Source organism: Amblyomma mixtum, chromosome 3 (genome assembly GCF_055824585.1).
Source record: "Amblyomma mixtum isolate Tamu chromosome 3, ASM5582458v1, whole genome shotgun sequence".
Lineage (NCBI taxonomy): Eukaryota > Metazoa > Arthropoda > Arachnida > Ixodida > Ixodidae > Amblyomma > Amblyomma mixtum.
Window position 1 is genome coordinate 190,278,947 of NC_143014.1, and position 71,922 is coordinate 190,350,868.

The 71,922-nt window shown below is 47.2% G+C and overlaps 2 protein-coding genes and 6 non-coding genes across 8 annotated transcripts in view; 4 read left to right on the forward strand and 4 right to left on the reverse strand.

Annotated features, from left to right (window-relative positions):
- Positions 1–40,864: 40,864 nt before the first annotated feature.
- TRNAV-UAC (transfer RNA valine (anticodon UAC)) lies at positions 40,865–40,937 on the reverse strand. Its single transcript has one exon. It is a non-coding gene; the product is annotated as a tRNA-Val (tRNA).
- Positions 40,938–41,167: 230 nt separating this feature from the next.
- Positions 41,168–41,240, forward strand: TRNAV-UAC (transfer RNA valine (anticodon UAC)). Its single transcript has one exon. It is a non-coding gene; the product is annotated as a tRNA-Val (tRNA).
- A 745-nt stretch (positions 41,241–41,985) lies between these two features.
- Positions 41,986–42,054, reverse strand: TRNAV-UAC (transfer RNA valine (anticodon UAC)). The gene has a single exon. It is a non-coding gene; the product is annotated as a tRNA-Val (tRNA).
- Positions 42,055–45,363: 3,309 nt separating this feature from the next.
- On the reverse strand, positions 45,364–46,756 carry LOC149353058 (uncharacterized). The gene has a single exon (XM_089577274.1). The coding sequence runs from the start codon at positions 46,729–46,731 to the stop codon at positions 45,574–45,576; it is 1,158 nt and encodes a 385-aa protein (XP_089433400.1). The 5' UTR covers positions 46,732–46,756; the 3' UTR covers positions 45,364–45,573.
- Positions 46,757–47,019: 263 nt separating this feature from the next.
- Positions 47,020–47,092, forward strand: TRNAV-UAC (transfer RNA valine (anticodon UAC)). The gene has a single exon. It is a non-coding gene; the product is annotated as a tRNA-Val (tRNA).
- Positions 47,093–47,842: 750 nt separating this feature from the next.
- TRNAV-UAC (transfer RNA valine (anticodon UAC)) lies at positions 47,843–47,915 on the reverse strand. Its single transcript has one exon. It is a non-coding gene; the product is annotated as a tRNA-Val (tRNA).
- Positions 47,916–48,145: 230 nt separating this feature from the next.
- On the forward strand, positions 48,146–48,218 carry TRNAV-UAC (transfer RNA valine (anticodon UAC)). The gene has a single exon. It is a non-coding gene; the product is annotated as a tRNA-Val (tRNA).
- A 20,338-nt stretch (positions 48,219–68,556) lies between these two features.
- LOC149353062 (GTPase-activating Rap/Ran-GAP domain-like protein 3) overlaps positions 68,557–71,922 on the forward strand; it is an 829,394-nt gene continuing 826,028 nt past the window's right edge. The window contains exon 1 of the mRNA XM_089582257.1: positions 68,557–68,646. The gene's annotated coding sequence lies outside the window, so the exon portion shown is untranslated. The remainder of the gene's footprint in view (positions 68,647–71,922) is intronic.

A 71,922-nucleotide genomic window follows, 5' to 3' on the forward strand; every position in this document is an offset into this window, starting at 1 on the left:
TATCAAATTTTTCGAATACGAATCGAATACGAATACTTAGTTCCGAATATCGAATCGCATATCGAATAATCAAGGAAAGACGCATTTAACCACTGCAAAACATTTATTTGAGCATCCAAGAACATCACAGTTTATTTATTTATTTATTTATTTATTTATTTATTTATTACCTCCAAGGCCCCGGTTGTGGGGCATTACATGAGGGATGGGCGGATTACATGCAGATTATATAAAGATTACAGAGTACATGAAGATCAGGATACATAAAGATTACAGGATACATAAAGATGTCTGATTACATAAGGATGGCCTCAATCTTTTTCTTGAAGTCGATGCAGTTGACGATGAGTACGGCTTCCGGCGGCAGATCGTTCCAGTCCCGAGATGATATGACAAAAAAAGAACGGAAATGAGATGTAGTTCTTGCAGCGGGTGGATATACGGTCTTGATGTGGTTGTTGCGGCTAGAAGGACGATGAGCTGTTGATATGATAGATGATCATAAAGGTGAATGATAGAACTTGTGGAATAGGCATAGTCGAGATATTTTTCTTCTAGTTTCAAGGTTAGGCAAGGATGCTCTGGATTTTAAAGAAGACACGCTAGTATAGTAAGAGTAGTCACAATAAATAAAACGGATAGCGCGGTTTTGAACTTTTTTGAACTTTTTCAGTTCAACTATCAATAAGTAAATGAACACAAAAGGTGTGTGTGGCTGCACCGAAAGTATCGAAGTCTGGAACATTATTCTTAGAAGAGTGGAATTTTCACAAAAAATGGCTAGTACTCAACATTGATTGAATCTAGCATGCCATCAGCGCAAAAGCGCGTTGCTGGGATGAACATTAAAGGTTGTTGTGAAGAAAAACCTGCTGCTCCACATGGTCAGGCAGGAGTCGTTCCCTTCTAGCTGAAACTACTTCTCCAGCCACAGATAATTCCCTCTCACTTGGCACTGAAGTGGCAGGTATTGCGATCTATTTCGTGCGCAGCTCTGACTATACCAGCTTCGCAGGCATAGCCACAAAGAAGCTCACAAGCACAGCCAGCTACGGCATGGCCCAACATTACGCATGGCTCTGGACGCCGCCATGTTGTTATGTCTATGTCGATTGGTCTTGCGCACCGAAATGTACGCCGGTGCTCGCAATAAAATATTCGGCTAAATACGAATATTCGCATGGGATCGAATAATCGGAACAATACGAATACTTAGATTTCGAATCGAATACGAATAGTAAAAATCTAATATTCGAATTATATTCGGAAATTTCGAATATTCGCACACCCCTACCTTTCACCTTTGTCGTGCTGTTGGCATCACGCCTTCAATAACTTCCACGTGAGGTTCCCTTCTGCTGTTGTTTCTGTTATTTTTTTTTTTCAGGCGACTTAAATATTTCTGAGAATTCATGAAAGGAACGCCTCGCAACGTTTCGCACTGTCTCTTCAGAGTGCGGCACTTTTGTTCGCACTTGTGCTTAGTTTAGCCTAGGCCAGCTGGTTAAAATGACCATCCCGTGTTACGCGGTTCAGTTCCACTACTGAGGATTCAGCTTTCCCCACTAACTCTGCCTTCGTTCAGTCATTCGCCGTCTTGCCGTATCTTAGCGACCACTCAATGATTCAGTTAAGGATTCCAAATCAAGCGCTTAAAAATAGTACAACTATAAAACTAATTGAGGACTACAAAAGAGGCAATTGTGCATCAATATTTTTTTTTTTTTGCAGAGGTTGTTTGTTAGATTTCTTACTGCTGTTTAAAGCTTGAGTAAGGGAGCTCGTTAACCGTTTCATACATCTCCAAAATATAAAAAAATAACACTAGTTTGCCATGGATTATGTCTAAGCTAAAACGACTACTCATAGAAAACAAGCACTTCTTCTGAAAGCTCAGTCATTCAATGACGCCTGAAAAATGAGTGCCTCATCTCCGCGATACAGACGAGTACTCGCGTGCTTTGTCGAGCAAATTTTAGCATGTCGTCAGCGGTCGCAAGGAGTTGAGCTATTTGGTGATAGCTGAAATTGCAACTGACTTGATTTCTTTTGCGCCAGACATGCTGCAGAGGGCGCGCATTGGAGAAGTCTGGACGACACAGCTTAAACGCCTGATTGCGCGCCCGCTACGAGCGAGTCAGCACAGTGTGAGCACAGAACAGGAGTATATATGTATGTATGATTACAGTGAAAACAGAAAACCCACAAACAACATACTTCATAGGAACCGTACAGTCGACCAGATCAGTCGAAAAGCTGAAATAAAAAAATGACATTATTTTAAGGTTCTTGTCAGTAAAACACTGTTATAAATAAATTGTTGGGTTTAACGTCCTGAAGCGACACATGACCTGTATGAAGGAGGCCGCAGTGGAGGACTCCGCATGGATTTGGACCATCTGGGGCTCTGTAAAGTGCACTTACATCGTGCATTGCACAGCACACAGGCGCCTTTCGTATTTCTAAAAAATTGTTATTGTCTGGGACATTTAGAGTATTGCTAAATTATTGCATACTGACTGAGGATAGTAATTTTCCCGAAAAAAATTTTTCTGATACCTGCGCCAACCTCTGGGTAAAACTGGTGCATAAGTGCATTCTCAGAAGTTGTCTATGGAAGTGAATGAATTCTGTCGATGCTGTCTTCTTCGTCTACTACCTCTTCCTATTCATTCTTGTAAGCTTGCCGAATAATAGACGTTTTTAGCATACCGGAAAATATGCTATGGAATTTTCACGCCAAAACATACAAACTAAACTGTGCGAAGCATTAGGCATATTGAGAAAAGTACAGCATTTTTTACCTGTCCCTCAAGAACTAATGCTCTATAACACGCTTTTTGCACCTCATCTATTATATTATCATCTCGTTTGGGATAATGACACCAAGAAATTAGTGTATAAGTTGATTACTTTACAAAAAAATGCAGTTCGAGCCATTTCAAACTCCCCATATAATGCCCACACTTCCGATATATTCCTTAAATACAAGGTTACTAAACTTTCTACACTTTATGAGCGCCAGTTACTGACATCCTTGAAATCTGAAATCCATAAAAATATAAGAACATTACGAGTCGTTGCAAACTTGAAGATTAACATGTCATCTCGCTCCACCCGCCACCATGAACATTGGCACGTTCCGCGATCACGTGCTAACTACAGTCTCCAGATGCTTCGAAACAGGCTGCCTAGTACACTAAACAAATAATAGCTAACGGAAGAGCAGCTGCGGGTTCTAAGCAAGAAAAAAATATTCGACATTATTAACTAACCCGTACTGTACGATCTGTTGTATTTTTAACTAATGCACTGGTTCACTGTTCTTGCATTTATCTTGTTCTGTATATTTTTTCCGATATGAAATGATTGTTCCTTGTTATTCTTCCCATCATATATATTTTATGTCCTTCTGAACTGTCGTGCTTGCTGCCATGTTGTTTGGGGAGACGGGGCCAGTCAAGCTGCCCTCCGCGCAGATTTTATCCCGTCACCCTCGCCACACCTCGTGCATGCCCTGTACTTGTTGTGGGAAGTAAACTGAAACTGAAACGTACTAGCGTAGACGTATACTGCTTTGCCGGACCTCTCCTGCGCATGCACAGCGGCATTTTTGGGGTCAGGGGGAGCCACTGCGCGTTAGCAGGAGAGGTCCGGTAAACTGGTATACGTCTCCGCTAGTACGTCTCAGGTATGCTAAAAACATCTAATATCGATAGTGTATCCTCCTACCTACGCTGTCCCGCATGCAGTGTGCGTCACAAGTGGCCATATATGCACGTAATGTGCGCTTGTATAACACACGTGTGGTCATTTCCATTCTCCAGACGAGCTCTGCAGCAACGTTCTTAGACCAATCAGTTTCGCGGCTTCCCATACCAGCACGCCAGCTGGCGCGGCTGCCGTGCACGTTGTGCCGAAACTAAAGGCACTGCAGTCCCACTTTGCTACATGTCCTGCGCATCGCCTGTACGCCTCTGGGAAGACAGGCAGCGCCGCAACCGTACCTGCAGGTGAACCCCCCTTTTTTTCCGGCGTTAACAAAACGATAATGTTGCTAGCTGGTGTTGGTGCATAGTGAGAAAACAATTGGAGGGCACAAGGCTACGCACACTGTGGTCGGACGAACGACATAGGGCTAGGCGAGGCACGCTTCTTCTTACGTGTTGTGGGTGTCTCATGCCTTCCAAGCACTTTAGTTTTTCACTATGTAATTTTCGGCTGCTAATCGCCCTTCAATCCAACTGGATGTTATGAAAAAACTGTGTTAGTGCACAATCATGTCACGTGCTGATGGCATGAATGACAGGAGCTGCAAAGTTGGGAGATCAACCAGTGCTCTTCCAATTCCTTAAGCTGTAACTTCTGAGAGTGTTTCTTTCAGTGCGAGGACCTTGCTTTGTTTTCTCCTACGTGGAAGGTTTCTGTAATGACGAGTGTCCCACTTCGTTGCCTTTTCAACAAGATTTCTCGATACACTGATGCGTTGCGTCTGCTCCAGTAGCGGACCAAGTGTAGCGAGAGGCCGAGTCAGACAAGTCGAGGAATAGAGAAAACTTAACATAGATTTATTCCCATGAAGACAAGAGAGAAATAGGAACTTTTGCGAACATCAAGTCCAGCTTTTTTAGGAAGAAATTTCGAATATTGTAATCGACTCTTATGGAAATATTAAATGTAAGGGTCCATTCTTGCCATGCTTAGCAAAAGCTTTCTTTTGTAGTTTTTTTCATCGCTCGCATCGAGTAGCTGAGACTAATATAAAACCAATGAGGAACGTTTTTTGACGAGGGGAGATCTGCGGATATATTGACTGCTAGAGTGAAATCTTACAATATATAAAACAATGGCGTTCATAAAATATTTCCCGTTGAAAAATGATTTTGTTCATAATTGCTGCACGTGATCCACAATTAAAAAATGTTTGAAAGGAGACTGGAGGGCCTTTCTTCAGGACCCAGAGCGTCTTTTCGCACTCAACACCACCCTTCGAACCCCTAAGATCCAGCCCATCCCCCATGGCAGTTACTAATCCAATACCGGGCACATTCCTCCAAGATGGGAGCCAACCAAAACAACACAGCACTGCAGCAGCCCGAGACAATCCGTGGGAACGGACGAGGAGAAATCGCAAGTCCGCTTGTAACTCCCGTAGTGTAGCAACGATGGAGCAGGTGGCTCCGTCTTCTTGAAAACACATGTGGTCCTTGCGACGCCTCGGGCGGAAACTGAAACCGACGACGAGTTGTACACTGTTGAGCCGGCTTCGAACGGAAACAGGTAATACCATGATGGCCTCGTCCCGTTGTTCCCCCCGAGCGGGCGCCCATTCTTCCGTCCGACAATCCTTCGCTGTCCCCAGGCGTCCTTCTCCGGGAAGGCCATCCTCACCCAGCGAAGCCCGCGGGCTCGTTCTCAGCGCGGCACCGTTCTTGGGCCTTCGGCTAGTTAGACGGCGCGTCGCCAGCTGTAGTCGTCTCGAAGACATGATCACTGTCTTGGTGTTCTGAAGTTGAAACGTAACATCACCTGCAAAGATATTTAAGCCGTCCATCAGAATTCTCTCATGGTCGGTGACAGATGGTGCAGTTTTGAACCGCTGCTTGTGCAGTTTCTTGTAGCCATTCATGGCGCAGCTACAATCTTCTTGACAACAGGCTTAGGAATTATTAGACGGCCTGCCGCTAGCTTTCAGCAGAAGAAAACTCCACATACATTTCCTGTTATTTCATCATGTACAGCTTCATGTCACCAGTCCGTAAAAGGTAGCGTCACGCTCGCCAGGCCACCAAGCGTCAGGGCAGACGTAACACTGACCTCAGCCGAACAGGAAGGTGGCACCAACTCATTCGGAATGAGTGCATACGAAAAGCTCGCTTGAAGAAGACGTACTGATGAGATTGGCGTCAGCGGGTCTCGCTTGGAAGCAGCTAGCACGCATATCTCTACTGGGTGGCTCCGAGTGCCTCCTGCCTACTCGACGACCGTTACTCCCAGGCCTGCCGTAATGGATCACCAGGAGAGGGTCCGTTTCTCATGTGGCTTCGATCAACATGCTTTGCTGCGTCGGAGTGCGGCCGTCTTCGACTGAAAGGAACGACGGGCTGAAGAGGGCCACCGCAGCGAGCAGGCGGGTGTTATCTTCCCCAGACGACGCGACTAGGTCTGGAGGCAAAGGTGTCTTTTACGGTGTTGCCTCTCCTGCGTGCCTGCTCCACGAGTCAGGCGTTATTAAGCACAGGTTGCGGCAACATGTGTCGACCAGCGGGCCATGCTGACCAGCTGACCTACCGCAACCTACGTGACCTCTCTGGCATTCTCTTACTCAAGCTCAAACATGCGACGAGGGCGTGTCCACAAGAGAGAGAAAGTGGGAGTGCGTGCGCGAAAGTGAACGTTCAGGCCACTCCCTCCTGGGCGAGGCCGTCCTCTGCCTAGGGCCTTTAGAGAATGAGAGCCCTATATAACTCGGCTTTGAGTGTGGCCGAGAGACGCTCCCGTTTATTTTACGCCTGTAAAAATGTAAAGAAACCCACTCGTAATCTTCTTCCCATCACCCAACTCCTTCACTCGACGGCACTCCTGTTATGGTGGTGGGAACGGGCGTCGACTTGACTGCGGTTCCGTCAAGCAACATTAACAGCAGCGACCTCCGATCCCTATGATCAACAGTATGCATACTACCGATGCCGAGATTTCCGGACTTATAAGCCTGCGTGAAAGCTTACTTTTTGGGTGATTTACGCCTGAATTTCACATTTTTTGGTTTTGAGATTCGCTCCGGAAGACAGAGAAAGAGTCCAGGAACGGTAGCGGACAGTATGCAGTACGTTCGTGCGAGGAATTCACACCTCTTGGTCGTTTACAAATTGTTTTAAGTCTTTAATAATATCATCATCCTCAAAATGACTCTTACATACATCAGGCGTGCAAGAAATCTATCCTTGCGACGCAGTAGATGCTCCCACCTTTTAAATGGGCTCTTATCGCGAGGTGGTGTGAAATATTGACGATCGATGGCATCGTTTCCGCTGCCACTTGTGCATCCGAGAGTGCAGCATAATGGCATGTGTAACACTCGCTATGTTCACCACAAAGAAGTTGTCGCAATCACTACAAGCACCATCCACGCGAAAACCAGCATGAAAATCCGACTAGCCTGACGCTAGTGCAGCGAACGTATCTGCTGCACCTAGAAAAGTTCGACTACAGCGCCATTATAGTTCCCCCCACCATCGCTTCAGCCGCCTCCCGAGCGGAGCTGCGAAACTTTGAATGCGAACCATGGCATGCTGGACTTCGGCAAGAAAGTATCGTCACGGCAGAATTCCTTCTCCTCTCTGCACCGATGCTGTGATTCCGAAACGCTCTAACATCTACTCTGCACGTGTCCCTCCTTTACACTTAAAAGAAGCACCATTACTACCACATTCCGTCACCTGGGATTACCTTCCGACACCCTACAACACCTCCTGTTCCCAAAGTCTCACCATCTTGCTGCATTCTGCAGCCTTCCGCAGCCTCTTCTTCATCGAACACGTCGACCTCATGACCCACCTATAAACCCTCTCTCCCCTACCCTCCTCAACCCACCACAATCTTTCTTCTCTATTCTCAGTCTTCCTCATCCACTCTATATTCCTCTCCCAGACCTTTCGGGCGCTGAGCAGTGCAATCTCTCAAGGGTTGCAAAAAGAAGTTCCCTCGTCTTTCTTCCTGCAACACACACACACACACACACACACACACACACACACACACACACACACACACACACACACACACACACACACACACACACACACACACACACACACACACACACACACACACACACACGCACGCACGCACGCACGCACGCACGCACGCACGCACGCACGCGCACGCGCACACGCACACGCACACGCACACGCACACACACACACACACACACACACACACACACACACACACACACACACACACACACACACACACACACACACACACCTTGTCTAAGAATGTTACTCTGCAATGCGGATGGAAACGTGTGGCGCAAAGCGCACACCTGCGACTCGGTCTGCGAAAATCTGGCCGTCAATCCCTACAATTAATTTTTTCACAGTGATATCAACATTAAAATTTTAACTATAATAAAAAAAATCAGTTTGGCTACATGCAGGCGTGGTCTCTATTTCCGAGGTTTTGTGCGCGTTGCCGCAGGAACCTATGCCGTTTTCGGGCAGTGCCGAAATTTAACAATTCTGCGTTCGGAATATGTTCAATAGATGGCAGCACTGCCTCCGACGAGCGTCACAACTTTTGCGCCTCTCGTCTAGTCGTTTGTCCCATAGCGTGTACCAAAACTATATAACACTACCTGAAGTGAAAAATATGGGGTAACTTCCTTCTTTTAAACTTACTGCGGCACTTGCCATGTAGGGTGATTGATGACCCATTGAGCTACCATTCAGAGGCAGTCCTATCGCCCGCAATGACAGTTGCAGTTGATATTCGGACGCTGTTTGGCGCGCGAGAAAACTCCGAATTAGAGGCCACGAATGAAGTTCTGCATCTATAACGGAATAGGTTGTGCTTTATCTGACCTACATTAAAACAATGAATAAATGAGGATGAAAGCAATTAACTGAATATTTCATCTTGCAGTTCTAGTTAATAGAACTGTTTTGTACATAAACAAACGCTCAGGAAGAAAACAACGGCATGAGGCAGGCGAGCCCGGATGTATCGAAATGACATATGGAATTATTGTTTATACCGGACAGTTCAAATATCCCATTAAAAATACCACGCAAAAGTATGCCACTGTTTTCATTATAGTTCATTTTATTAGGCATGCTATCAACTTGTGCGTCCCAGCTTACGGTCTTGAGAAAAACCACACCATGCGACAGTTCATGATATCTATATTTCCTTTCCATCGATAGTAAACTATATGCAGAAAGCACCATGACGTTTACATCTCTTATGACCTCTCTTCGGAAACTTACGTTGATAAAATAGCAAGTTACTGCAACCGCACTCCAGTCCACCTGCGCCAGAGTTTGTCTTCTGTTCTCACTAACATGAAACTTACCATGTCTAACAGTCTTATCCAAACTAAACTCGAACAAATACGCCTAGGAACTTAAGGATCCTAACTTGAACTCGCTCATCCCTGAAATTGAAACCACTCAAGTTTTTTCTGTACATTTAATATTTTTAACTTTTTTTCAAACCACCAGCGTCCTTGGTATGAAATTTAAACTTCCCAAATCTACTAAGCGGATATTTGGCGATTCGCTATTTTCGCCATCAGCTTACATCTCATCATGCAGTGATCTCCAATACAAAGCTGGCGTTCTCAGGAGCCGCACCAACTCATTTATTCCTAAACGAATAATAAAATCTCAAATAAATACTTTACTCAATCGAAAAGTACTGACTAAAACCACGTTCGCACCTTCATCGTTTCCATCAACACCGCGTTCAAGTGAGTCATCTCGAAGTTTCTAAACCCTAGGCGCGAAGATGGAACGAAACGGTGCTGCATTAATGTTTGTATTTTTAAAACTTTCTGCACAGCTGTATACATGTGAAGGAAGCCAACAAACAGGCGCCGAAACATAGAAGCATAGGGGAATGTTTCTTTCGTTTGATTTATGGTGCTGATTAATAGTGTAGTTATTTCATCGCTTAAAGATAATTGATTACAAAGCAGAAGCAAAACACTCACATGCCGCCGGTGGGATCCGAAACCACAACCTCTGAATTTCGCGTCCGGTGCTCTACCAACTGAGCTACGGCGACGGCTGTCCCATATTCTGCTTCCTGGGGTATTTATGTGTAGTGTAAGCGAACCTTGACAATGTTCACCAGCGCCACCTTCTTCTATAGCGGCGGACGTGGTACGTCCTGTATTACCGCGAGTGCCACGTGGGAACGTGGTCAAACGGCGAGGGCGGAAGCTGTGCGAGAGCCCTCTTATGCGGCTTATTGCATCAACACTGCCAGAATTGAGGCCCTCGTTGAGCTGTTAAGCAGACAAGGGAAGGGGAATGAGGGGTTTGTCTAGGGGCTCCTCTATGGAATGCATCGTGGGCTGAGAATAAATAAATGAACGAAATAAGACACTGCATCATTTTGTGCGGTCTTGCGTGTTAGATTATTTCTGTCCAATTCCGCTACCAGATGCTCCGCCATAGCACTTTAACAGAGAGAACAACTGAATGATGCCCTCAGTATCGCCGTTGCTGCTTCCTGTGTTGCCTCTAGCAGCAGAGCTGTAGAAAGGTTAAACCAATATAAAATTTGCTGAAAGCTTTGCACCGCGCAATGAAAGCTCACCACCGCTCTGGTCTCGTTGGCACGTAAAAAGAAAAAAGCGCACAGCAACGGGCAAGTGAGCCCCTCAGTGTGCTACAGTTAGCGACAGCGTATGGAACATTACGACAACTATTTCGTGCGTCTTGCCCCCGCTGCGTCCTCGCGCTTCGCGCATTTGGCTTCAGCCTTGCGTTGTCGCAGCTCGGAGTCCATTTGGCACTTCCGTCGCATTCGCTGTTGGATCGCAATCTCGAGCTGGACGCTTTGCTGCTGGGTCACTTTCATGTGCCGCAGGATTCTGACGAGACCGTCGCTTCCGTTCACCAGCCGTGGCACGCTTCATTTGCGCCGGTGTCAGATTCCGCGACGTTGTTGGCTCTGGTTCCGTGACACGTCTGGACGCATCGAAGATCAGAGGAATACTTGCAAGAGCGCGCGCTCCGCTCGCTTATAAGTTCCGGATGGCTCTGAGTGGTCCCGAGTGGCTCCGAGTATGCTCCGAATAGCTGCAAGTGAAGGCGTTTATAGACGTCGCATCTCATTGAGTACATGACGTAGCACTATCTGCGGTTTGAGATTTTCGCCTTTTTTGTCAATTTCCGGTAATTGCCTTTGACTTCATAAGCACTGATGTGATACAATTCTACATTCTCCATCTTCAAGACACATCATTGTGCACCATTCGGTTTTAAATTCGTCATAATTAATCAAAGTCTGCGATGTTCTGACTCAGAGGGAGTTTTGGGTTTCAGGTTTCTAGCTTCTGGTGTCTGGTGAAGTCCTTATGCTTCGCACAAAAGACTGCAACATGAACACTGTCTTCAAGCATCGATAGATAAGTGACCTTCCTTTTTTTACTTGCTTTCCAAGATATATAAGTTCCAAGACCATACCACAATCAACGGTTAGAATCACACTCAGTCGCCACAATTGCAGCGTGATTTTAAAGCAACGTGGAGTACATAAAAAACACGCGTACATTAGTTAGTTTCAGCCCTTCAGCCTTGCTACTTGACTAGACAGACTTTTTCTGTAGCCAGCATACCTTAGATATAAGATGTGTAAACGTATTGAATTTGAGTCAAAACACCTAAATTTATTATCTGTCCGAAAAAGGTATGCTTCTGCTGTAGAAGGCAGTGAGTACTTGGAGTGACCACGCTGAAATTTTCATTGGGGCGCATGCTGTGGAAGCCTGCAGTTAGCCCTTTTTCTGTCCAACTTTACGCACAGGAACGGGCTGGAAATGTCGCTTCCCCACGCATCACGCACGCGCACAGAAAAGCGGCAGTCAAGTACTGGAGCGCGATGCGGTATTACGATGCGCCGGCGCTGGCAGCTGTTTGTTTACTCGATGACTAAAAGAAATAATAATGAACGTGACGAGCTACCAATGCCGACCTGAACTTGGAATGATCCCTGTGGAGAGCCACATCCTTTTTATCACATCAAGAGGTTTACACAGGGCTATCAGGCGATGGGCACTTTGGAGCCCGTATTTGTGGTGAGAATTTAGCCGGGTGGTTTCGTCACAGATATCTTTTTTTTTGTCAACAATGCAGTTGGAGGAAGCACCACGGAGTTGGTAGTCGGAAAGCAGATCAATGTATTTGAGCTGTATAACGACATTTATGCTACTACTGATACAGAACTCAATTCTCGCGAGATCAAATAGTGCATCTGAAAAGAATGAACTCGTGTTGCGGCCAGCGTCTTCTGTATGCAGAAGAGAAACACTAGGTACAATATATATTTTGAAAATTCAGTACGAAACACTATAGCTTCTCTTAATATGCCGCAAAAAAAAAAAAAAAACATCGTGAAAGAAGGATAAGTTAATTTTGGATTCGCACGGTGTGGTAGCCTTACTCAAAGACCGGGCTCAATTTAGCCCTCGGGATGCCTCGAAGATCAAAGAGAAATTTAACAGAGAGATGTAAAAAATTTTGCGAAAAGTGCAGGCATGTAAATGAAATGCGCGGAGCTTTCTCCTGGCCAGCTGCGCAAGACAGAGTCCTAGCTCCCGCGGTGCGTATTCGCAGAGAGGTGCTGGCAGTGGTGTACCGCTGGTTGCACTAACGAGGCTACCCGGTCGAGTCGAAATGCATCTTATTTTTTTTTATACTTCTGCATGCGTGTAAAGTGAACCCGTTGGGTCTTCTTAAAATACAAATATTTAGCGTAGACCGGATTTCTAAAGTGTGTGGATAATGCACGGCAGCTGTGCCTACCGCGCGTGGCGAAAAAAAGTCACAGTCGCCGCTTCCTTGCACCTTCTAATAAGTGTTTGTGCAGGTGTTGAAAGCTACATTACATGCCTTGTGGGCAGGCCCACAGAAAGAACCAAGAAAAAAAGATGCCGAATACAGTATATAATTCAGAAAAATTAGAGGTAGGACAGGAACTTCTAGTGCAGTGAACTAGTAGGAACTTCTATATCAGTGTTGCTTCTCTGGTGCATGCTGAGCGCATTCCCTTACTCTTTCATGCAACTGGCCTGAGGTTAACAGCTTTTATTCTCGAGCCGACCCTAGGGACATTGAAATAACACACTTCACCTGAATACAGCCATGAGAAGCTTCGCATTTCATGCCGTACGTGATGCGCTGCAGGTAACGGACGTGGAGATGCGCAAAAGCGACCACTCCTTATTACTTGTAAATCACCCTCGTTTGCTCTGTGCGGGAGACCGACGCAATGCACATATTATAAGCCGGAAGGTATTTGGCTACAACACAGTAAAATGTGTAGGCATAATCACTGTGTTCACTATTTCACGCCACTGATCCAAGATACATGAGCTTTTGAACCATGAAGGCCCGTATATCTGAAGAAGACGCCATTATTTGTGGCGATTATGAGCGGCAAGAGCTCTTTGAAGAAGAGCGAAAAGGGCTTATCGTTAGAACGGATCCTTGAAGTCGATATCACGACGCTCAAGAAGTAGACTCTGCTATGCGCAGGCACCTGCGTAAATTGGGCACAAAGTGCTGGCGTGAGTTCTGCGGCACATTCTCACCCCACACACTAGTACCGAAAATCGCTATGGTGATGCGAGCCTTAAGTGAGTCTCCCATTCAGAGCCATGCAATAGCTCGAGGGTCCCTGTAAACAGTGCTGGTTGTGAAATGTTTTTAGGTCATTGGTCCTCTTAATGCTTTGGTAGGATCTGCAAAATTTGAAAAATCAGCTGTCCACGCGAAAAGAAAACAAAACAACAAGACCTGGTTTCGCGCAGCATGCCTACTTAGGAGTGAATTTTCATTCGGTGAGGTTAGCCGTCTTTTCGCTCTAGCCTTTGTCTTTTCGTTGCCTAGAGGTGTACAGTTGTACAGATGAACAGCTGCTCAGTTTATCGTCCTAATATTACGGATGTGTTTTGTTTTGAACTGTATTCAGCGCTGCGGCCACGTCATGTTTCGTTGTGTATTATGCTGCCAACAAGTCTTAGTCTTCGGTCGCGTCTGCGAGAAGGAGGAGCCGGCGCTGCTGTCAGAAACCAACTTCGAATTGCATGTACGAGCAAATAGAGAAAATTGAACTTTTGTAGAAATTCTGTACATTTCGAGGATCGAAAAACTGCACAGTGGAAGTGTCTGACTGGCCCTTTGGTATGCCGAAGCTAACATCCTACCGCAGTTCCGGAGATTTCTAAACCTAAAGCTGTATTTCAAGTTTGGACCGCTTTAACCACAGCAGTGAAATTGAAGCTGGCAGTTTTGTTCCTGTAGCCTAAGTGCTGTCGACAAAAAAAAATACTTTTTATTCGCACACGCATACGCACACTATTAATTTAGCCCAATTTGCAGAAACAAATTGAACTGAGTTGAAACGCAGTCTTTCTTGATATAAGAGTGCCCTTGGGTCGCAAGACACTGAAGAAGCCCAAATTACCTTATTAGTTGGTTAGCTGACTGTATCCAAAGCAAATAATAACAATAATGATAAATTAAACACAGACAACGGCGCATCCGGCGTGAAGCCTCTGTCAGCGTCCCAACATCTGGGCCCCGCTGTTGGCTTGAGGGTTTCGCACTGCCCTCGTGCACACGAGTGCAATAATTGATGCACGAAGCTACATCGCCTTGAGGAACTTACGAACTAAGCTCAGCTGCATTCTGTGGCGTTCAGTGATGGTGCTGCGGGGTGTCGAGTTTTTACAGTGGCGGCATGAGCCAGACAAAGTGTTGAGATGAAAAACACATAGATACGCACGCACGCTTCCACACACTGCTCTAACTGAAACTGGAAACCCACACACTGCGCACAGCGTCTCTGTCTAGATTTTCAATTTCGGTGAGCAGTGCTGTGTCGCTGCGTGAAGGAGCGCAAAAAGGGTCCTTGCCACGAAGTCCCATCTGTAATCTGTCCTTTTTTTTTTTCCGGAGGGCACTCAGTAAACAGATGGCATCGACTGTAGACGAAGGGCATCAGAAAAAGTTCCATTGGATATATCTTCCTTGCAGAGGGGAAAATAGTGACGCATTGGGCACGCTTGTCACGTATGACCACGCCCCGTGTTTGGCGAAAGCACTTAAATGTCTTAGGAATTCACTATTATGTGGGGCGTATTAGCGTTTTTCGTGTATACTTTTTAATAAAATAAAATCTTAGTTCAATGAGCGGCTTTGCCTCCTTGTCGGATATGCATTCATAGCCAACTTACATGAATGACAAACGCGTAAATACTACAACTCACAGCTACCAGGAAGGTGTGCAAGAGGAATAAGAGTTCGTTATTTGAAAAAAAAAAAAGTGAATGGTTTCTTTCGCAACTAATATGCAGGGTAGTTCATGGAGGCTTGTAGAGGAACTTTCAGCACGACATACAGCATACAGGAAGATATACAGGACCAATGGCACACTCATAACTAAGACTTTTTACAAGAAGAAAAATCGTACAGCTATAGATGCGAAAACGACACATAATTAGCCTAAATCAAAGTGACCGATGAAAAAACGTGGGTTAAAAAAAAAAAAAAACAGCTCCTCCGAGCAACCGTCTACGCCTCTCACTCACTCCAAAGATGTATTACCTACTTTAGATATATCTGAAGTCACAGACGATGTTATGCGAGCCTTATCCTTTTTATAAATAATTAAATCTGGCCTTTTTGGCATCACGGGTGATCCTCGCCCAGTAATTGAATAGAATGCACGTGTTTCGAAACACCGGGTGATATGCGCGTTTCCAGCAGTGAACCACAAAAAGCTGTCAGAGTGATTTGTGGCGTCTATGGCTTGGTCCTTTAATCGTCAGTTTACACAACGACACACCAGTTACGCCTACCCACTCATACGCTACCTCTAGACAATGAGCACAGTATACGCGAAGCTGAACATGAGCTTTATAAATATTTTTATTGCTAGAGCGCACATTCATTATCGGAAAGATTTTTCGATAGCGTTCTCATCATGACGGGACACAAACTGTGCACGTACTCAATGTTAATGCCATATGGTAACTGCACTTCCACCTTACCCGGCGGAGTGGACGATTCTCAGGCGACGCTCGTAAACGCTGCTTTCTTTCTATTGCTGGCACAAAGAACAGTTGGCTGTTCTGTCTCGAAGTCTTGAGTCTTACAATTATTTAAGATAGTCTTAGCGAGTTGTGTCATATTTTGCCAAGGATAGTAAACGCCAACCACATGCATTAGTTTGCCCTATAGTAACACAGCCGCGTTATATATTTGCGTTGTAATATCGAGTAGCTCCCGTAAACGTGTCGCCATCTTCCAGTTACGAGACACAAAAGGAACAGCTAAAACTAGACGAACCGTATTCGTCAAAATACTCCAGCTCACTGCGGCGTGACCGAAGCAGCCGCCGGGTCCTATGATGCACCTCTTGAGCACCGATCCCTCTCACCTCGATACCTTTGATGGGAAGGGCACCAGTTGTGCACATAGTGTAGCAAGAGAATCGAAGCGCTAGGGAACACTGCAAGGGTCCGCAACACTCGACAACTCGACAACTCGAGATGTGCACACACTAGCGTGGGAAATTCTGACAAATACAGTATGGATAGGCAGTGCAGGTGATGAAGAAGAGCAAAATTTTATCGGTGTCGTCTTATCGGCGAAAAAGCCCGCTGCGCATCGCGAACACTATTGCAATGGTGAAATCTGATATAGTTCCACGTATGGATGGCATATAAATAAGTAATTTTTGTGCAGCGCGGGCAACAAACGGTGTCAGCAATTACAGTTGCTTCCTGACATTTGGCAGCATTCAAGCCTCAGGAGAAAAATACGTCAGCGAAACCATCAATTAACAAAACGCGTTTCCACAATGTCTCTGGTAAAAGCAAATTGACAAGCGTAAGATATTTGGTACCGTCGAATGTACAAAAGAACTGCTGAAACATACATACCAATGTGCTTCAGACTCCCGCTATCCCCGTCTGCTTAGGAACTATAATTACTTAACTTTATTCTCTCTCTTTTAGTCTTTTATTTGGCGGCCTTGAGGAGGAAGCATTGCTGGGTGAATAAAGAGGAAGCTCAAAGGAGAAGTCCGGGATTCCGTTCGTTCTCCGCAGGAGCGTAATTAGCCACTCAGGCCGACTTCTCTTTCTTCAGCGACCAATCGAGCCCACATGGATAACGAGAGATCAACTTCTAGATTGGTAGCCTTAAGGCCTAATGAAGAGTCTCTGCCCAGCATGCCTCTCTCTTATCTCTCGAATCCACGTCGCCATGTTAGCTGCCTTACACGAGCGCTTAAGGCTTGGAAGGGTATCAAGAAGATAAAAAGTACAGCGTATGGAAGTATCGGCAGATAAAAAGCATTAGGGTAAAAAGTAAATGTATCGCAAAGGAATGGTGCTCTATGCTGCGCGAAGAGAACTGAAGACTCTTGAAATCATTTCGGTCAGTGAGTGCGCCAGCGTGTGTAACCGCTATCCACTGACTGACGTCGCTGTCGCCCACGGGGTTCCAGCGAGTAGAACTGCTGTCGATAGCTCCGAACATGAGGGTTCGCTCCTGGCCACGTGGGTGTCCTCTTTTAATCGAAAACGAATGCAAGCGCGGGCGCGCGTACCTGCGTACTTCATGCCTTAGTGCACCGAGAAGAGCAAGAGCATACTTGTGTACGACTCTGCAGTGAGACGTGCTATCGAGCTCATGCATATGTTTTGAAATCTCGGCAAATAATCACAGTATTTAATGTACCAGTTAAGAGAATGTCACCGTGACTAAATCAGCATAATCTTATTGGACAATAAAAAGGGATGTCAGAGGGTTTGCTTACTTTCAGCATAATAAGTGATGAAAGGAATCTTCACCGGTATTCTACTTGCAAAATTATTCAAGTAAGCTGAACAAAGGAAGGAAAAAAGAAGCAAAGAAAGAGAAAAAGGAAGAACAAAATAGAGACAGAGAAAGAAAGAAAGAAAGAAAGAAAGGAAGGAAGGAAGGAAGGAAGGAAGGAAGGAAGGAAGGAAGGAAGGAAGGAAGGAAGGAAGGAAGGAAGGAAGGAAGGAAGGAAGGAAGGAAGGAAGGAAGGAAGGAAGGAAGGAACTGACAAGCGAAAGAACGAATTAATTAATGGATAAGCGGACGGCTAAATTCAAGTTGCACGAATACACCTGAAAAAACGAAACAAGAAACGAGTTGATATAAAGAATCAAAGAGCACTTGAAAAGAACAGCTGCTAAGCTTAATCCTGAACGAAGTCTCTGCTCACTAAGCGCGAAATTTTTATCGTGCTCTTTACGACGGAACTCTAAATCATGGTCTTTATCTTTGTTGCTTGTGTCTGCTGTGGTACTTTCTCTGGCTCGTCTGAACTAATTGAAATTGTAGTCGAAATTATATGTCATATGTACGGTAGCCTGTTCATTACCTCGATGTAAAATTTTGCTTGAACAGACTACGTACCTTCGAATACGAACACTGCAGCATGTCATTCTTGTTTCTCTGATTTTCGCTGGGGCTGTCTGGTACGATAATCTACAGCGCTCATTCCTGTACAATCGCGGACAGAGAATATGGACCACGCCTCGGCTGTCAGTCTCCTTACGCGTTACCTAGCAAAGCTTAAATGATGTTTGATGCATATGCACGTAAAATTAACTTTTTCCCTTGCACATAGAGGCAGCAAACATTTCTATTTCCTTTATGCAACACTACAGAAGGGTTTCAGCACAGAAGCACGGTCCATAGTGTTACGGTGCATAGTTGTTAGGCGAAGACGACGTTGTTTTGGGGCGTTCGGCAGTGGACGACGACGAGGACGTGGCAGTTTGTGCTGGAGTGATTTAGCTCAGTGTGCCTTCTGACTGTGGCCTGTCCCGTCTGCTGCTGGGCTAACCCCCCGTAATATTTGGTGGAGGTCGTGCTGGGTATCACACCGGGACCCTGCCCTGGACCTCCGCAGTGGTCGTCAGCTTCGAGCCATCACTATGCCGTCCAACCCACCTCCGGCCGCAGCATCACCACCAGCGCCGACCGTTGTCGTGGCGCAGCCTCGCTACCCGGGAACCTTTTGTGGCACCGATGACGTCGATGTCGAGGATTGGCTAGCCATGTATGAGCGAGTCAGCAAGCACAACCGCTGGGACGCGACGCTCATGCTTGCTAACGTTATTTTCTACCTGGCGGGCACGGCGCGCGTCTGGTTTGAGACGCATGAGGAATACCTCACCTCTTGGGACAACTGCAAAGAAAAGCTCCGAGACTTATTTGGCAAACCAATTGGACGCAAGCTGGGTGCTAAAAAAGACCTTGCTTCTCGAGCACAGTCGTCTACGGAGTCATACCTCTCGTACATCCAGGACATCCTCACTCTCTGCCGAAAAGCAGACAGCGCCATGCCAGAGACCGACAAGGTGGGCCACATCCTGAAGGGGATTGCTGATGATGCGTTCAACCTTCTTCTTTGTAAAGATTGTGCAACGGTCGACTCCGTCCTCCAGGTATGCCGGCAATTCGAGCAGGCAAAACATCGCCGTATTGCTTCTCGTTTTGATCGCCTTCCGAACACCGCGGCGACATCCTCCTGCGAGGACCATATATAATATTATTCTGTCCGGAACTGCACGTCTGCATTAATGTGTAAAAAAAAATTGCTTATGCAGTAAAAGACAGCTATGAGTGAACACTAGATCATAACGGATTTCATAAAGGGTTTCGTCCTGTCAGAAAACTAATCGAACTAACGCACGACTTACCACTTTTTATTGATAACCAAAAATAAGTCGAACACATAGTCTTGGGATTTTCAAGAGCCTGCGACGGCGTAGCGCATAAGCAACTTGCTAAACAAGTTTAAGTAATTCTCGGTAGTAGTCGCATATTAGATTAAATTCGAGGCTACCTCACTAACTGCCCTTAATGTATGGAAATCAGCAACTAGAAATACACGACAGTCATTGTTACATCCAATGTGCCCCAAGGATGTGTTATAGGAGCAAAATTGTTTTAATTTTTCCGGGGGATCTCGGTGCTAATATCTCATAAGAAGCAAGACAATTTGCTGACGGCGGCGTATACTTTAAGAAGAAATTAATTCTGTTCAGGATTAGGTGTCTTTAAATAACCCCATAACAGCGGCGTCAAAGCGGTGCTAAGAATGGCAGATGGCTCGTAATGTTAACAACGCTTGATTTATTTGTAAGCAGAACGAAACATAAGTAGGTTTTTCACTACAATAGCATTTCTCTCAGATCTGTGTATTAGCGGAACTACCTAGGCACACTGCTATCTACTGACATCTCTTCACATTTTCATTTTAACATCGTCCCATGCACCGTATTAAAACAACTATATTTCATTACCAGACGCCTTACACTAGCGGCGCCTGCAACTAAGTTCCTTTGCTCAGAAAACTTTCGCCCGACCTGTTCTGGAGTTGACTAAAGGTGCTTGGCTGCCGTTCATGAACAATTTATTTAAAGGACTTCAACAGAGTGCGGAGGAGCCCATTGGCACATATTGAACAGAGACAGGATAACAGAGTCACCGACGAAATTAAAAAAGAACTTGCTGGAATTCTCAGCCTTCAAATTTGCGCGCCTTAAAATCAGCTACAATGATATACACAGTCAACTGAAATGAGATGTCTCAGAATACACATCGCGGTCTCTCTCTCTCTCTCACACACACGCACACGCACACGCACACGCACACACACACACACACACACACACACACACACACACACACACACACACACACACACACACACACACACACACACACACACACACACACACACACACACACACACACACACACACACACACACACACACACACACACAATGCGTTATACATACTGATAGTTTCATGGCCTTATTTGTTCCACGATATACACAAGAATGAGCAGATTAAACAATTGCATTGCCTGCCGCTCATTACGTACCGGTCTGTTGCTTACTGAAGCCTAATTACGTGTATCTGCGACAACTGGCAACAACTGGTGCGACAACTGGCAGATGGCCCTCAACCTGGAGAAAACCGTCAGCATGACCGTCACAAGAAAGAAACAACCATTAAACTTCACTTATGGAATTGAACAGAAGTCCCTTACAAAAGTAGAACAATTCAAGTATCTTGGTGTGATTATTAGCTCCGATCTACGTTGGAACAAGCACGTGACACACATTGCCACAAAGGCACATTCCGCGCTTTATACCGTAAGACGTTTCCTTCGACTTGCTTCACCTGAAACAAAACTGTTAGCCTACATTTCACTTGTCCGCTCAGTTATAGAATACAGTATTATTGCCTGGTTGCCCTACACTAAACAATATATTGATAGATTAGAAAGTGTTCAGCGAAAAGCTGTCCGCTTCATTTATAACAAATACAGTCGCCATGACTCTCCCTCACTGCTTTTACAAAAAGCCGGCTTATCTACAATTCACACACGAGCTAGACTGTTGCGGCTTAAGTTCTTGTTCCTCCTCTTGAATAACGACACAAAACTTGATAAAACTAGATACCTGCTTACGCCTAATACACGTGTCACAAGAACAAAACATGAAAAACATCTATCTGAATATAGATACCACAGTGATGCATTCAAATTTTCATATTTCCCGCATGTAATCCGTGAGTGGAATATGTTGCCTTCTGAAATTGTAAGCCAGCTCACTCCTGAAGCATTCGTGTCGAAGGTAGCAAACCACTTTCAAAACGGTTAACATTGTCACCATGTGTCATTTACCATGTTTCTTTCTATGAGAGTGAAAAGTTCCTTCTCTGCAGTCTTTTATTGTGTACTTTTTCATGCATATGTGCACCCAATCCTGTTACGGCCTCAAAGAGAGGCCAACAGTATGTAATAAATAAAATAAATAAATCTCAATAAAAATTTATATCATTATTTTCTGTTACTTCCATGTGTATCTTGATGTTGTAAATGCATAATATGCCATCTTTACTAACTGTGACAATTTTGCGTGATTGTATCCTTTCATCGCCATTTCTTGTTAGGATCTCTGATAAGAGGGCTACTATTGAATAAAAATAAAAAATGGTGCGCCTACTTTCAATCAATCAATCAATCAATCAATCAATCAATCAATCAATCAATCAATCAATCAATCAATCAATCAATCAATCAATCAATCAATCAATCAATCAATCAATCAATCAATCAATCAATCAATCAATTTATTTCCTTAGAAAAGGAGGAGTACGGGACTAAAAGCTTGAACAGCTTGACGAGGTCCCGACCCCTTGTTAGTTGGCATGACAGCAGGACGACGGCCAGTCTTACACAAAAAAATGAAAAAATATCACAAAGCAACGGGTAATACAGAATGAAACAAGACGGCAATCAATCGGAGAAGCAACAAAAGGTAATACAGATAAATCAACACACATGAGCAACAGTGGTGAACAAAATTAGGCGAATAGGAAGGCATGGTTTAGTCTTGCAAATGAAGAAGGTGACAAAAATGTTTAATGCGACAGTTTCGGTTTCTGGAGGGATCAAAATTTTGTCGGTCTAGTAAGTTTAACAGCGAAGGTAATGTAAAAGATAGAGATTGTTCATCATAAGAGGTTCTCGGGGTGTGTACAAACCACATTTCTTTATGTCGGGTCTGACGAATATTTGTGTTTTTTTTAGTTTTGCCAGATGAATTATGTAATCGATGCCAAACTTTACAAAACCTTTGTAGCACAACATCAACCTGTAATTATAAAAACAAAACACAGGAAGAATTTCATATTTTGGAAAAAGTAGTTTTGTGGAGTATGTATAATGGACATCAGCGATGTAACGTACAGCTCTTTTTTGTAGCAAATGTAGTTTCTGCAAGTTTGTCACGCCAGTTGTGCCCCACACCATGATGCAATACTGCATGACAGATACCACCAGTGCATTGTACAACATTAATTTTACCTTGGTCGGGAGAATGCGAAGCAGACGAGCAATGACACCAATGGCAGATGACAATTTTGATTGTAGGTGATCAACATGCTCATTCCAGGTAAGGTGCTTTGAAGAATGCACCCCAAGGATGTTAACTTCGTGGTATCATTGTGCGTCACTCAATACGGCAGTAAGCAGGAGCAGCGTAGATGGTGCGCATCTAGTGTGTAATGCTGATGGAATAAACTGAAACCAAGTACTACGCAAAAAATGCCGCTGAATACCAGCGATTTCCAATGGGTACCGTCGCTTTCCTCTGGCCTAGTGCTCATCTTTTCTGAGGTGCAATGTTCGGAAAATGTGTCCTTGGCCCCACCTTGTGCAGACGAAAACGTCTAGTGCCATGGTGCTCTTTGTTAAAAGTTGCCCTTGCGCCGTTCGAAGTTAAAATCATCAGTGCGCAAATAATTTAGAGCTATTTTCTTGAAATCCAGGGTTCGACAGAAACCCGTCTGGACGGGAAAATTCACGGCGGGAAATAACAAGCGCCGACCAATCGTTAACACAAACAAAGAAAGACGTTTCGGCTCCGCTACGGGAGCCTTGTTCACCTTAACAAGGCTCCCGCTTGTGTGTGTGTTTGAACACACAGGCCTCCGCTTGTGGGAACAAGGCTTGTGTGTGTGAACAAGGCTACCGTAGCGGAGCCGAAACGCCTTTCTTTGTTTGTGTCTAACGATTGGTCGGCGTTTGTTATTTCCCGCCAGCTATTTTCTTGCACTGTTGCTTCTACACTGGATCTCTCAGACAGCTTTCGCAAGCGGAACAAACGAAAACGAGCTACCAACGTGGCTTAGAGGAGTGTACAAACATGGCGTACTGTAATGACAGGAGAGGCAAAGGAATGCATATATTCGGTGCGGTATTGTTCGCCATTGTGTTAAAACAAGTTCAAGTGACGCAATTATGCTGAATATTCAGCACTGAAATGCACCGTTAAGTGGGTGTACAGTTTCAATGCAGCGGCCTGCAGCTGAAACTTCCAGCTTAACGGCAAGAGCAGTTACTGGGCACCCCTCCTAGTTGTCATGTAACTAACGCCTGTTGTAGCTCTAGTCGGAATCCGCTACCAAAGGCAAGCCAATCTAAAGCTAAGCAAAGAGTCATGCCAAGTGAGAAAACAAGAGACGAAAAAATTTAAGAACAAGCGAAGGAGAAGACGGCGGAAGCCGCGCCGAGAGAGATAATGATAGGAAGAGGGAGTAGAAAAAAAGAAGTAGAAGACAAAGAAGAGAAGAGAATGGCGGGACGTCGGGGCTTTTGTTGATCGTTTCAGCTAAGCCGTTCAATAAACCTTGTACCAGACAGAGTACAATGTTTACCAGAGTTCACTGAACTTTGTAGAGCGCTACGAAGCGTTTTTATGGTAGTAATACTTCTCATATTTGCGATGTGCTTCCGTAACTCGTGATTAAATGAGGTTTAAAGCTAATATTTGCAACATCGTCAACTTATGAAGTAATTGTTTTCTAGCATTACCCTAAACTAAATGATATAAATTGAAGCGTGACGAAAACAGTGAACTGTATAACATGGCCATTTGTGATGGGAGCAATAGGTGTTGACATATTATAGAATTCCGAGCACTCTGTACAGTTTAGTATGCAAAGAATTTGCGTGATAATCCCAAACTATTTGCACACTGAAGAAATAGCCGAGTGTTCTTACTGTTGAACATCATTCACATTCAAAGTTACTTAGCACCACAACATTAGTTGAAGATGACCTTGTTGTTTTGAAATGGAAAAGAACAGCCTTAGGTTTACTAGTTTCTTTGTTAGGAATATCTAAGTTACTACAAGTTTAATTTGCTTGATGTTGTACAGGCTGCTTGTACAAGATCATTAGCATCAGTTCCTGTAAACAATAAGCTAGTGTCATCCGTATAAATGGCGTGCTTCATTGAACTGTCAATACTCACAATATCATTCCTGTAAATGTGCTCTAATACGCTTGCCTGGCCACATCATGTCTGATCTTTTTTAATGAACAAAACTCTTTAATCATGCCAAAATCTTTTTTTTTTCTGGTCTTGAAGTTCTGGTTAATGGGCCTCGTTGGAGAAAGGCCTGTCGAGAACGACAACACCTTATTCATTTTGCAGTGACCATTTAAAATAAATTAAGAAAAAAACGATGACATGGGCAACAAGAAAAGAAGCGCAAGCCAGAACTAGGACTCGGACTGTTAGACTCTAGATCTGTCACCTGATGCAAAAAATGGTACAACACAAATGCAATCAAACTACTTCGTGAAGCCAACGACGAAGACACTCGCCGTCTCAAAAGAAGGCTAGCGCTCAAGTGCGCCTGAACTTGTTTCTTTGTGCTTGTCTCGGCGCTGCCGGCCTGGGAGACGTCAGGGAAAGCCCGCCTCAAGACTGTCGTGAGCCGAATCCTGATAGGCTTCAATGTATACCGATGTCTGGAGCATGCCTACTTCGTCAAACGGCTACGTGGTCGAAATCGGAATGTTCAATGGCACCGACGCTGCGACCCCCGCCTTTTCACTTCCTCTTCTTCTTCCGCCTTCTCGACAGTTTTGACACGTTCAGCCTGAGAGGCGACACGGCCGCAGAACAAGCCTCGATGGACGTTGGGCGAACGCACTCCGATTCATTTCCCTGGAGGCTGCCGGTGATGTAGCTGTCCAATAAAGTTGACTGATGTCGAGCGATTGCGCTTCTCGTGGATCACATTGTGTGCAGTTTTGCTTTTAGAAATGTGGCTCCAATACAGCACGTGGCAACACGAGTATCACTGTAAGATACATGGCCTGAGGGAAATTGGAGGCTAGAAAACGAACTCAATGTGGTACAAAGCGCCGATATGGGTAAAGACGAAAGAAGAATTGGAGACAAAACGCATTTTCATTTCACGGAGGTAGATGCCACAGAAATATTATGCGGCAGCAGTCTAATGAAACCCCAAGAAGTGAGGAGTTAAGGACTGGCGTAGTAGCGGTGTAGTGAGCAGAGAGAAAAAAAATGTAAATAAAATGAGGTCACACGGTGGTCCACGGTCCCTTGAAATATGATTGCCCTGCAAACTTCAAAGTACAGGTTCCTCGCTGGAAATTTTCCATTTGAGGCTCTTGAGGCTCCTTTAAACTATTTCCCTCTCCTGAAGTAAGAGGTTGCCTTAAGGCCTGCTCTTGAACACGCCACGTTCTGCCCTTTTTCTCTATTTCCATGGTGCTTCTACAAGTGTCCAGTTAACTACAGTTGTGCAATTCCTTACGAGTGAATGGCCTTTTTGTGAATATCAAGTTTAATTCCGAGGAAGGGCTTCATTATTCTGTGTCGCGATGATCTTATGTTCTGCCGAATCTGACCGAAAAGAGAAGCGACTAATGAATATTTTGGGGTAATTTGCGGGTAGTTTTAAAGCAATAGAAGCCGTAAATTTTCTACCACAATGTGCTTTAATAAAGATCCGGTCTCCCCAAAAGGCTCCTTGTATGTCCGATGGCAGATCGTAAAGAATGAATCCAATTTCCCGCAAGCTAAATGCGAAATTTGTAGGTTAGCGACAACAACGCATTAACTTGAGAACGCGCATCATAACTAATTATGGAGAAGATATCTTAAATAGAGCACGAACATTTTTCATCTGGAGTCTACCAACTCTGCAACTTCACTTAACATTTTCAACAGAAGATCTCAGCGCAAAAGAATACACGAGGACAATAGGCAAACTTGCGCAACTGATCAGCGCTCGCTAGCCAGGCGCAGAGCTCGTTGTGAGCTGCGCAAGTGGTCAGTAATCGCAATCCTGCTCTGCAGAGTCTATTGTTCTACGTTTTAGAAATGTATTGAGGCAGCCGCGGCAGTTTGTCAAATGCGCGTAAGGCCCTGCGCAGTATAAGATAATATCGGCTCGTCCTTTATTGTAGCAAGCACTGCATCATTAAACGAGGTAATTTTTAGGCGCACAGTTTGCGTTCCATAGCCCACGCGCTGGACCCGAGACCATGTTGCATGCCTCCTTACGCTGACCATCTGCGGAGTTCTCACCGCCCCCGGCGCCTTGGGGCGCGTGAACGTCCCCGTGTTGGTCCCTATCGACATGCACTGCTACAAGCGGAAGCTGACACTACGTTAGGCACGCGGACGATGTACGTAGTGACCGCAGTGGCGGCACTGCGACAGGCCCTGGAACGGTAGGGCATTTTAGGAACGAAATGATGCGCACGCATAGATTTTCGTTGTTGTTTTTTTCTTAATCTTTAAGTGCCTTTATTGAGACAGAAGGTCGCCTCGGCATCGTATAAAGCTAGCGCTAACGGTAGCGCGTCCAGAACGCGCGAAAATAAAGCACAGAAAATAATCGGTATATTTTGTGAGCTCAGTAACGAAATTAGGTGGGCGGAGTGCGCAGATCTGAGCTCTCATTTAAACGGACCAGAAAGAGCGACAGCTCCTTGGGTTCCCTGTGTGCAGCTGTATTTTTATGTTCAAGAGGCATTCGACTGGCCGCACGGACCGTTTACTGAATTTTTATGCAGCCTTCTGTGTACGCGCTCCATCTCTGCTCCTCCCTTTTATCCGCTTCCCATCTGTTTCTACCTCCAGTGCAGGGGTTGCCAGTCGGGCATGTGTATTTCCTTTCCTCTCTCGCTGTGAGTGGACAAACGGAGATTCCCAGTAGGGAAAGCTATTCAGGTAGAATGTGGTTGAAATATTTTATTCACCATCTCGGTGGCAAACGCCTGCGATAATATTAAATATAATTATTGCTCACAATTTAAGTAGAAAATGTATCGAAAATGACCTGACAATCTCTGTGTTCAAACACCGGCCATCATTCGCTCTCATTACTTTGTCTTACTAAGGATGGGGAAAAAAATGGTTTGGTTCGGTTCGAAGGAGCAATCTCCTTAGAAGCATATTCCGTGGAGAGTGGAATCAGGGCGCTTGAGATGGTACGTAATGCACAGTGGGAGCCAGTGCCACCCATACGAATACCAAAGTACTTGGCAGTGCGTTGCTTGTGTACTCCGCAGGGGTTGCACTTAACGTCCATGGCCCGCGCAACTTTAGCGCTGTGTATGCTCGCGGCACGAATCCCACTGATCGCTTTAAGGTGAAATCTTTTGTACGATGCTACACTGAAGTGGGTGAAACTGTTTTGCACTTTCAGTTTGCTGTGAACGTGACACATACAAGGTATCGTCCTGTGTTGGACTGCGGTGTATTTCAACAGGCTCTTATTTCGTTTGCCCAACTCTTAATAGAATTTGAGAAGAGCAAAGCTCATTAGAATTAGCTCAAGTGCAAGAATTAGAATTAGTTATTTGAGTTTGGTTGGGCGAACGGGATTAAACCACTGCGCTGTTTATGAGGATTTCAGCCCGCTGGACGTCTACATCTTTTCCTCCCTGCAATGATTGTGGCTATGGTTGACTGGACAGCTAAGAAGAATCTTATCCCATTACAGCTGGCCGGCGAGGAACCCTGCAGAGGGCGTTCCTCTCACCCCTGCTATTCAACCTGGCGCTGAAGGACCTACCATCCGCACCGGGAGCGACGCAGAGGTGAAACAAAGTCTCCAGGCAGCAGCCGACGTAGTCCACCAGAGCGCAAAATCCCGAGGCCTGCAATACGCACCGCAGAAGTCGGAGTGGCTCATACTCAAGAATCCGAGACATACCTCTAGCTCGGAGCACCTCAATCAACATCGATGGACACGAAATCCCCAAGGCATCCGAAATTAAAATGCTGGGACAAATTTACACTTATAACGGAAGGCGTCAGTGTCTGTGAGGAATACTGCTCGGCTACTCGCGCATCCCTAAATAAAAACTTTATGAAATCCAGCGATGAGTAGTTTTCAGTTGGGCACAACAAGCTGTTCAGCAATAAAAAAAATGCTACATCTACTTTCTCTCGGGTAACAGTGTCTGCGAATGTGAATATGATAATCAATGATGCTGCTGCGCATGTCAGCGCCGCTGAACCTCTATCCCCGGTGCTGACTCACCTTTATCCATCTCGTACTCGGGACACTGCCACTTGCTTTATTTTTTCAAACATTCGAAGTGTAGTAAACAAACGTGATGACTTGTGCTCGCTCATTGATGTTTGTATGCTTACCGAGACTTGGCTCAACGTTGAACTTTCCAACAGTGAAACTTTCCGCTGTGAAAAGGCTCATAGGATCTATCAATGTGATCGTGCTTGCAGATCTGGGGAATGTCTCCTGATTGCTATTGTAGACCACCTTCACAGTTTTCATATCTCCCTTGCTTCCTCTTTAGAAATCGTGTGCGCATGTACAGCCTTTGTCAAAAGTAACCAGGCTGCATGGTTTGCTTCTCATTCGCATTGTAGTGCCCTCACAGCGTCCCTGAAGTTCAAAAAGCTATTTGAAAGTGAGGACAGGGGTTCTCCTTACCATACAGAGATTTAGAGCTTGAAGTCTGGCGTAATAGCCTTAATATATGACTGAGAAGCAAACCGAGCAGCCTGCTTACTTTTGGCAAAGACTGTACATGCATTAACCACCACCACGTACTTATTTTCGCACCAGGGCAAGTGCGATCGCCCTCATACTGCCCCTTCCTTATTTTGCACTGACCTTCGGGATGTATTAAGTAACGTTGTCGTCAGGTTTGCAAATTCGGCTATATCTCTTCTGGGTGATTTCAATCATCCTAAAATAGGTTGGTCCGCTCCCGTCCCAGTTGCCTGATTTCAGTGACTTCAAACGACAGCTTTTCTAAGTGTGCTCTGATTTTCACTTTTCGTGAACCGTAACACAGTCGACCCGAACTACGTCAACTACTTCCAATATCCTTGACCTCATTCGTACTACCCGCCGCGGTGGCTCAGTGGTTACGGTGCTCGGCTGCTGACCCTAAAGACGCCGTTTCGATCCCGGCCGCAGCGGCTGAATTTTGATGGAAGCGAAATTCTAGAGGCCCGCGTACTGTGTCATGTCAGTGCACGTTAAAGAACCCCAGGTGGTCGAAATTTCCGGAGCCCTTCACTACAGCGTCCCTCATAACCTGAGATGCTTTGGGACGTTAAACCCCAATAAATAAAATCATTCTGACTACTTCATCGAATGTAGTTCACTCACTTACATTCCTTGCCGGACTGAGTGACCCCCGTATTAAACTATTTTCACCTGTGGGAACCGTAAATCGCTTCATGCCAACAGAAAAATACATCGACGATTATAACAGGGCTAACTTTCTTTCAATAAATAGTGAATTAGGAACGCTTTTGGATGAATACTTGCGCAATATTTTTCGGGCACTCTTGAAATGAAAAATTTTTTAAAGAAAAAATTGAAACACTACTAGACAAATGCATCCTGCTACGTAAAATATCGGAAGAACAAGGAACCCCTTGGTTTATCTCTTCTTTAAAACAACTTTTAAACAAAAAGAAGCGTCTGTTTTCTAAGACAAAGCTTAGCGGTTGGCACGATCACTGGATGTCTTAACAGATAGCAAAATCAATGTATAAGAGTGCACTGAAGTGTGCCAAACACGTTTTCTTTCAGAAGACTCTTCCTTCTTTACTGATTACTAACACAAAAAAGTTCTATAACTTTGTGCGTGGCTCTAAGTCTAACGCGATAGCCCTATCTGATGCGAATGGCACTGTTATTCCTGTAGAAGATTGTTGTGGCGTTTTTAACCAGGTATTTTCAAGCATCTTTTTGCAATTGCCGTCTGTAACCCTGCTCTATATGGACAAAATCAATTTTCCCCCAATGGACAGTGTGCTTATTGATTCTGTCTATGTGCAGAACTTAGTTCATAATTTAAAACTTTCGTCTTTTTCAGGTGTGGATGGTATTAATTCGAAATTTTTAAAAAAGTGCCAGTGTGTATTCCTCCATAGTCATATGTAAACTATTTTCATAGACTGCGTTCTGCGCCGTCGCTGTGGCTCAGTGGTTATGGCGCTTGGATGATGACCCGAAAGACGCGGGTTCGATCCCTGCCGTGACGGTGGTATTTCGATGGAGGCGAAATTCTAGAGGTCCGTGTACTGTGCGATGTCAGTGCACGTTAAAGAACCCCAGGTGGTAGAAATTCCCGGAGCCCTTCACTACGGCGTCCCTCATAGCCTGAGTTACTTTGGGTCGTTAAAACTCATAACCCAGAAACCAAACCAGACTGCGTTCTTCAGTGTTACCAAGCGATTAGAAGGTGGGCGAGGTGGTGCCGGTATTTTAAGACCGGTGTCATGATACGCTTTCTCCTGCCAATAATAGGCCAATTTCTTTGAGTAGCGTTCCATTGAAAATATCTGAGCACATTATTTACTCCAATCTGGTTAATTTTCTCTAAAGGAACTCATTTTTTTACACCACATCAGCATGGTTTTCGGAAGTCTTTTGGACTCCACTTCTCGCACACTAACCACAAAGGTCATATGCGTGCAAGCCAGTTTATTTTTCACCAGCGAACCAGGGACCTGTCTCCACCGAAACAATAAAACACAGCAGAAATTTTAACGCAAAACATATACACTTCACGCAAACATATTGCTTTGCATTACTTAGTGTGGTCATTTCCGGTACAGCCGACAGTGTTATTTCGGAATCTGTTGCAATCAGCTTTGTCCATTTCAGGCGCTAGTACAGGCGACAAATCTCTGATATTACCCCTGAAATCTGTGTTGTTTGAAACATTCGTGGGCTCACATACTGTCAGCTCTGTTTTCCTAACGCTTGCGTGCACAATTGAGCCGGTGACCAAGCGCCATGCTCCGCTGGTCGTAAACGAGCTGGCTTAATATTCGGTTCAAGCAGTCTCAGCACAGTGACAATCTGATGTGATAAGTTTGCTGCAAAACGTATCAAAGAAAAAAACTCTTTTTCCCAAGCTACGTGGCCTCATAGAGCAGTTTACGCTTGTTTTTAAACAGCAAATACGCAATCACACACGCGACAGTATAGGAAAAGAATAGTTACGAGTTAGGGCTGGTTCACATGCAAGTTACTGAGCGAATTGAGCGATTGAGCTGCGCGTCGCAGCGAAAATTTCTAACTTGTTGGAACCCCTTCGCTCTGGCCTTTCAAGCCGCCGCGACGACTCAAAACAGGTTTCTTCGTCGTGGCGGCATGAATCGCCAGCATTTTCTCTTGCATGTAAAACAGGCTTTATGTGCCAGAAAATTAGGTAATACTGTCGCGGCGCCCGCTTGCATTTCAGAAAACTTGCTACATACTACACCCCCCTCCCCACTGTGGCGTACATCGGTTCTTTTCTGAGGATTTATGCGTGTTCTCGAGGGCCATGACGTTAACGGATACAGATCAGGTGTCGCAGGACATTACCCCTTTTGCTCAATTGTGTATTTATGCGTAGCCTGACTAGCTAGCAAGGCAGTATCTTCGATTATGTTAGTGCGCGACAGCTCGTTGAGCCGAAAAACAGGAACACAATCCAGACACATTCTTTTGTTCTCCAATGTGCAAACTAGACGTATATACGAAAGAGCTTTTCAAGCCCACCTTTTGTTCTCACACTGAAGCAAAGTGGAACGTAGTTAGTCATTGTTGGCTCATTCTGCGAGAGAAGAACAGCGCGACAGCCAGGAGGAAAAAGGCAAGAATGCTACACACGCAGCAGTGAAGAACACGAGGCTTTGTAATACTCCTGTCAGACTAGCAGTGTCATTCGAATCAAATGGCATTACATTCGATGCATAGAATGTCATTCAGTCTCTTTCGGTGCTGCACGGTAAAAAATAATGTCATTATAAAATGATGGCAGTGACGATCAGTGAAAAAAAAAATTGTGCAAGTGAAAGACATCAGCACGCATAAAAGATGTTTGAAATTGTTGTGTAGTGTATAAAAAGCGGGTGCAAACATTAATGTGCAATTTTACAGGCTTAAAATATTATTATATTTCAGGCCATTCTGCAGCATCAAAAGCCAAGCCAAGTGCAACGTCAACCACAAATCCGATAAAAGTAAACAAACAAAATGGCGGACACGGCGACGAGCAGAGACGCGTGGAGATGAGTTCCAAAAGGTGAAGTGCTCAGTTGCATCTTTATGAACTTCCGAGCTAAAGGAACATGGAACGCCAGCCAGCAAGAAATACACAACCCAAAAGCGAAAATAATAGCTATCCATGACAGCCTCTAGTATGAACAGGTTCACACCAAAATTAGCATTTTTAGCGGAACTAAATAAACACAATTTCTAATTTTCTCAGTGCTCATACTATATTTTCGCGTCGCTTGTTTCTGCTGCGTATCTGGTATCCAGAGTAGACATTCGGTTGGAGATCGAATGCGAATGAGTCCCGTAAACGGATTCGACGGTAAATATCACTCGAAGCTAATGACATTAAATGTTCTCATGTAGCAGCCGATTCATGACAATAGGTGCTAATGTCATTTGATTTGAATGACATTTAAGTTGCTAGTCTGAGAGGGGTATTAGTTACTTCATTGAATTCACCCGTCTTGCGCTCTGTTTGCCCCCTCAAAATATACACAAAGCGGCAAAGCGACATTTAATATTGTGTCGTCATAAATAAACAAGATTTCCTCATTTCTAATTTATTGCAATTAACAGTTACCGACCCCCCCACTGCAGTAGAATGCAGCTAAAGCCTAAACTGTTCCTCATAAACTTGCCGGACTAATCAGGGCGCAAAGGTGCCTCGATTACGGAAAGTCCATGCTGTGACCCGTTCAATCTCTGGGCAGGTAATTTACAAAAGATTGGCCCGAGAAAGTCGTATCCCATTAAATTTTCGCTGCACTTGGTGCTGTAGGCTGAGCTTTCTCGCAATTACCGCCGAACCCGTGAGCTGCGCAGTGACGCCATTCACCCAAGAGCGAACCGGAGCACTCGCCGATTCACAACGCTCAGCCAAGCGTCGGGCGCGTCGCCTTGCGAGCATCGGGACAAGTAGCGCAACCGCTCGCCGACTCTGTATCCGCGCCGCTCGGCGAGACCGCGCCGAGCATCGTTTCGCCGGTGCTCCATTACGCATGCCGCACATTCTCTCCGCCCAGCCGTCGGCGAGCCTGCGATCTCGCGAGAGCAGGACTGTACACACAAGCAACATCAGCGGCAACCTCGCCTGTACTCGGGTGCCCCCATCACTGCAACTCCTTCGCTCACTTTTCCCGCCCAGGAATACGGAGTGCTTTCGAGCCGCACGCGTGGCCCAATGCTGCAAGGTGTGGCCGAGTGCGTGGCTGCGGCGTGCATCTCAGTAAATAAGCCGGCGGGTGCCCTCGCTGCTCGCTTGGCTGGCTCTAAACAAGACAGCGGCCACCCTGTCGCGCGGGGCTTTGCGAAGTCGGTTAAAACTGCGATAGCGCGCGGCGCAAAAGAGAAAGGGGAGCCGAGGGGTGAAAAAAGGAGAAAGACAGGTAGCGTGCAGGGTCGGGTAACGGGAGCCGCGCAAATGGTTTTTTGACTTCACGGAAGCGTGAATTTATATCAGCGGCGCCGAGAAGCACTGGCTCTCGCGGCCGTTTCGAAGCGTCGTTCCGTGCCCGCTGTCTCGCGGAACGCGGCTCTCAGAGCATCCGCCTACACGTGTTCAGAGCAGCGTAAAGCACTAACTGTCCAAATGGGTCGTGCTGGCCCTTATTTTTGCGCGCGCGACTCTGCCCGGCCACCCCCTCAACCCTTCTTCCCCCTCACCCCATTCCACGCCGTCGGAGTTATGGGCCCAGGCGCCGCGCTATAACACTAATTCTAAACTAACGGTGCCTGTTTTTATTGCTGAATGGGACACTGTTCCGCGAGGAGCGCGACCTCTTTCGCTTTTAAGCCCTAACACTCCGCCCCCTGGACGGCGATGAGTTTTGTTCTTTGTAGCACACCTAACGCCCGTAAATTGCGCAAGTTTCGCTCAAGCGCGACTGATTTGGTCTAAGCTCAAAATTTAGATACATGAGGACGTCGAGGACTTCGCGTTAAATTAACACTGAGTGCGCCTGCACTTGCTCGCTTCGCGTGAACTTAGCTCCTACTGTTGTGTTATGTTGGGTGCAATGTGCGCTCATCTCGTGTTACCCGGCGCTGTTAACAGGCGTGCATGAGACAAGCACGAGGAATGGCGTGCCGCTGGGCAAAGCATATTTATTGCCTTCGTCGGTGCTGCTGTGTACTGCCTCGGTCTTATGCCCTTGCCCATTGTCGTTAAATTCGGAGCACTATTTCAGCTTGCCAGCAGCACCATGCAAGTGAGTCCACCTGAAATAAAGCTAGGTCTCAGTCGTGTGGAGTTTGAAGAGGAATTAGGTTTCTCACGTGCTGGATGTCGAACGAATAACAAAAAAGGACTGCTTGTAATCCTTCGAATAAAAGTTGGAAGTTCTGCACTCTGAGTGTATGTCCTCCTTCCTTTGTCCACTTTGTTTTGCGAAGTTTTAAAATGAACGAAATGCACTAACGAGCCCGCCAGGAAACGCTTCTTGACATTTCTCTCCACGCATTTCTCTCGTACTGACGATCGAAATGGATGAACTAAGGCGTTCCTGACCCGAAAGACGCGGGTTTGATACCGGCCGCGGCTGCCGAATTTCGATGGAGGCGAAATGCTATAGAGGCCCGTGGCCTGTGCGATGTCAGTGCACCTTAAAGAGTCACAGGTAGTCGAAATTGTCCGCAGCCCTCCACTACGGCGTCCCTCATAGCCTGAGTCGCTTTGGGACGTTAAACCCCATAAACCGACCAAACCGAGCTGAGGTGTTCAAGTTCTTCCACCGAATTTAATCCTGGAATGAACGCCATGCACATGCTATTGTCCATATACCTTATACAACTCACTGGCCTAAAGGGTGGCACGGCATTTAGAAGTTCTGGCTCTTTACTTAACATACTTGTAGGTGACGGTGCGCCTTCTACTCTTTACTTTCCATTTCTAAAGCACCTTGTGTAATCGACGCTGAGCGTTACGGCCGCGCTTTCTGACAGTAAGTAGCCTGGTAGCACGACACATGAGTATGCAGATCTATTTACCGGTCCCCTCTACCAATACCCGCTGTGTAAATAATACCGCTGGTTGTTTTACTGATGACATCAAGCCATAGTTTTCGTCAACTATGCTCGAGTCGGTGTAAATGTGCGACCTGCCTACATCTGCGGTGATTTCTGTGTTTTGCATGGCCCTGTTGCTGGAAGGTGAGATGTTTAATATTTCATCTGTCACAAACAGGCCTTAGCTAAAGAATAAGGAACCTGCAGGGGCGTGCTCGAAGCCAGATGTAACAGGATCCGTAATTAGTTCGTGCGGTGATTTTCGGAAATTCCTTGTCCAGTGAGCTGGCTCAATGGCGTGATCTTGCGCTGAGGACCATTTTACCTTCTGACGCCTTGGAGGTTTTGGCCAGTTTTCAAGGACGGAGGATAAAAAGACGGACGAAAGGTGCCACAAAATCATACTGAGGTAGTGAGGAGCGTCTTCCTTACGGTCTATAGCGCCCCCGGAACGCTATAGCACAACAGGAGCCCTACCGCACGACTCGACTCGGCCGCTGTTCTGGTCACACGTGGCGTGATGTGAAAACTCTTGAAAAGTAACGCATGTACGCCGCTCTTTAATACGTCAAAAATAGGGGCTGATTTATTCGCTCTATCTCTGCACCCTCTTAGAGGCCACTTTTACTATAACCATAATACATTTCTGTCTGATTGCATTGAAAAATTCTAATCATCAGGTTTGATAGCAGTGTACTTGATTTCGCAATAAACGAAAACGAGGCGTTTGTTCCCTACTACAGTACCCGGCAATGAAACATGGTGGGAGGGGAGGGGGGGGGGGCAGAAAGAGAGAGATGAATAAATGCAAGGAAGTAGCAGAACCACTGGCTCGCTGTTGTGCACCGTGAGGTTAGAGATGGCTGAACGTGATGGTGTCAAACAGCTTTAGGGCATAGGCACGAGTTTGTATCAGTTCCGGGAGCACTGCCAAAGGGTCTAGGACTAGCTTTCTGTCTGCTTGTCCTATTTTTTATGTCGTCTCCCACTTTACTGCTTTCGGTTTTAGAGTTGCTTTGGTCTGCTGTCCAGGGAAAGTTTGGTTTGTCGATTATCCTCTCTAGGTAACCCGCATTTCCTCTGGGGCACAAGAGCAGCAGCCTGCAATTCGCCACGCAGTCAGCGCAGAATCAGAAAGAACATAAGAGCTTGAGTTTCCACAGCATTTCTTTGTCGTTTCCATCTGCTCATGAGGGCAATCGTCCATGATATACGCGTGAAAAAAGCGCTGCCGCAGTGGAACTCTACTAGCTTTCAGTTCGAACAGGTTTTCGTCTCTTGCATGAAATATGCTGTGCTCCTGCTTTGCTCCAGCCACCTTTCATTGCAGCGAAGTTTACTGTTTGACATTTGGTTGGCATCGAAGTGGAAGATACAGCTGGCGTCATTAATTCCGGGGCTCAGTACTCCAAGGTGTGTTCGCGTGGTGTAGCGGTGTGTGATGGCCCCGCGCCTTGGCTGTCGCAAGGCGAGCTATCAAGATTACCTAAAAAACAGACGCGAGCCGGCCTCTAATCTTTACGAGCAGGATGCTTAACGCAGTGCGCGCCTCATTTGCTGGTGCCACATGTAGCCTCCAGTTCGCGACCAGTAAGTCGCGAGACCGAGCCGAGACGGCGTAGTTCTCGAACTATGCTTAAGAACGACTATGTTGCATTGTGCTCGAATGTCCTTTCTTGCTGACTTCGGGAGTCCCTGAACTTCGACGTAACCATGTCCATTATTCTTGGACAAAAATATTGAATATTGAAATATTGTAAGGTATTGGTATGGAAATATTGGAGATACTGGTCCATTCTCCCGACGTGTAGCAAAATCTTTCTTTTAGACTGTTTCCATCACTTGTATCGACCAGTTAAGAAGACTGCCGTAGAAAACCAATGTGGAACACTTTTGACAGAAAAAACGTTAATAGAAAAAAAATTGATGGCTACCAACGGGGGATCTGCGGATATATTGATTGTTAGGGTGAAATCTTACAATAGTTGAAAAAATTGCGTTCATAAACTGGTTCACGTTGAGCAATGCTTGTGTCCAAAATTGTTGAGTATGTGTACAGACCGCGAGTGGCTCCAAAATAAAAGATACCATGTTAAATATGGGTCACTACAACCCTACAGAGTTTGGTCCAGATTATCTTCGACAAAGCGTTGCCATCCGTGAATGGTCTGAGTGCGTATCACCGCTTGATAGCTTCGGGAGGCATAAGGGAGAGGCGGTTTCTCCTCAACTAAGGGACATCCGGCTTGCCCCGTGGGACCGGTTTACTTCGTAGCCAGACAGAAGCGCACTCCGGATGGCTCCACGACGAGCTCAGCGCTTGAGGCCGTCCCACAGGAAAGCACGCAGCTGAGTGAACCCCAACAGCGGTGGCGCCGGGAGGGCTTCCCGATCGATCTCAAAGTGTGATGTGGGTGCAAGCGGCATAAGAAGGTTTCCGCTCGATCCATTCATTTTATATTAAAAACACGGCGGGCAACGCTATCCGTGGGACGGTCTCCGTTGAGTACGCAGCCTCTTGTGGTTAAAAACGCGGTGTTCAGTTAGCAAACCTCTGCTGGTTCAAGTTCATGAACGCATGCGTCGTGTATCGCTTTCTGTATGCTGCACTGCTTTGTACTGTGAGGTTCTTGTTGATTCGTTGGAGAGAGAGGTGGGAGAACAAAACTTAATTACAGCAGGAAAAGTCATTCCAAGCATTTGTTTTGCTCACGTAATGGGTACAGGCAGACGGAGGTCAAGTCGCCTAACTACCTTTAGCCAGCAAGGCTGGTGATGATGCCGTTTTATTTGCCATTTGTGGGCCAATGAACTCGCAGAAATATGCGACGATGCCTTTGTTTTAATCGTCCGTCTAAATGTAGGAGACGGACACGGATCTCAACTAACGCGGTCACACCATGCGAAACTTGCAGCTTGGCTCTGCTCGAAGGCACAACTAGCTGGGCGTGAAACGATGTAAGCTTTCTTAAACTGCCTTCTTCCCTGGAACATTCGATCGTTATATACGCGAGAAGGCCTCCACTTCCCATCGATATGTTGCGATGGAATCGAGAAAATTTCCGCTTGTCACTTCGTCATTTCGTTGTTCATTTTTAACATCTGCACAAAATTTGCGCCACATGCAATTTACGGGATGAACGCACACGATTTAAGCACAGGTAATTTTGGGGCACGTTATTGGTCGATGCCATAGTGTGCTCAGTCGCGGCCAGCCACAGCCGCTATTAACATAAAACAGTAGTGTGATGCAGCACTTGGTGATCCATATTTCGTAAGTAAAGAGCATGAAACAGATCTTAAAGGACAAGAGACGAGAAGACCGGAGAAGCGCTTACTATTAACTGTGCGTCTGTTTTTTTTTTACTTTCTCCCAGAAACAACGAGCCCCCAAGCATGCGTAAAAATAAGGTGAAAATAAAAATAAAAACAATAGCATGGCACACATCGTCGACAAGTGTTCACAAGGCAATCCACAGTTTCACCGACAGTTAAAAACCTAAAAAAAAGTCTTTCTTTCTAAAAAGGGACTTCGAAACTCGGAACATGTGCGCAATCTCCGGTAATCTGGGAGAATTTTTCCGCGAAATGTAACACCAAGGGTATTAGCTGCGAGATCGCCCTACAGGAGGCGACACTCCCGCTTCGCTAGTGGGGATCGGGAACCAGCGGCGCTCGCGGAAGCGTACAGGCGGCGGCGGTTCACTTCCAAGTTTACGGAGGGTTTTCCTACCAAAGAAAAGCTAGCCTCTTTATGAATCAGTGATATACTGCTTAAAGTATTCCGAATTTCCACAGAACAGCGTAGGATCGGCAAACGCTACGTTAAAGAAGCGCGGATTGCGGGAAAACGGGGAACTTGCATATAACCACGTAACCACTGTTTTGTGATTTTCTCACACGGTTTTGCATGCGTTTGCCTTGTAGAGCGCTAAAGGGTTTGATGTATTTATTGCGACGCACTTTCCTGATAGCATTTTTGTTTTTTGTTCGCCTTTTCATCAGTGTGCGCGCCGTTGCCTGTCTCCGCAGGAGTGATATAGTTATACGGCTGTCAGACAGCCAAATTTAGCGTCCCATCCAGCTAGTGCATTTCGCCTCGTGAAGTGCCACTGTGGCGACAAGGTGATACACTCGGAAGGAAAGTGCCATTCGGAATGCACTTTTTCCAGCAACTAGCACGCATTCGTTTTCCCTCTTCTATTGTTTTAAGGCGAAGCCGCTGCGCCTATCTTGCACGGCAGGCGTTTCCTTGGGCAAGACACGATGAACTATGGGCCGATATGTCAGATGCTGCGCTATCATTTTCTAGGCCCATGCTCATGCCTTTGGCGCTGACCTTCCTCAAGAAAGGAGGCACGGTCTGGCTCGCTAGCGTCCTGTGTCGAGGATTAAGTGGACTAAATGCAGTGCTGACAGCGTACTGCACGGCAGGTGTTTCACAGACGATGAACGCACATCTACCCTGACTAAACAACGTAGGCACTGCTTCGAACTATTCCCCCGGAGTAAGTTGACGCCGGCATTGTGCAGGAATTTTCGCCGCACAGAAAAGCTGGCTGTTCACGGATACAGTGCACAGAGTGTTTCCGCCGAGTGGAATGGGTGCGCCGAACTCACTACGAGGCAAGTGCTTTTGGCAGCCGATATCAGTGAAGTTACTCATGTGACGCTGAGCGAATGTCTAAACGCGGGTGACGCCCGTTGAAAATGACACTAAATTTGGCCGTGTGCAGTAGTATTACACAGTCGCCAAAATTCAGGACCTTCCGCAATTAATTTTTATTACGTTGAAGTGTAAGTCGCATAGAAGACACTACAAGAGACTGCTCGTGAGTGTGGTTAGGCCTGCGGAGAGAGTTTTGAAATAATGAAGATTAATTTACCACTGTCATTATCGGACAGTGGCTTCAGTCTTATGCAAAACAAAAATTCTGGATTTTTGCAAAACATGTGCTGGAAATAAAGCTTTCCATATTTACGGAGCGGATTCCAAGAGCAGGCAAGCATAGCCGGCAGAAAGATAGGTGGGCGGATGAGATTAAGTTTGCGGGGATACAGTGGCCGCAACTGGCAAAGGACAGGGTTAATTGGCGAGACATGGGAGAGGCCTTTGCCCTGCAGTGGGCGTAGTCAGGCTGATGATGATGACGATCATGAAAAATAATAAAAAAAATAAAACACATGTGGCTCCGCCCGGGATCGAACCGAGGACCTTTCGCGTGTAAAGCGAACGTGATAACCACTACACTACGGAACCAGCTGACATTGCCTGTTTTGGGACTGTGTTTTGCAATAATTCTTTTGTTGCCGCTTGTGATATTCATTGCTCTTGCTGCCGCTAATGTGGCTAATATGTCAGATCCGGCAAATAAATAACTGTTGCAAAAAACATGGCTGTAGAGTTGTATTGCCACCAGGTTGCTTAACATGACTGGTGACAGCAAGATAATTGTCAGAAAACAAAGCCCGAGAACGCCATTGTCAGCTGGTTCCGTAGTGTAGTGGTTATCACGTTCGCTTTACACGCGGAAGGTCCCTGGTTCGATCCCGGGCGGAACAACGCGATGTTATGTTTTATTTTCTATGGCTCATAGTTAGCAAGCAATGTTAGTTGCTTACTACGGCACCATAGCCAGAACGACCTGCAATAAACAAAAAATAGCAAGAACGACCTGTAATGAAGATGTAAACTATGAATTAAGAGAAGCATCGTTAAGAAATTCAGCCATCATGAAAGAAAAAAAGAAATTCGGCCATGGATACGGTGTCCATTGCATGCGTAGTACTTGCTATTGGTGGACATCCAGCTGAATGCAGTTGCGACTTCAAACAAAATTCCTCGCCGGACTCAAGTGAAAGAACGTAGTAGGGTTTTCGTTTTCTTTTTTTATATAAATAGAGCTACACCGCATTTCTCCAAAGCGACTTTTCTTATTTTACGTTCAATGTTCACTGATCAATTTATCAATTTATCAGAGTTTTGAAATAATGAAGATTAATTTACCACTGTCATTATCGGACAGTGGCTTCAGTCTTATGCAAAACAAAAATTCTGGATTTTTGGAAAACATGTGCTGGAAATAAAACTTTCCATATTTACGGAGCGGATTCCAAGAGCAGGCAAGCATAGCCGGCAGAAAGATAGTTGGGCGGATGAGATTAAGTTTGCGGGGATACAGTGGCCGCAACTGGCAAAGGACAGGGTTAATTGGAGAGACATGGGAGAGGCCTTTGCCCTGCAGTGGGCGTAGTCAGGCTGATGATGATGACGATCATGAAAAATAATAAAAAAAATAAAACACATGTGGCTCCGCCCGGGATCGAACCGAGGAGCTTTCGCGTGTAAAGCGAACGTGATAACCACTACACTACGCAACTTTTTTTTTTTTCTTTATTGCATGAATGAATACATAACTAAAATATCGTAGTTGTCATGCCCCTTGGCAGACAACCGTGTCTAATGGACTTTCATTAACACAAGTTGGTCCATCAGACTCAATACATCATCAGCGTAATCTTGTTGCTTCAAGACTTCTCTTAATTTATACACATGTTCCACAAAATAATCACATACCGATCGTGCATCCAAGTCACAGTGTCGAACAGCCATTCTACTCCTCAAAATGCTGTGAAGGCCCAATAACATAATCTGGTCGTACTGTGCAACATCACTTTCAGTAGTCAAGTACCGAATTCCGCGCGGTGTCAATGGCAAGTCCTTTTTTAGGGTTCTTTGCAAAACATCCCAGTAGAACACCGCATCCCAGCAATCCAGGAACACATGTTCTACCGTCTCCGGTTTTCTACACAGGAGACAGTTCGAGCCCCAAGGAACAAAAAGGCCCTTTTCCTCTAGCCATGTTTTTACTGGAAGGGTTCCGGTGTGCAGTTTGAAAAAGAAAGTTTTGACGCCAGGTGCAACAGTCATCTTTTTAACTCGCCTGAGAACGTCTTTCCCAGGGCCTTCACAGTATAAGGTTCTGTACAGTGGCGCTGGAAACAACTGTTCAATGAGATCCTTGTATAATCGCTTCGGCGTTACATTCGCTAAATACTCTAGAGAGAACCGCACTTTCAAAAACCTGAACGACCAGACAACCTCTCGCAGGAAGCGAGACACTGTGTACCGCCGAGCACTGCAAGAAGAGACAATGAATTCTGGAAGTGCACTGGATAACATGATTTGTATGAATGTTCGCAGAAAGGCGTCATTTTGGTCACGCAGGAAACAAAACCTTAAAACAACCTGCCGCACATAGAGATGCATCAGAGACAGTCCCCCGACCTTTACTCTCCGGAAGAGATTATCTCTGCGAATGCGTTCCCAATTAGACGCCCAAATGAAAACCGCAAAAACCCGATGAAACCTTTGGATATTGGTTCGTGCACAATATAATACTTGAAGTAAATACATGATCTTTGCCACAAGAAAGGTGTTACATACAGTTGCACGCGTGAAAATAGAAAGATTACGGCCCATCCATCCTTTGGTCCGGTCCCGCATTTCTTCCGCTTTTTCATTCCAGTAATTGGTATTTTCCCCATATCTGTCCAGCGGGACTCCCAAATAAACCCCGGGAGTTGTAGCCCATCGAACCCCGCAGAACGATTCTGGTTCTAAGTCCCATTGTCCATGCCAGACTCCGAGGCATTTATCTAGATTAACAGCACTACCAGTTTGCCTGCAAAACCTTTCGGTTACTTGTAACGCTTCTACAATACTTTTGCGATCTTCACAAAAGAGGGCAACATCATCTGCATATGCCAGTATTCGCACCTCACACGCTCCCAACCTAAAACCTCGGATGTGCTCGCTCGCAGTTATCATCCTACAAAAAGGCTCCAAATAAATTGCAAAGAGTAGAGGGGACAGTGGACATCCTTGTCGAACAGAAGCCCTCACATCAATTCTTTCAGATAATATTTTGTTTACCATAAGTCGTGTCGAGCAACATGCATAAGCCATTTTTACTCCATTGAGAACAACCGAACCAATACCAATATGTTCCAACAAACAATAGAGTATTTCATGAGACACCCGATCAAATGCTTTTTCAAAGTCAATTTGAACCATAGCCACTTTCTTATTTAAAGCATCGCAGCACTCGAGCACGCTGCGTGCTACATGAATATTTTTAAATATGCTTCTTGTTTTTATGCCACACGTTTGGTGAGGCCCTACAATATCCTTTATGACGTATTGCAATCGCTTAGCTAACACTTTCATCAGGATTTTATAATCAACGTTTGTTAACGTGATCGGTCTATAGCTTGTTACTTTTACCAGCTTGGCAGGGTCATCTGTCTTAGGAATTAAGACCGTATGAGCATTGCTAAACGAAGGTGGCAGCCTACCGACCTCAAAACACTCTTTGAAAAGCTTATGTAGCATAGCAGCAATGTCATATTTAAAGCTCTTATAAAAGGCAGCAGTCAAACCGTCAGGTCCCGGCGACTTTCCGGCATTCAATTCCTCAATTGCTGTCTCTATTTCCTTAATACTTATTTCGCTCTCTAGTTCTTCAGTTATCTCATTTCCTAATATTGGCATAAGTGGCAAAAAGTTTTCCCGAAACCCTTCTTCACTTGGTGCTTTGCATGAAAACAGCTCACGGTACTGTTCCACGAATGCACTCGAAATTTCACTTTGTTCACTGAGGGTTCGTCCTTTGTATTCGATAACTGATATCTCGTTTGACCGCGCGTATCGCTTTTCATCTGTGAGCGCGCGTTTTGTAGGCATTTCACCAGTAAGCCATTTTTCCGTGCGTGCTCTTATCGCTGCTCCTCTGTACTTCTGAGCATCTAAAGCTTCTAGCCTAACTTTGACGCCTTTTATATCATGCATGAACATGCCCGGCGTTTTTTCCTCTTCGTGCCCTAAATTCGCCAAAAGCACACGCAAATGCTTTTCTTCTTTTTTTCCCTCATATTTTCTTATGGTTGAACGCTCAATGGCATGCATTTTCAACTCCTGCTTAAAGCATTCCCAAGATTCAATACGTCCTCTTTTACTATTATTAAACATATCCATGCTTTCCTTAACTTTTCTTAAAAATATGTCGTCTTCTATAAGCCTTGAGTTTAGTTTCCACATATCCCAGTTCATTTTTGCTTTACGATGCTTCCTTCCTCCCAAAGTTATCGTAACTAGGCAGTGGTCACTAAATGACACTTGCTTCACTTCATACTGCTCACAGGAAGGTGAAAACTCCGGCGACACATATATTCTGTCCAGTCGTGCGTGGCTACTACCTTGAAAATGCGTAAAATGCACGTGATTCTGACTCTTCGCCAGACCTATTACATCCTCCAAGCTGCACTCGTTGAGGACACTCTTCAAGAAATCAACACTCGGGTCTTTTACATCCTTTACATTTGAACGATCTTTAGGGTCCAAAACGCAATTGAAGTCTCCCAATAGTATGAGCACTCGACTGCAATCAAGGAACGAGGCTAACTGTTCAAAAAAACCGCGCCGTTCCTTTTGTATCGTGGGAGCATACAGGACAACAACCCTCACCGCGAATGTTTCATATGTGAAGTCACACACGATAAACCGCCCCCTTGCACAAGTTATTATTTGTTCTTCTACTATGCCTATGTTTTTCCTCAGGAAAAGACAGCATCCCGCCGACAAACCAGCCGCATGGCTTACACAAACATTAAAATGCGAACGAAAACCAAGCACCATGTTATCTGTTTGCTGCTCATCCTCAACTTTTGTTTCTTGAATAGCCGCGATATCTAGATCTAACTCCCCGAACAGTCGGTTCAACTGCACTTGCTTACGCTTCGAGGCAAGCCCTCGTACGTTCAGAGTGCCAACTTTTAGCGGTTTCTTCAAATAAGCCATAGCGTGCACACAGCAAACAAACAACAGTGACTAAGGCTCACTGCTTCGGCCTCTCGTCGCGAGTTAGCGACGAGGACCGCGACAAGGCTAACTTGCCTTTCTTGGCTCCCTCCCCTCTCCAATGCCTTTCTAGCCGACGCAGTTCTCGTTCCGTAGCCGGTGCCTTTTCGTAGTCACGAGGTCGCTTAATGGAAGCGACTGTCGCATCCATCGGCGCCTCGGAGTCGTGGTCGCCTGAAGTGCTCTCCCTCGTTGGCTCTTCTGGCGCCGCAGCAGCATCCGCCTTCTTGCCAGTCGTTTCTGCAGCGGGGTCACCTTGTGACTTCTCGTCGCCAGCGGGCAGCTCCGGCTGCTGGGAAGCAGGGCCGTCGCTGAGTCCTGAAGGGGGCGGGGCTCCGGCGTTCTCCAGTTCCTCCTGGTCCATGAGCAGCTCGCTGCCGTCGTCTTGCGGCGGAGCAGTACCCGTGGCCACACGCGCATACGTGCGAACGCACCCTTCCCGTTCGTGTCCGAAGGCGTGACACAAACTGCATCTTGGCGTGCGGCAGTCGCGTCGAATATGTCCGGTCCTTTTGCACCGTAGGCATATTGGTGGCCGTCCAGGCACCACCACCAACACTTGTCCTCCGTAGAACTTGAGCATGTGGGGCAAATCATCGATAGAGAGCCCCTCCTTCAGAACCATACGCACCAGACGGGTGGTCGATTCGACGTCTTCGAAACCGGGACTGTTCCACTGCTCGCGGTTGACGTCTGTCACCTCTCCAAATTCTTCAAAAGCCTTCTGCACAGAATCATTCGACACGTAGAAGGGCACCCAGTGCACCCTGAAGGCCAACTCACGTTTGTTGGGGTCTATGACCGCACAATAGCGTTTTTTCACTTCAAGTGCTCCTTCTGTCAGCAGTCGTTCCTTCGCTTCCGCAGTTTTCAGCTTCAGCATCCACACATGCGACATTTGAAAGGCCCCAATGCCAGCCACGAAAGGTAGAACACCGGCAGTTTCCAAAGGCTCACGAAAATCCTGTATGCGATAAGGCCGCCCGGCAATATCGCAGTGAAGGAAAACCGCTGTCTTCATTGCGTCTCCCGAAGGCAGCGTAGGCAAAACTAAGCGATAGCCCACTGGTGGGCGTCGCTCACCGAAACCTCGGCCAGACATGACCGATAACGAAGCGCGCTCAGAGCTTCCCATCACACGACCGTCTCCCACGGAAGCCGGAAGTGGAATCGAACCACTACACTACGCAACCAGCTGACATTGCCTGTTTTGGGACTGTGTTTTGCAATAATTCTTTTGTTGCCGCTTGTGATATTCATTGCTCTTGCTGCCGCTAATGTGGCTAATATGTCAGATCCGGCAAATAAATAACTGTTGCAAAAAACATGGCTGTAGAGTTGTATTGCCACCAGGTTGCTTAACATGACTGGTGACAGCAAGATAATTGTCAGAAAACAAAGCCCGAGAACGCCATTGTCAGCTGGTTCCGTAGTGTAGTGGTTATCACGTTCGCTTTACACGCGGAAGGTCCCTGGTTCGATCCCGGGCGGAACAACGCGATGTTATGTTTTATTTTCTATGGCTGATAGTTAGCAAGCAATGTTAGTTGCTTACTACGGCACCATAGCCAGAACGACCTGCAATAAACAAAAAATAGCAAGAACGACCTGTAATGAAGATGTAAACTATGAATTAAGAGAAGCATCGTTAAGAAATTCAGCCATCATGAAAGAAAAAAAGAAATTCGGCCATGGATACGGTGTCCATTGCATGCGTAGTATTTGCTATTGGTGGACATCCAGCTGAATGCAGTTGCGACTTCAAACAAAATTCCTCGCCGGACTCAAGTGAAAGAACGTAGTAGGGTTTTCGTTTTCTTTTTTTATATAAATAGAGCTACACCGCATTTCTCCAAAGCGACTTTTCTCTTCTTATTTTACGTTCAATGTTCACTGATCAATTTATCAATTTATCAGAGTTTTGAAATAATGAAGATTAATTTACCACTGTCATTATCGGACAGTGGCTTCAGTCTTATGCAAAACAAAAATTCTGGATTTTTGCAAAACATGTGCTGGAAATAAAACTTTCCATATTTACGGAGCGGATTCCAAGAGCAGGCAAGCATAGCCGGCAGAAAGATAGTTGGGCGGATGAGATTAAGTTTGCGGGGATACAGTGGCCGCAACTGGCAAAGGACAGGGTTAATTGGAGAGACATGGGAGAGGCCTTTGCCCTGCAGTGGGCGTAGTCAGGCTGATGATGATGACGATCATGAAAAATAATAAAAAAAATAAAACACATGTGGCTCCGCCCGGGATCGAACCGAGGAGCTTTCGCGTGTAAAGCGAACGTGATAACCACTACACTACGGAACCAGCTGACATTGCCTGTTTTGGGACTGTGTTTTGCAATAATTCTTTTGTTGCCGCTTGTGATATTCATTGCTCTTGCTGCCGCTAATGTGGCTAATATGTCAGATCCGGCAAATAAATAACTGTTGCAAAAAACATGGCTGTAGAGTTGTATTGCCACCAGGTTGCTTAACATGACTGGTGACAGCAAGATAATTGTCAGAAAACAAAGCCCGAGAACGCCATTGTCAGCTGGTTCCGTAGTGTAGTGGTTATCACGTTCGCTTTACACGCGGAAGGTCCCTGGTTCGATCCCGGGCGGAACAACGCGATGTTATGTTTTATTTTCTATGGCTGATAGTTAGCAAGCAATGTTAGTTGCTTACTACGGCACCATAGCCAGAACGACCTGCAATAAACAAAAAATAGCAAGAACGACCTGTAATGAAGATGTAAACTATGAATTAAGAGAAGCATCGTTAAGAAATTCAGCCATCATGAAAGAAAAAAAGAAATTCGGCCATGGATACGGTGTCCATTGCATGCGTAGTACTTGCTATTGGTGGACATCCAGCTGAATGCAGTCGCGACTTCAAACAAAATTCCTCGCCGGACTCAAGTGAAAGAACGTAGTAGGGTTTTCGTTTTCTTTTTTTATATAAATAGAGCTACACCGCATTTCTCCAAAGCGACTTTTCTCTTCTTATTTTACGTTCAATGTTCACTGATCAATTTATCAATTTATCAGAGTTTTGAAATAATGAAGATTAATTTACCACTGTCATTATCGGACAGTGGCTTCAGTCTTATGCAAAACAAAAATTCTGGATTTTTGCAAAACATGTGCTGGAAATAAAACTTTCCATATTTACGGAGCGGATTCCAAGAGCAGGCAAGCATAGCCGGCAGAAAGATAGTTGGGCGGATGAGATTAAGTTTGCGGGGATACAGTGGCCGCAACTGGCAAAGGACAGGGTTAATTGGAGAGACATGGGAGAGGCCTTTGCCCTGCAGTGGGCGTAGTCAGGCTGCTGCTGCTGCAACTGATGATAAAATTAGTGCACTGTTCCAAAAGAAATGTCTTCGTATTGATGCGATATTCAATATCTATCACTACTCGCCATGTAAACACTGGCACGCAAGGAGGAAGACACATATTTAATCACGTATGGTAATCAGTGGTATTATAGTCTGTTGCACTGACTGACGTGTTATATATGATGCTCATATTCTTCTCATAATTTTTACTCGTCAGAAACAATAGGCTTGCTCAGTAGAGCGCACTAGCACTTAGCCCAATAGCAACGTTACTAGGTGCACAATGGCCTACATTTATCTAGTTTGGCCATGCAACATTTTCGTTGACATTTAACGCTGGGCATCATGTGAATCGTCAAACGTTTTCACAGCTCTCTCCAGCATAATTTTCTGACTGCTGTGGTGTGACACATGAGCAATAGCCTTCAAGGTAAACAGCAAAAAATATAAACGTCTTGCTTGTACTATCAGCAACAAATGAAATGCGAACAAGAGAACTGAGATGCCAATAGAGCAACACGAACATATTAGCCCCTGGAGAGTAAATGCAAGCGAGGTTGCTTAACATATTTAAAGGACATGCTTTGCGCCTTCGAGCTAAAATTAGCCTCATTGTATAGCATTAAGCTTCCTCCAGCTAAAGTCTTCTCACTTTGCTGTCCGCTTTTCAGATGTCTTGTTTTTTGCTGATAGTACGTTTAAAGATCGAATAACGTAGTGAGAAGGAAATACACAAACAACTTGATCATGCAGATACACGGCACAAAATGGCCCATTCAAACTGTTTTGTGCTTGGCAGAAGTCTTCAAGCCGACTGGTGCGTCAGTACCTGCGTGACCCCAAACATAACTGATAGGAATAATCAATCAATGGGGGGCTGCAGTCAGTTCTATGAACGGCAGCAACCTGTTCGTTTTGCTTACACACAGCATCTAAAGTCGTCGTCGCTGTGTTCAAGACGCCGAGCGGCAAACAATGAGAAGTGCCGATGACCGACGGAGGATGTCGATGCAGCATGACATACTCGATATGACAATTATTGCCTTCATTGCAACCTAGGATGATAGCGTGTTCACATTTCTTTCGCAAAAGGCAGTCCGGTAAATAGGAACGCACTGAAACCGCGAAACAAGCAATCAATGGGAATGTGTGCCGTACGCGTGAGCCTAAACACTGCTGGCTAGCAGACGACGCGCGCACACATACACACTAAAGCCTGTTTAACATGCAAGAGGAAACGCTATAGCGAATACTGCTGCGGATCGAGAGGCCAGAGCGACGAGATTCCAACAAAATGAAAATTTTCGCCATCGCAGTGCAGTGGCGCATCGCTTAACCGCTGTATCACTGCGCTAGGAAGAGTATGAGGACTCCCAGGGAATCCCCCAAGGTGGAGTAAATTTGTAATAAGGGAGTAATTACTCATTGGCATCCACCCGAGCGCAGCCATACGGCTACAAAGGAAAGCTATACAGCTTTCTCAGAAACTGTTTCCCACTTCGAGTTATTGATCAATTCGCTCTCGCCCTACCATAAGCTTGCCGTCCCGGTTAGCTCAGTTGGTAGAGCGACTGCTCCGGTGAAGCGGTGGTCCCGGGTTCGAACCCCGGACCAGGACGAATTTTTCTTTAACTACGAAGTTTCTGAGAAAGCTGTATAGCTTTCCTTTGTAGCCGTATAGCTGCGCTTGGGTGGATGCCAATGAGTAATTACTCCCATAATACAAATTTACTCCACCTTGGGGGATTCCCCTAAACATTTGACCAACACTGTTCCCACTTCGAGTTATTGATCAATTCGCTCTCGCCCTACCATAAGCTTGCCGTCCCGGTTAGCTCAATTGGTAGAGCGACTGCTCCGCTGTAGCGGTGGTCCCGGGTTCGAACCCCGGACTAGGACGAATTTTTCTTTAACTACGAAGTTTCTGAGAAAGCTGTATAGCTTTCCTTTGTAGCCGTATGGCTGCGCTTGGGTGGATGCCAATGAGTAATTACTCCCTTATTACTCCCAGGGATCTATGAATGTATAAAATAGAGAATGACTTATGGCTTATGGGGTTTTAACGTCCCAAAGCGACTGAGGCTATGAGAGACGCCGTAGTGAAGGGCTCCGGATATTTCGACCACCTGGGGTTCTTTAACGTGCACCGACATCGCACAGTACACGGGCCTCTAGAATTTCTCCTCCAAAGAAATTCCAGCCGCCGCGGCCGGGATCGAACCCGCGTCTTTCGGGTCAGCAGCCGAGCACCATAGCCACTGAGCCACCGCGGCGGCAAAATAGAGAATGACCTTCTGCATATATGGGAATTAACCCATCATGCTATCGCGTCATACGCTTAAGGCGGAGCTTAAGTGTCCCCTCCTTTTTTCAACCAGCAGAACTTATATGCACAATTTCGCTCATTAACGAGTCATCACTACCAGATATAGGACATCCTTTACAGCTGACGCCATGGTAGTTAATTGTCTGTAGCAGCTAGCTGTGTTGTGTTGTAGTGGGTATTATCCTAATCAGCGCCTGTTCGTGTCTTTTGAGTCATTTTCCTCCCACGCTGTTTTCTTCGTTGGCTTCTGGAAGGCTTCTGTGATTACAGCTAACTGCTTTCGGCGTGCGTGCCGAAGAAAACCAACGAAGAGATCTTCCTCGCATGAGCTCGAAGACGGACGCGGCCGATCTCGCCGCACGGACTCCGCCCCCTCCCCGAGTCCTTGGCGGTGCAGCGACGATGGAAGGCTCTAGCACCAACTAGGAAACCAGGGGAGAGAGGCGCAGCTTTACGCAGGCTGAAGTGCGGCTCCCTTTCTCCTAAAGGCCTAAGCGATGTGAACTGCAGTGTCCAACATTCTTGGTTTACTTCTTTTCTCCGAGTATTGTGCACATAGCTCTGTCAGCATGCAAAGTATACGAATTACGCAGACATATTTCCGCGCAGGCTACACTGCCTTCAAACCCCGTGCAAAACTGCACGTTCCATACCCTAACTTGTAATTATTAGTTCCGCCCAATGCCCCCCATTGCCAATTCCGCAAGCCCTGTCCCCAGTTCGGGTGCGGAACTCAGTCACTTGAAATCATAGCTGACCGCTCTCCTTAGAGCGGCAAGGAAGGAAGGATCTCACCACAATTATCCAAGGACCTAATCCCGAGCTTCCACGGCGCATGAGTCCAGTTGGGATTGCTTCGCAACCTCTTCATTAGCGCCGCTTTGTGCGCCCTCCACAGAATCTAGTAGAATGTCATTATAGCTATTACAACCCGTTAGTGAAGTGTGATCATAATAACTGCGTTTATATAAACGTGCGAGAAATCAAATTCCCACAATACGGTAAAAAACTGCATGCTATTTTCCGGCAGCTTAGCCGCATTCGATATTACTACGCTGGTCATAGCAGTCGTCCTGTGCATACTTTTTCTTTTGCCACCACCACCACAACTTCCCAACTACTGCGATCATTAAGCGCCAACCGGCACGATCTGATATATCAGGTTCAGCTTATGATATACCTAAGCAGCAAAGTTTTCAAATTAGCACCTTCGTTACCACGCCAAATATTGCGCCATGATGAAAAATTCCACACAAATTGCGGCGACTGAGGCGGCTCGCCAAGCTGTATGCTCCGCCTCTTACACGCAGCGCCCTCTCGTGCCGCCCTAAGCTTTCATGGCTTAAACGAACCCTTCTCTGCCTGCGGACTGCACCTTTCCCGGTTCTAGTGCACTGTAGTTTGCCTACGTTACAATCCTACCACTTTTTTTATGACGATAGGACGCATTGCAATATCTGATTGAGCGCAGTCGCACAGTGGCGATAGCATTCCGCTAGTTTGCAAGAGGCCTTGGTTCGAACCCGGTCAGGGTGGCACCACTTTGACGGAGGCAACAGTGGGGAAGCGCTCGTCTGCTGCGATTTCGGTGCTCTTTAAAGAACCTCAGGTGGCTTAAATTAGATTACAGCCTTTTGAAGGCGGAAGCCTTTAATGCCTCATCGTTGTAAGCAGGAGTTGTCGTCACGCTTTTCAATTGGTCGAAATGGTCGTGACGTCAAAGTGCACGAATTTCAAACGGGGCCAATTGTACTTTGGCTAGAAACCATGCAACCAATTAAATGGATCGTATAGTGATGCTCCAACTAAGTGGGACTGAGTTTAGTTAATTGATTAATTAACCAATTAGCCTAATTAAGTTTCTAGTCAGACCAGATAAATAAAAACGAGAAGGAATTTGGTCGAGTTCGGGAATCAAACCAGGGTCTCCGGAGTGCGAGACGAGCACGGTAACCACTCCGCCATGCCAGCTCGATGGTTTGGATTGAACAAAGGCGCGTCTAGTGAATACGGTGTCTTTATTCACTCCCATCTTCCTCCCTACCTTTAAGTCGAGGTTCAGGTGTCCACCGATATATGCGAGACAGATACATTTCCTTTCCTCAAAAACTAATTCACCGACAAGCAGGACGCAGAGCCGAACGGGCCATGGCGTTCTGTGGACTCCCTGGCAGCGTTGAAAGACGCTATCGCTTTCCACACTCAAAGGCGAAGCTTAACATCGTAACCACACATCAGTGACACTAGCAGCAACACCGGGCTTAAGGCTTTCGCCTCTCCGCGCTTTAGGTCAACAAAGCGCCCCCTGAATTCTTGTTACGACACGCTTCGTAACTGCTTCCTCGGCTACAGTGCGTAAACATGATGCAGTTATACATTGTCATGTTCCTGGTGATCAGCATAACATTGGTCGTTATAGAGGGCGCGCCTGCAGGCTCGCCTCTTCGTGTAAAGTAAATGCTAGCGGAAGCCAATGCTAGGCGATGACAACGAGTGTTTTGGCCTGGGGTTATGTTGTCGCATTTGGTGAGATAGAGATGTGGTTTCTAATGCATGCATTGTATAAGCAACTCATATTGTGTCATCTCCTCACATATGCAAATTATTTTATAGTTTGCGGCGCAGCGAGTCGAGAAACTATATTTAGTTGCGTAGCGCCACACCGCCACTGAAAATAGTTCCTGTAAGAAGAAGAGGACGTCTCCGCGGTGCCGCACTTCGTCGTCATCGCTGGTGGTTCCGGCGCGAGGCTCGTGCTGGAGCTGTTTCCTTCGGCTGGTTCTGCCGTCTTGCTACGACCTGACCGCGGCGTGCGTTGGTCGCCTTGACCCACTAATAAATCCGCTGTTCACTTCGTGGAGGGTGCAACGATCCCAACCCCCTTACGTCGCCCTGGAACTCCACAGTCGCACAGTGTCCGTTCCCATGGACGACCCAAGCCAGCAGCCCCCGACCCTGCTTCCTGCTTCCTGCGACCTGCTTCCACCTATCACCTGTTCTGGTCCCTCACGTCAACGCGACCCTGCTATCTTTAGCGGCAGCTGCGACCAAGATGTGGAAGATTGGCTGTCAGCCTACGAACGGGTGAGCCGGCACAACAAGTGGGACGACGCTCTGAAACTTAACAACGTCGTGTTCTATCTTACTGACGTCGCAAACCTCTGGTATCGGAACCACGAGTCGGACATCACCACCTGCTCCGTGTTCAAAACTACGTTTGCCGAAGTATTCGGCCGCCCTGCCGTTCGCAAACTTCGCGCTGAACAGCGTCTCCGTTCGCGAGCGCAGAGGACCGGTGAAAGCTTCACAAGTTACATCGAGGAGATAGTCGATTTATGTAAACGAGTGAACCCATCTATGACAGAGGAAGATAAAATTCGCCACGTCATGAAGGGCATCGATGATGGCGCCTTCAACATGCTCGTGGCTAGGAGTCCGACCACCATCTCAAAGATATACGAACTTTGCCAAAGTTTCGACGAGCTACGGAAGCAACGCATCTTGGTTCGCCACCCTGCTGACGCGTCGCTCGCTGGACTGGCCGCGGACCCTGACTCCTCCTACCTCAGCGCCGAAATCAAGAAATTTGTCCGCGAGGAGGTTGCCCGCCAGCTATCTCTCCTACCATCTCTACCCGAACCATCATGTTCTCTGGCGCCGCAGCTCAGACATGAAATCCAGCGACAGGTCTCGGAAGCTATTCCTTCCGGCCATCCTTCAGCTCCTGTCGCTGCCCGGACGGCGCTTTCTGAGGCTGCCCTATCTCCACCTGTCCCGAGTGCTTCGCCGCTGAGTTATCCTGACGCTTTCGCGCCGCACCCCATTGTGGCGGCGCCTCGCACCTACGCCGAAGTTGTGGCTCGCCCAGCCCCTCCCCCGGCGTATGCGTATCCTTCGGCCATCATGCGCTCGCCACGCACTACTGGTAGAGTTGCGCCGCCCACCTCGCCATGGCGCACATCGGACAACCGTCCGATATGCTTTGCTTGCGGCATTCCCGGGCACGTCTCCCGCCATTGTCGACGCCGCATGTCATTGTCGCGGCCTGACTATACGGGCATGTCCTATTCGGCGCCCTACTTCCGAGTTCCGCCGGGGCCGCCACCTGAACCCTCTGACCACCATGCTTCCTCGTCTCGTCGCTCACCGTCACCCCGCCGCCGCTCCATTTCGCCCATGCGCCGCCGACTTTCCTCAGCCGAGCAGGGAAACTAACCGCCGCAGTTCCCGAGGCACGAACTGCGTACTCCGCTGACCGTCAAAATCCTCTTTTCCCTGCGAACGTTATTGACGTTATTGTGGAAGGTGTTTCGACGCTTGCTCTCATAGACACTGGTGCCGCCGTATCTGTTATCAGCCAAAAACTCTGCCGCTCTCTTCGCAAGGTGACGACGCCTCTTTCCGGTTTGTCGCTACGTACCGCCACCGCACAGCATTTCCAGCCCACAGCTCTCTGCACCGCCCGAGTAGTAATTGCGAACGAAGTGTATTTTATTGAATTCATCGTCCTCACCACTTGTTCTCATGATGTCATTCTCGGCTGGGATTTTCTGTCCCATCATCATGCCATGATTGACTGCGCCCGCCCTCACGTCGAACTTTCCGTGACATGCGCTCTGCCATCCGCCGCTGCGTTTGATAACCTGGGTCCTCGTGCTGTTCCGAAACTCCATGTCGCTCAGGACACTACTATCCCACCCGTTAGCGCTGTCCTCGTTCCTCTCTGTGCTGCTTCTACCGCCGACGCCACCGTTCTCTTCTTACCTTCCGACGTTGCTACTAATGTGGCTTCTGACCCGCTTCAGCGTGATCTCCTCGCCTGTTCTGCGGATACTGCCCTCGAGCCACGCCGCCGCGAGCAGCTTCTTGAGCGGTTGCACCATTTTTCGTCTTCATTCGACACGCCGCAAGCCTCTTTGGGCCGGACGACGGCTGTCTCCCACCACATCGACACAGGCACTCACCCGCCTCTGCACCAGCGCCCATACCGTGTGTCACCTACAGAGCGTCGTGTCATAGCCGAACAAGTCGACGACATGCTCCACCGCGGTGTTGTTCAAGAATCAAATAGTCCCTGGTCATCTCCCGTTGTCCTTGTCAAGAAAAAGGATGGGTCTATACGCTTCTGCGTGGATTATCGACGCCTCAACAAAATCACATGTCGGGATGTGTATCCACTCCCACGCATTGACGATGCATTGGACTGTTTGCAAGGCGCCGAATTCTTTTCTTCGCTTGACCTACGCTCCGGTTATTGGCAAGTTCCCATGGCGCCAGCTGATCGCCCAAAGACCGCTTTCATCACTCCGGATGGGCTTTACGAATTCAACGTTATGCCATTCGGCCTTTGTAACGCCCCAGCAACATTTGAACGAATGATGGACAACGTGCTGCGTGGCCTCAAATGGAAAACCTGTCTTTGTTATCTGGACGACATCGTGGTTTTCTCTCCTGATTTTCCCACCCATCTGCATCGTCTCCGCCAGGTGCTGACCTGCCTTGCTCGTGCCGGCCTTCAAATGAACCTTAAAAAATGTCACTTCGGCGCCCGCCAACTCACCATCCTCGGCCACGTCGTGTGTAAAGATGGGGTCCTCCCCGATCCTGAGCAGCTACGCGCCGTTGCTGACTTCCCGAAACCGGCCTCTCTCAAAGAGCTGCGCAGCTTCGTAGGCCTATGTTCCTACTTTCGTCGTTTTGTACGTAATTTTACTACAATCATCGCCCCACTAACAAAGCTCATGAATGGACCCGCTAACTTGTCTTCTTGGACACCGGCCTGCGACGAGGCCTTCGCGAAGCTCCGCCAAGTTTTGACATCACCACCCATACTTCGTCATTACGATCCCGATGCTCCAACAGAACTCCACACTGATGCCAGTAGTGTCGGCCTCGGTGCGGTACTCGCCCAGCGCAAGCATGGTTTTTCTGAATACGTCGTCGCTTATGCCAGCCGCGCCCTCACGACAGCAGAGTCAAACTACTCCGTTACCGAAAAAGAGTGTTTGGCGATCATCTGGGCGATCACCAAGTTCCGTCCTTACCTGTACGGACACAGGTTCGACGTTATAACAGACCACCACGCCCTCTGTTGGTTCGCTACGCTCAAAGATCCGTCGGGCCGTCTCGGACGCTGGTCCTTGCGCCTTCAGGAATATGATATCCGTGTTGTATACCGCTCGGGCCGCAAGCATTCTGACGCCGACGCTCTCTCTCGGTCGCCGGTGTTCCTGCCTGCCGTTCCCACACCAGACCCTCCCCTGACCGCTCTCACAGTCTCAGATATGCCTTCCGAGCAGCGCCGAGATCCTGGGATTTCTGCCCTGTTCAATGTCATCAATGCCCCTACCATGGCTGTATATCCGCGAGCTCTCCGCCGCCAAGCTTCTCATTTCTCCGTCCGGGATGGTCTCCTTTATCGCCGAAACTACAGCCCTGACGGCAGAAAATGGTTACTGGTTATCCCACGCCATCTCCGCTCCGACCTTTGTGCCCATCATCACACTGACCCGCAAAGTGCTCACGCTGGTGTCCTCAAAACATATCACCGACTTCGTCAGCGCTACTACTGGCGTGGAATGTACAATTTTGTCCGCCGCTACATTCGATCGTGCGATGCCTGTCAGCAACGAAAGGATTCACCTTGTCGCTCGGCCGGACCCCTGCAGCCTTTACCATGCCCTGCTCGCCCCTTTGACCGCATCGGCATCGACCTTTATGGCCCACTTCCCTGCACTCCGGAAGGTAACCGATGGATAATCGTCGCCGTCGATCACCTGACCCGTTATGCCGAGACAGCCGCCCTTCCCACGGCCACAGCTCGTGACGTCGCTTATTTTATTCTACACCACTTCGTCCTCCGTCACGGCGCACCTCGGGAGCTGCTCAGTGACAGGGGCCGCGTATTTTTGTCCGAGGTAGTTGAAGAGCTCCTCTCAGCATGTCAAATCATACACCGTGCGTCTACTGCCTACCATCCGCAAACAAACGGCCTCACGGAGCGTTTCGATCGCACTCTGGGCGACATGCTCGCAATGTCCGTTTCTTCTGACCATTCCAACTGGGATCAGGTACTTCCGTTTGTGACTTTTGCTTATAATACCGCCCATCAAGCGACGACAGGTTTCTCCCCTTTCTTCCTCTTATACGGCCGTGAACCATCCTGTACCATCGACACCATTTTACCCTACCGACCAGATCCGTCTGAATACACAACTATCTCCGACCTTGCTCACAAGGCTGCAGAGTGCCGTCAGCTGGCCTGCACCTTTACTTCCGACACACAAGGATACCGCAAAGACGTGCACGACAATGCCAGGCCTGCTCCGACGTTTTCCACTGACTGTCTCGTTTGGCTTTGGGTTCCTGCCGACAGCAAGTTCTCCATCAAGTACCATGGCCCTTATCGCGTCATTCAACGCACGTCTCCTGTCAACTACCTCATTGAGCCAGTCACACCTTCCTCGGACCACCGCCGTCGTGGTCGCGAGGTCGTCCACGTTAGTCGCCTCAAACCGTATCACAACCCGCCTGTCGTTTCTTCGCCGTAAGTCGCCAGGATGGCTATTCCTTCTCGCCGGGGCCATTGTAAGAAGAGGAGGAGGACGTCTCCGCGGTGCCGCACTTCGTCGTCATCGCTGGTGGTTCCGGCGCGAGGCTCGTGCTGGAGCTGTTTCCTTCGGCTGGTTCTGCCGTCTTGCTACGACCTGACCGCGGCGTGCGTTGGTCGCCGTGACCCACTAATAAATCCACTGTTCATATCAGATAAAGACCCCAACAAGCGCGAGCGCGCGCGCGCGCGCACGCACGCACACACCCACCCACCCACTCACGCACACAGGCACGCACGCACGCGCACGCACACGCACACGCACACGCACACGCACGCACACACGCACACACGCACACACGCACACACAGAGGTGATGACTTGGCTGGGTGGCGCGGCCGGTTTACCTCAGCAAGCCGTATTGATATATTTCTGCGACCGAACTAGCACGCACTCCCGCTGTAAAAAAGTTTACGGGTTTATGGAAAGCATTATTATCGAAACAAATTCATTTAAATGGTGTCTTTATCTGCAGTGTGGAAAAAGATTACGCAGCCTAATTACGAGCGTGCCAACTGCATTTTGCAGCGTTAAATCGCAAGTGATTGTATGCGTATGCAAATAAATTTATTCGTGAAAGTCACGTTTCATCAACATACAACGCCGGGTGTGCATGCACGCTATCGGCTCGGAGATGACAGGAGGCGCGATCCTCATTAGGCCCATTTCCATTTCCACCACAAGGTGGCGATTTTGTTTCACCTGACGCCCAATACATCGCCACGTAGGCAGAAGAATAGTTCACTCAAGACACCCTGGTCGGCTTGGGAGAAACGGGAGATGAAGAAGCGAAAGAAGTAGTAGGCGAAACAGAAGATATTCTCAACAGAATACAGAGAAGTTCAGGAGAAACCAGTGGGAGTGCATTTCTGCATCATTTGCACTCTGCATTTCACCTGCGACCAAAAATATATTTGATAATTTTTAAGAGCCGCATTTAACGTTGCTTCACCTGTAACGCGGTTTCACGGCAGTGACTGCTGACACGAAGTTATTTTTTGTTGTTTTTAATACATGACCGTTTTATTTTTTGTTTTCTTCGTCGTGCTACTTGGGCGAGAGAATCCAGGACTGTTCTCGCGAGTATTTGATGGTTTCATTAAAGCGTGTACATGTAAGAATAGCGGGAAACCCGGCCATATTGTTTGTTTCAACTTCGTGCGGGACTGCGCATGTACAGCCTTTGTCAAACGTTTAGAGCCCAGGGGGTTTGCTTCTGGGCCATACTGCTTTGCTCGTAATGCGTCCTCAGCGTCCCAAATCTCCTGAAGGTAAGAAGATTTTTGGTCCTGCTCCATCCGATGTGTAGGACTTCCATTAGTGCTACAGGAGCGCCACAATAGTGCTTAGAAGCAAACCCCCTGGGCTCTAAACTTTTGACAAAGCCTGTACAAATAACTGGGCACTATTGAAACTTGCACATGTTACATGGCCAGTGTGCATACTTTCTTGATTTTTCTGCAAGAATAAGTTTCCTTTTGCCACCATAAGGGCATGAGCGAAACAAAACTATAGATGTAGAGCTCGGCTGCTGCCAGAGTTTCCTTCAAGCAGAAAACTCCAACACACAACAAGTAGTAATAAAGTCAAGAAGGGTCCGCGTGGCACGCGCTGTCAAATGTTCATGGACATTCTAGCAAGAAATCGTTCTGGACACTAAGTTCGCGAGATGTGGTCTCTTTGCAAGGAGCTGCTGAAACTGCGCTTGATCTCAGTACCCGGAGGCACTCCGTGAATGCGTATCCAAACGTGAATACTTTTTAAAACTCGCGCTTCGTTGAGTTGGCTGCAAAAGGTTGGTTTATGGGGTTTAACGTCCCAAAGCGACTAAGGCTATGAGAGACACCGTAGTGGAGGGCTCCGGAAATTTCCGCCACCTGGGCTTCTTTAACGTGCACTGACATCGCACAGTACACGGGCCTCTAGAATTTCTCCTCCAAAGAAATTCTAGCCGCCGCGGCCGGGACCGAACCCGCGTCTTTTGGGTCAGCAGCCGAGCACCATAACCGCTGAGCCACCGCGGCGGCGCTGGCTGCAAAAGCTTTCAGTGGACTTGTTTTCAGTGTGAAAGCAGTACCTCACGAGGTCAAACCGGCTCACCGATTTGTGTGAAGCTTGACCTTGAGAGGGACCTTGAGGAAACTATAAATGAACAAATAAATAAAATAAACATTGCCGCGACTGGGATTCGAACCCGCGAACTGATCAGCTTCACTGGCCACTGGACGAGAGCACTTCGCCGCGTTTTTAAAAAAAAACATGGTGCTTAGTATACTGAAAATACGTTACGTTTATTGAACTACTTCCAAAGGTTTTAGCAAACGCCACAAAATACATATAAAAAATACAGAGCAAAAGAGCGCTGGACGAGAAGTAAGGCTGACCATTTCCCCAAGAGAGAGTGCCACTCTGGTTCAAAGTCGGTCTGTTCATGAACTTCCCTCAGATGAACAATTATTCGGCACAAATGAGATTTCATCGAAACAATTTATTAACAGTGCTGGTCCATTATTATAGTTTTTCATAAGCTATGCGGTTCAATCAGAAAAAAAAAAATATTAAAAGGTTCATCAACATATTGCACTGTGGTGAGGTACCAAATGTTATGAGAAGCCAAATGAATTAGCTTCTTTGGGGTCTGTTTTAAGAGATCCCAGAACAGCATTGCGTCTTCACTATAGATCAAGCGATGTTCAATTGCTTCAGGAGTATTACAGAGGCGACAGTTCACAGATGACACGCAAATGCTGCTTTTCTGAAGCCAAGTGTTCACAGGAAATGTTTCCGTACATGTAACTCGTAGAAGAAAGTCTTAGTGCAAGGTGAAAGCAACGTTTCGCACCCGCGTAAAGCGATTATGTTCTGACAATCCAAAGTACATCGAGCGGAAAATAAGAGGAAGGAAAAGCATCGACATCAAGTCTTCGTACAAGCGTTTTGGCGGCACTGAAAATACGAACTCTCTGGAAAAACGGACTGCCAGAAAGCGCACAGCAAAATATACCTGATGCATAAACACCCATAAACACCCATAAGGACGGTCAGTGAAGTTAGTGGACACCGTGTGCGCAAATCATTAACTAAATTTGTCTGCAAAAACGCTCAAATTATTCGGTGGGAAGTGTAACGAAAAAAACATAAAGTGAGCAACAATCTGCCGCACATAAAGATGGACTAAACCTAGCCCTTCCGAACTGACATGTCGGAAAAGGTAATCACGTCGCATGGGTTCCATAGAAGAGCCCCAAACAAAACTTGCAAAAACTCTTTGAAAGCGATAAATCCGACCACGACTCGTGTTAAACTACAACACACTCTCTTGCTGTGCATTGCACATCGTCTTCTTCATCAACTAATACTAGTATCAAACTAATATTCACGCTTTGAGCTATGTGGTATTAGTGACATAGAGATGTGCGCTTCATGCTTTGGGGTGGACAACGTTGTGGCAGAAACACTGCACTAGAGCAATACTCGTTGGCGTTGGCGACATTGCTGCAGAAACGCGGCACTGGAGCATAGGCGCCAGCGTACATTGGTCAAATTGGCATTGATGATGAAAAAGTTGAAGACGCGCATAACTGGCTCCCTGGGTCAGTGGTCACCTCAATCGCGCTTTCAGGTACGTGGCGGTGGTGTCCACCTGCAAAAAACTTGCTTTCGCGCAATATTTCGCGCTTTGCAATGCAAACCGTCCGCCACAGCCAAATTTTTCTTACATGTCTCAAATTTTTTTCTTTACAGCTTCTTGGTGACACTTTGCAGCATTCTCTTTGTAATGTGCTGTAATGTTTCAGCGCTGCAGCGTATGCCTTCATATAAATAAACAAAATATTACCGATGACAGTCATGACGATTGAGACTGCACCTATGTGAATGGACATCGAGCTCCCAAAGATGTAAAAACCAAACTACCCAAATGAAAAAATATATAAGAGAAGCGGCTGGAATTGTGGAACACGCTTGAGCTTTGAGAATTAAGTGCTTCGTTATTTTTTTATTCAAGTTACTGCGTCTAGATTGCAGACGACAAACATGCGCTGGTGAGGACATGATGGAGATGACTGTGAAGGGTTTCTTAAGGGCTTCCTGCATCATCCTTGCCCCGTCCACATTTCCCCCCTTCATCTTCCCCTGATCTCCTCTCCGCCCCAACGAATTCGCCCTCCCCGATTTTTCTACGGCTACCCTCCGTCACCTTCAGCTCGCAGAGTGAAGTCTTCAGCAATATAAGGGTGAAGACGGCCTCACGATGACGCGCCCTCGTGTCGGCACCGGTGTCTGGTAGCGACTGAAGCGAAATAAAGACGGCGGCAGTTGATGCTCTCTGCACAAACTCCAGTTACTAGGAAAACTGCTCGAAAAAAAAAAGAAAACGAGAAATGTGTACCGAGTCAACGTCAAATGTGTACACGTTGCGCTCATGCATTCGCACTCTCCTAACAAGGCACGGAACGAGTTCCTATGTGTGCATATGGAGCAAGGATAAAAAAATTGTAAATGCTTATTTTTGCTCGTGTGCAGAAGGGCCGGAACTGCACCTGTTCGTCCTGTTTGCTCTGCTTACCAGCATTCCTGCAAGCCTCATTTTTTTTTTTGCTTATTTTTTCCTCGGCGTAAATTGGTACGAGCAGCAGAAAAGAAAAAAACTAGAGTAAGACGCTCAATGCAAGCTATAGGTTCCCTCTTGCTGTGTAAACCTAGCGCATACATGCGCGCTGTAGTCGGTGGCAGCTACGCTTTGCAGAGTCCCTTTTCTACGGCTTCACAATCCATCTACGCGCGTTTTTAACAGCGTGCCGAAGAGTAAACAAACATCGAGGCGCTGACTGCAGGAAAGTAACACAAGCACTAACTTTTTACAAGCTCACATAGCCTGCGAAAATTATACGCGTTCGGTTCACGGGGTTTAACGCCTTAAAGCGACTCAAGCTGTGAGGGACGCCTAGCGGAGGGCTCCGGAAATTTCGACCACCTGGGGTTCTTTGACGTGCACTGACATCGCATCGCACATACACGGGCCTCTAGAATTTCGCCTCCATCGAAATGCGACCGCCGCGGCCGGGATCGAACCCGCGTCTTTCGGGCAAGCAGCCGAGCACCATAACCACTGATCCATCGCGGCGACTGTACGCGTTCGAATTATACAGTTGCTTCCTGGGCGAACAGAGAGACCTATAAGTAGACCAGTGTTTTTGTACCAACTTTATATCTGGAACTCCTCGCTAAGTATCGCCGTAAGCTTGCCTAGACAAAGGACCGGAAACGGTTTCGAGTGCGGTGCATCCTGGGTGCGCTCTATTTGTTCTGTGCCATTGAAAAAAAAAAGAACGAAAAAAAAACAGGAAAGTAGGAGACGCAAAGTAAGAAAAAGGCCAAGAAGAGAACGCAGCGAACGCCGAGAGAATGGAGCTGGCCGAACGTAGAGCAACCGCGTCTTACTCCTACTTCGCGCCTTCAAAGATTTTCGCAGTGCTTACTGTGTTTGCTTTCAGTTGTTGGCAAAAGCAAGAGGAAAGTAAAGAACAATAAGAAGGGGAGCGCGCTGGTAGGGACCGCCACGGTTCACGCGACTTGGAGGCGGAAAGCATCTGTAACTTGAAACTGAAGAGCGTTTCTAACGCAAACTGACGTTGGCATCGAGGGAGGCGAGATTTCTCGGGACTTTATTATCTTCGCTGAGAGCGCGGGGCTTTTTCTGGCTGTGCGTCTCTACTTGGACAACGTTTTAGAGAAACCGAAATGATTTAGAGCGCTTGTCTCGGGGAGAGGAAAATGGAAAGCCCGAAGAGGAAGAAAGTGGCCGCGTCAAACACCGAGTCCCCGGCGCGTGCGGCGTGCCTTCTATTTGCTCTCACTTTGTAGAGTGGTCTGGAAGGAGCCCGACCGCGCTCTGCCGAAATTCGCTCGGCCGCCGAGTTCGACGCGTGCTCTTGCTTTGTACTTGGCGGCCGCTCTTTCTTGCCCGCTAAACGACGTATGAGGAAGATGGCGGAAGAAAGAGAACCGGGGGGGGGGGGGGGGGGGGACAAGAGCGTTTCTTTCACTTTAGGGAACTGCCGCCTGTTTGCTCAAACGCCTGGCGGCCACGTTTTGCGTTGTTTCGCTTCGTCGCACGGTTCGTTCTTCGAAATGAATCACGGACTCGGACTGGTATCAGCGGAACGACAAACACAGCGAGCGTCCGGAAGACAACCGCGGCGACGCGGGAGCGGCGGGGACACCCCGCATGCGGCTGTACACGCTCGTCGCGGGCTGTGTTCTGCGTCACGGCGCCTGCATTTCGAATGTATCCCGAAGCGGGAAAGTTCGTGTTCAGACTCTGCGAATATCACTGCACACCGTAAGTTCGTAAGGAGAGAACAATGCACCGTAGCTTCTTCGTGCAGCACGTTTGGGAAGGCATAACTGCGTAAGAGGCATCCGTGTGTATTGTTCGGTACGTAATGAAGACACGATAAGCGGCACGTGCTGTGTCACTGAACCTGAAGAGTCACGCAGTTAAGTGCCATAATATGCGATGTAGTCATTAATATGCGAATGTTGGCCTTCTCGTTGCTGTTTTGGTAACTTTGATCGAAAGCATATATCCGGCGTCATCAGTTCTCCTTGTCCCATTGGATTTTCGCAGTGTCTCAACTTTTCGTCGAAGGCGGTCCTCCCTAAGCTCCTCCTTAAAGTGTTGCTGATAATCGGTCACATGAATATGCACGTCTTTCGAGGTGAAAATCTCTCATTAATATCTTCAAAAGGAGTTGAAAACGGGGAAGACGAAAGTGGAACGCGAAGAGCGCTCCTGTTCCCGTCAACACGAGCTGTGATCGCCTTAAACACTGCACCATGCATAGCTGCGCAGGACAAGATAAAATCCGGAATTCGTGTTAGAAAAGACGAAACCCCAGTGGCCCGTCTTCTCCCCCACATAAACATTAGCGTGAAGGCACCCAAATCACTGCGATGTAAGGCGCTATTTACATGCTTTATAATGCTGAACAGTTCTTATTTCTGCGTGTGCGTACATGCGTTCGTGCTTTTTAGAGAAGCGAGGAGGGTGCGGTAGAGATATTACTTGGTGACGAAGAGAGCCCGTCATTGATCCGTGCGCAGAGCCGGGCGGCGCCCGCTTCCACTGTGCGCACTTGGCACCCTGCCAGGGCAGCCGACAGCCAAGCGCAACGACTGACAAGCGACGCGACTTGGCGCATGGCGCTGATCAAAGCGAAGCTGGTACAGGGAACATTTGCCCGTCGAGCAACGCTCTCCACTGGCCGCAAAACGCTACTGCGGCCCACACCATATTGATCCCTTGCAGACAGTCCCGAGCAGGCGCCGGGTTCTGAAAGGCGTCGATTTTAATTTGCCGAGACCTCTTCAGACGGCGCTGGCCCCGTTGTGATGTCTTAGAGAGGGGGCAATAAAGCAAACTGGCACCGAGGCTTCGTCGTCGCCGTGTCTGTGCATCGCGACGCGGCCAGTCCCAGAAGCCTGTTGTCACCGTAAGCTCTAGTTGTTGTCCTAATACCGTGTAGCCCGTCACCCGTTACAAACTTACGCATGCAGTGCCAGGAAACTCCTCAGTAAAGTGCGAGCACCAAGCAGGCACGGAAGACCGAGTGCACGACGGATTCCGGTAATGAGCTTTCTTATTCGACCGCGAGTGTATACACCAGCGCTGGGGAAGCGGGGAGGGTGGGGGGGGGGGGGGGGGGGGGGGAGTTTTTCCTCGACCCATCGAAGCGCGCCGCTCAATAATCATCCATAAACGTCTCTGTGTTCCACAGCACACTTGGTACCGAAAGGCGCTTTTTATGGCTCTCGATACACCCTGGCTAGTTTTTCTCGGCGGTGGTGACTGGTCGGACAAGCGACACTGTACTTGAGGCACTAGGGGTGGAGGGGGGGGGGGGGGGGGGGGAGCAGTGCGGCAGTGTCCTCTTTGCCCGCGTCGGCTTAGCGCTGCCTGCACCGATATAAGGCTGAGACAAACGTGACCTCGCGAGGAGGTGTCCTCTCCGCGAAGAAGGCCCGACATGTGCAGTTATTTGTGCGGCGACCGGTAGTCGGTTTATTCGCTGAAGCTAAAGAACAGAGTAACGCTGCCAGTGACTAGGGTGCCGCAGCGGCCATTCTTGTGCAACAGCGAAAGGTGTTTTGTATTTTGCAAGGTTGCTACGAAGGCACCAGACTTGCCGTGAGCCGGCTGAGCTCGCTGTCGCACTATCCAGAATTCACACGCTCAGTGGAGCGACTGAAGAATTGTAGTCGGGCGTCTGCCCAGCACGCTGCGCAAAAATTCAAAACTTTTTAATTCAGTTATAATATTAAAAATTCGTTGACCTCAGCCTGATGATACGTAGTGAGAGCTAAATGCAATATTAATTTTCTTTCATTTTTCCAATATGTTAGAAGCCTCGGAGCTCTTTTTATATTGGCAATAGACGCAGATTTTTGATATATGAATAAGTGGCCTGTTCGGCATGAACCTACGCACATGCGAACTGTTCGCAAATGTATAAAGTTAACTATACTGCGGTTTAGTGATTTTCAAGTAAGCGTCGAATACTCTTGGCAGTAATTATTTCTTGCTTGTGGATTAAGTTTTCTTACCTCTCAATATTACCAGCGTCAATTACCGACACGGAAGACACTGTCCCAGCAGGGACTTCTAATGGCAGAGCTAGCGTCCACTTCCTCTACGCAGTGGGCTGACACTCTCTCTCTCTCTTTTTAAGCGCTCTGAATGCCGCACAGGCGCCCACTGCACCGGCGTGATAGTAATTTTCAGCAGCCTATTTCATATCCCTCCGACGCACGGGTCTCGCGCCTACTAATTATTGCCCAACCACTCTTGCTACTTTAGTGCCCCATTTGACGTGCCCAAACGACGTCATTTCAAAGAACGTTGGGTCTGAAGACCAGCACATGCCGACGTTACGCAAATACTTGTGCACTACGGGCGAATTTAATTAACAAATGAGCAATTGAGCAATGCTCAAGCGGGCAGGCCTACAAGGATGAAAACATGCTTTGCTCTGGCTTGGCACTACGTATTTGCTGGACGGCAGAGTGAACCGCTATCGTAATAGGGTCGCGCACACGCCGTTCGTATCGACTTGTTTTGGAACGCTCATTTCGTCTGCTTTTCATCAGGCGAAGTGGCTCAAATTGGTTTAGCCTTAGCGCGCAAGAAAAAAACATAATCGATAGCTAAAAAAAAAAAAGTTTACCCGCGTCTGGGATCGAGTAAACTGCAGAGATTTACTATTCCTCGCGGCGTAAATTGTGCGGCTAATACTTGGGAAGGACGGGCGCCTAACAAGACGCTGGCCAGCCACGCGCTTCAAGTATCGTTCCGGAAGCGCTTCTTGTCTAATTACGCCTCCAAACGGGCTGGCGTTCTCGGTGAATGCCGGCCCGAACGAAAAAATATCGGCGCGCGCAAAAGAGCACAGGGAAAAATCTCGCGCTCTTGTTCCCGCTCGTCACGAAGCGCGCGCGCGCGGGCGCGCGTCCGCGACCGCGCGCATCAGTGCGCATGCGCGCGTCCAGCGCGAGCCAATAGGCGGGCCCGATTCGAAAGCCCGGACGTCGGCGGCACAACGGTCTGTGGCCAGCGGCTTCCCTCCGCGCGGACTCCGAAGGGTGGCCCCCGCGGAAAAAGGCGCGCTCCTTCTCGCCGGGCCCCGGGTCAGTCGCTCGAGGGGGGTCGGCACGCCAAACTGTTGCTGCGCCGGTCGCGGACGGGGCCCATGCCGCACGCATCGCAGCTGCCTCGCGCCTGGGTGAGTGACCCAACGTCCTCCGGCTTTCGGAACTCGCGCTCCGTGCGCATGGGAGGCGGGGGAAGGGTGAGCCTTCGCCTCGGCGTTCGCCTCTGACATCAAAGGAGCCGCGCGAGGAACCGCCAAGAGCAAGTGACGGCTCTAAACTGAGTTGATAGGCAGAACGAGGGTTGTCGAAACGACGGTTGGGCTCGTGACGGGCGTCTTGCCTTGCTTCAGACATTGTGTGTGCACAGTGTCTGATGCAAGCGAACCTCTTTTCCTCACTCGCAACATGCCGCTTCTAGCGCTCATCCTACAAGCGATCAAAATCAACCATGGCTGATTCGTGCTTACGTGACGCGTGAATGTCTTGACTGCAGATTGGCGCCCGAAAAAAAAACGCCTTTCTTCTTTCGTGCGATTTACGGTTTTGTGCGATACATCGACGGCGCTTCGTGCGTCTTTGAACCAAATTGCCACTGGCTACCAACTCCGAAACGCGTAGTCACTTTTAATACTGCGTGACAACACTGTGCTACGGCAGGTTCTCCTTAAATTTGCTTGAAAGTGTGCTTCCATTGAGCCTCCATGCATTTTAGGAACTGCCAAGAGATGAAACACCGTTTTTGTTTGCCTGAAATACAAAAGAAGGCTCCCCATCGAGGTGGCTCAGTGGTTACGCGGTTATGCTGCTGAACGCTAGTTCGCGAGTGTGATGCCGGCTATGGCCGCCGCATTGAAACGAAAAGGCAAGATGTTTTTCTGCTAGAGTGTCGGCACACGTTAAAAAATCCCAGGTGACCAAAATTGATTCGACGTGCTTCTCTGCGCCCTGCTTCATGACCGAGGAACTCGTTTTGCACGCGGAATTCATTGTTTGGGTATTAAAGTAAGTGTTGAAGTTTCCTTGACAGAATAAAATAAGTGCGAGTCATGTATCATATCCAGATTGAAGCGAGAAAGTGTCAGTATGCGCCTTCAGCTGCTAAGACGCGGTGAGGTATAGATGCAGTAAGGTATCGGTTGGTAATTGAATTAACAGTGAGGTGTCGACGAGGGAGTGGAATGCTTTGCACTAGTCAGTTTTACAACCTCACACCGTTAGTCGCCATTATTGTCAAGGTAAGATCAGAACATTTGTTTGCCAGTCTCGAATGTCACGTGACCAGCGCCTTAACTGCTTTGACATAGAGCCAGAAAGTCCTGTTCCGTACAGCCAGGACTATCTGCTCGTACTACTTCTGTGAATGAAGGGTGCCCAGGATAGTGTTCTGCGATGGGAACGCAATTTCTTTACGTTTCCCGCGGTGTCGCCGGCAGTGATAGCCAGGCGTACGCACTTCGGACAGACAGACAGCTAAAGGCTAGACTATCAGAATGTCTGCAAGAGAAAGTCGCAGCGCTTAGAAAGCTTGCTTTGTGGAGAAACCACAAAATTTTTCGCAATATCAATACAAAGGTTCAGCGAAGACCGCTAGGATAGCACACTATACGTGAATACTGATCACACCTGGCGCGCAGCCAACTACGCTAATGAGGTTGCGTGTTCTTGGTAAGACTGAAGCTCAGGAAATTGAACACGACGAGATTGCGTTTTCTTTGGAATAATGCTGCCCGCCGATATCCGCCACGCGCTTACTGCTATCTAATCCGCTCATCATTCCGCAATCGGAGGTCCCAAGCCTAGCTCTTTCCTAAGTTCTTGGCTAAATTGAGACAAAAGAAAGGCTGATGCTTATCAAGATTGCAACTCTTCGTTTTTCTTACTGGAAGAATACAAAAACCTTTACTGGTTCCTCGTGGGGAGAAATCTCTTTTGGCCAAACGAACCTTATCGCTTATCTTGAGTGCCGCTTTGAGCAGCTGACTAGTTGCCGAAGCTAATGGAACCAAAGCAGAATAGAGAAACAGGCACTGGCATACGACACTCTTTTGTCTCGCGTGAAGTGCCATTAGTTTATCACACTATATGCAGCACTTATTGTTTCTCGTTACTAACGAGCAGGATATGTACTAGCTTCTACCATTGCTGTCGCCAAACAAAAATAGGTTCTCGACTTGTTTTGAGAATCTCACAGCTACATGTTCTAGACAATGCCGTAGAGTATCAGTAGAACGGCGAAGAAGAGAGCAAAGGTTGAAAAACTCTTTGCATTTAGTGCGCAAGTCAGTATTGCAAATATTCTGCTTGCTTCATAGTTGCTGGCGCCAATGGCGTTGTCACCTGCCGCAATCCGTGCACAGGAAGAGTCAGGGAGTGATGGAGGCGATGGGCGTGGCGAAGGAATTGTACGCTCTTGATGAAAATTTTTCAGGAGGAAAAGGAATTTCAAGGTGAGGGGGCAACTGTTCCTTCAACAAGAACAAAAAGTGAACAGACCAAATAGGAGAGCCCCACTTATTAACATCCCCCTCCCTCTCTCACTGCCCACTCCGGGCACACATATTAGCAAACTTAGGGTTGCTGACAATTATTTCACTTGTGTATGTGCTACGTACACAGCGGCATGTCATGTAAAAAACAGCGCGGTGTAACGCACGAAATTGGGGAAAAAGCTTTAAGCAGGGGAGGCATACCTGCCAACTTCCAGATTTTCCTGGCCCCGTTCGGCAACCCTAGCCGTTACGCGCGTGGATTTTGGAAACCTCCCTCAGAAGCTTTCGCTTCTAGCCGTATGGCTGCGCTTGGGTGGATACTAAAGAGCCATTACTCCCTTATTACAAATCAACTTCACCATGGGGGATTCCCCTAAACATTGGACCAAAGCCATGAAGGTTCATTTTGTGAGAAAGCAAATCAGATACCTACGTCGCTCGTCTATAGGTGCGCTATGACGTACTGAAGCAAAATAGTGTTTCCTAAATAGTGCACCCCTTCGACCCGCCTTCGTCAAACTGCCGCAAGCTAAATCAGTTTTATTAAAAGGAGTCGTTTGTCGTCTGGTGCTCCGAACAGCCTGAACAGAAAGGACTCTTGTGGCTGTGGGTGCTCTCATTTTAATGGTTGCGATAGGGCTTCGCATGCTAAAGCATCACTTTCTCATTTGGCACAGTGTGAAAAAAAGAATAAGTCCACCCTTAAGCTCAACGCGCTAACGACTGATGGCAAAGCTTATTGGATGACTATAGCAGTGCGATAACCCCTGGACTGCAGACCTGCTGCTAACGAGCAAGGTCGCGTTTTGTGCTGGTCACATCTGGGTGATTTTTGCCGAGAGATAACTGTGGGGGGTATTCACCGCGAGGCCTAGCCGTGTTTATCTGTAATTTCGTGAGCACCAGGGCACCACCCTG

Coding starts and splice junctions, on each gene's coding strand:
- LOC149353058 (XM_089577274.1), bottom strand. CDS start 46,731: ATGGGAAGCTCTGAGCGCGCTTCGTTATCGGTCATGTCTGGCCGAGGT.